The sequence below is a fragment of the Chiloscyllium plagiosum genome, unplaced genomic scaffold, assembly GCF_037043375.1.
Source record: "Chiloscyllium plagiosum isolate Xiang-an unplaced genomic scaffold, Cpla_swu_hap1 HiC_scaffold_40, whole genome shotgun sequence".
NCBI classification, from domain to species: domain Eukaryota; kingdom Metazoa; phylum Chordata; class Chondrichthyes; order Orectolobiformes; family Hemiscylliidae; genus Chiloscyllium; species Chiloscyllium plagiosum.
Window position 1 is genome coordinate 24,892,408 of NW_028270178.1, and position 72,089 is coordinate 24,964,496.

Genomic DNA, 72,089 nt, shown 5'->3' on the forward strand with positions numbered 1-72,089 from the left:
AGAGAGAGCGACAGTCAAAGTGCAGGAGATGGAGGGATATTTCGTTTACAGAAATGCAACTAAAATTACGTCAAGGTATTGCTGGTTGTGTTTGTGAATTTTGTATTTTGCAAGGACCACCTCGTCAGGTAAAATCAGTGAATGAAATGATATGGACGTGTTTTCAACCAATTCATGTGAGCAAACATTAAACTGAAGCAACATGTGTCTGATGTGGAGAAATTGAGGAGTGTAGACGCTGAAGATCAGAGTCGACAGTGTGGTGCTGGAAAAGCACAGCACGTCAGGCAGCATCTGAGGAGCAGGAGATTCGATGTTTTGTAAGCCCTTCGTCAGGAAAAAGGACTGATGTGGTCAGTTTGATAAAAGGACACAGGGTGAGGCGCAGAAAGAGAGAGATAGAGACAAAGACAATCAGAGAAACAGAGATAAAGGGAGATAAAGACAGAGAGAGAGAGACTGACAGCAAGAACCTTAGAGCTGGGGGCAGTGAGACGCAGATATTGTGAAATAAGGGGAGGGAGAGAGAGAAGAGAGGGACAGAGACTATGACATGGAGAAAGAGGCAGAGGAAAAGAAGGCAATGTCATTGTGATATAAGTATACAGGAGTTGGACTCAAAAAACACGGTCAAAGCTGAAAACAAAAACAAATACGCGTGAAATAATAAGCATACTAGACGAGAGGATCATCAGCAACCGGAGACTTTCTCTTGTTGTAATAAAATGTTTAATGAGAGTTGAAGAGACAGAATCTTACAATCATCGGATTGTTTCTGTTTCTGCCCATCCTCCTGCTCCCCTGCAGGGGAAATATGGGGACCCGTACTGCTGGTTTTTAACACTCACCATGGGGAAGTCAGTGAAGATCCAATGTTCCAGCTGAAACCATCACTTGCAGCCAGTCTGTGATTTCTAATCACTTCTGCAGCCTCATTCCATCCTACCCTGCCGCAGACAGTTAACTCTTCCCCCCATACCTGCTGTCCCTTTGTCATACCTGTCAATGTTTCTTCAGTTGAAGGTGGATAGATTAATGTTAAGCCTGAGCACTATCGGGGGAAGACAGAAATGTGGATTACACTTTAGAATTGCATGAACTGTGATCTTCTGAAATGGCGGGCCGACCAAACTAGAATGGCTGAATAGCCTCCTGCTGCTCATTGTCTGTGCGTCCCCGTGTGTGTCAATCCGTCAGTCAATCGGAGATAGAAGTGTGTTCCTGAGTGTGATGAAAGGTGACCCACACTGTTAATACACACCCTCCCCATTCACTGCTGTGAGTGAAACATAAATCCATGTGTTTGTGCTGCTGGAATCCTCGCCGTACATATGCAATTTCTGCACTGGGAAAACTGTGGCTGCCTCTTGAGCTCTTTCAGTTGGTTTGCTGAGTCATTAAGTTGATGAAGCTATCTTACCAATTGGTGCACTGCATTCCTAAACTTGGGCAGAGTCACTGCATAAAATAATGTGTTTGTGCTGCAGCTGACATCCTTCAGCATTTTTGCACCGAACACAAAATTCTTTCGAGAACGAATGTACTTGGCAGCAATTGTTCCATTCATGCTGCAATATAAGAAATGTGCACACTACACGACCAACAGAAGTATGAAGCTGATGGAAATAATGAACAGAAAATTACCGACTTCCACCGGCTCTCTACACCTGCATCTTTGTGACTTTCTCCCTTTCTCTGTCCCCTGAGGTTCTTATGGACTCGACTGGCCACTAAAATGCACTAGACGATCAGAGTGTACATCAACAGAATTAACTCGAATTGGATGAACGATGTTGAAATATTATGAGACTGGTTTCATTCCAGCTAACCGGGATCAGTAAAATAATTTGAATTAGTTCTATCGTACCACAGAATATTATCAATCATCATTCTAGGTTTAAAGCGAAAATACAATGGAATGTTTTTGTTTAACAGCGCATAATGCTTATTGCAGCCATAGCAACAGCCAAGGCTTTCTCTGTCCAATATTTTCTCTTCATTCTCAGGCAGCAAAGGCCACAAAAAGATCAAAGGAGGAAAGAACAGTGAACCAGATGGAACAGTATGCGCCTGCATGAGGCAGAGCATACAAAGCACTCCACACAGGGCTGAGGTCCAGCAAACCCTTGGAGAATTAAAAGTATTTGAGTTGTCACAGTATGATCTTCATGGCAATGAACAGTAGATCCGATGTTGCCATAGCCAAAAGGCAGTGCATTGTGCATTTGGCAGGTTCACATTTAACACGTGCAAGGACCAAAGTCAGCAAGAAATTCCCTGAAAGAGACAGGAGGTGAAATGCAAATCGGAAATTAATTATCAAACATTCTCCGCATCAGACCAGAGAGCAATGGAAGATCTTAACTAGGGCCATTTGAAGGGTTCAGTTGTCGAGTTTGAACATGTCAGCTCCAATGGGCTGACCCATTTCGAAGCTCCTCAATCCTGGCTTTGACTAAACGTGGGCAGGCAATCAAGAGATGACAGGAGGAAATCATTATTAGGATGAAAGGGAAAGGTTTTAGCCGGGATCCGAGCAAGAGGATTTCACCCAGAGAGTGGTGGGGCCTGGTAATTCAGTGCCTGGGAGAATGGTGGAAGCAGGAAACCTCATAAACGTTAAAAACTGCCTGGATGAAAACTTGAAGGAGCACAGTATTCAGGACTACGAGTAAAGTTCTTTAAGCTGGAATGAGTGTAGATTTTGTGTCGCTTTAACAACACAAACTGGATGGACGGAAGGGTCTCTTCTGTACTGTCTGATTCTCTCATTCTTAGAATTCCTCTGTGAGGCAGGTTTGGAAGTGAAGTATTTTAATGAAATAATGAAAGGGATCCAAATGCTAAACACATGAAACATTATCAGATGTAACTGGCAAAACCCAACAGGTACGTCAGCATCTGTGGGGAGAGAAACAGAACATTTTCATGTGAACATGAATCACTGAACTCAAAACACCATCTTAGGATCCCCACCGCACAAGACCCTATCATTGCAACCAATACACAAGGATTCATTTCTATCAGGGAACTGAGATTTAAAAAGTTGATACTCACATCTTGATGGAACATTTGTTCGACTGCTCTTCACACACCGGACATAGTTGGAGTAATAGAGATATACAGCATCGAAACAGACCCGCTAGCCTGAATCATCCGTATCGACCAGATATCCTAAATTAATCTGGTCCCATTGGCCCCCATTTCCCTCTCAACCCTTTCTATTCAATTAACAAATCAGCTATCGTCTAAATACTGTAAAGGCCCAGCATCCAACATTCCTTCTGGCAGTTCATTCCATACACAAGCCACACTCTGCATGAAATTTATAACCCTTACGTGCCTTATAAAAATTTCCCATCTCATCTTAAACCTATGCCCTCTTATTATGGACTCTCCCACCCTAGGGAAAATACCTTGTCTATTTACTCTCTCCATGCCCCTCCTGTTTTTATAAAACTCCATAAGATCACCCCTCATCATCCAACTGTCCAGGGAAAACAATCCCAGCCTGTTCATCCTGTCCATTTCGCCCCAACTCTCCAATCCTGTCAACAGCCTTTCTTTTCTGCAACCCTTCGAAGTTGCACAACATCCTCCTTCTAGGAGTGAGACTACAAATAGAGTCGTAGAGTCACAGAGATGTACAGTAGAGCAACAGACATTTCGGTTCAAACTCTTCCATGTTGACCCGATATTCCAACCCAATCTCGTCCCACCTGCCAGCACAGGGCACATATGCGTCCATACCCTTCCTGTTCTTATATCCATCCAGATGTCTTTTAAACATTGCAACCGTATTAACCTCCACCATTTCCACTGGCAGCTCATTCCATACACGTGCCACCCTCTGTGTTAAAACGCTGCCTCTTAGGTCTCTTTTTATATAATTCCCTCTCACCAAAACTATGCACTCCAGTTCTGTACTCCCCCACCCCAGGGAGGAGGTTTTGTTTCTTTATCCTTTCCACGACTTCACGATTTATAAACCTCTAATGCAAAAGACGCCTCACTAATGTCCTGCATAGTCACAACATGACCTCTCAATTCCTACGCACAATGCTCTGACCAATAAAGGGGAGCATACCAAACCTCTTCTTTGAGATGTGATTTTCAACTACTATTAACCTTCACTACAAGGTATCTTTGTTCAGCAAAACTTTCCACTTACCATTACGTGGACATGTCCTGCCCTGATTTGCCTTTACAAATTGCAGCACCTCAACTTACCTAAATAAAACTCCATCTACGACTCCTCGGCCATTGGCCCATCTGATCAAATTCCTTTGTACCCTGAGGTAATCTTCACTGTCCACTGGTTTCATTTGCAAACTGAATATACCTCCTATGTGCACATCCAAATTATTGACATAAATGATGAAAGATAGTTGTGGTTATGGGGGGTTCGTCACCTCAACTCCAGGAGATCTCTGCAGGAGTTTGTTAGGGTAGTGTCCGAGGCCCAACACACTTCAGTTGCTTCATTAATGATTTTCTTTCTGTCATTAGGTCAGAAGTGGAGATGTTTCCCGATGTTCTGCACAGTGTTCAGAACAATTCTGGACTCGTCAGATACTGATACAGTCCGTGCTCAATTGCAACATGTTCTGGACAATATTCAGATTTGGGCGAACAAGTGGCAAATAACATTCGGCCACACAAGGGCCAGACAATGACCGTCACCAGAAAGAGACACTCTAAACACTGCCCCTTGACATTCAACTGTATTACAATCACTGAGTCCCCCACTGTCAAGAATCGTTGGGTTACCATTGAACAGAAACTCGACTGGACCCACCACATAAACACAATAGCTGCAAGAGCAGGTCAGAGACTGGGGATACTGCTGTGAGTAACCCAACTCCTGACATCCCAATGTCTATCCACCATCTACAAAGTACAAGTTAAGAATGTGATGGAACATTCCCCATTTGCCTGTATGGGTGCAAGAAGCTTGACACTATCCAGGACAAATCAACATGCTTGATTGGAATCACATCTATAAACAGTCAATCCCCACCACTGGCGCTCAGTAGAAGCAGTGTGTACTCTCTACAAGATGCACTGCAGAAATTCGCCAAAGATTTTCAGATATCACCTTTCAAACCCGTGACCACTTCCATCGAGAAGGACAAGGGCATCAAGTACTTGGGAACGCCACTCCTGAAGGTTCTCCTCCACGCCACTCACCATTCGGATTTGTAAATATGCTGCTGTTCCTTCCCAGTCATTGGATCAAAATGAAGATCCACAACAGAGCAACAGCTTCAAAAACAATAATTACTGTTCTCATAATTCGAGGAAATCAGCTCTAACACCTAAGATAGCTCAGAAAAGACGCACCTGTTGCAGCCACATTGATTTTCCGTCCTCTTTCTAGGAGTACCGACTATCATCTGGTCACTATATTATAAAAACATGAGTTGTTACATTTGAGAGGATGTAATTGTTCGATGGAGAATTCTAACAGAGCTAAGAAAGGTTTGTTTCATCAATAAAATCACAAGCCACCATTTAAGCTCTCTTTGTGATGATAAACTGAGGAACTCTGAACTCAATGAGTCTCTCATAATTTTGGTTTGGAAAGCCAACAATTCCTTGTCATGTTTCGCACATGTTCTAATTTTACATGTACAGCAAAGAAACCAAAGAAACCGAAATGTAAAGAATACAATAAAAACATTATTGTTTTTATTGTATTCTTTACATTGTCTGAATCAAATTGTTTTGGAATGTCCGTGTTGGTATTTCATGAATAAACCACATAATTCAAAACAAAACAGTTCAATACTGCAATCATTGAACACGGCTGCTGCATTCCATGAACAACCCATTATGATATACTAAACATCGGGTTTCTCTGACTCTCTGTTGTGCTCTGGTCATGTCAGGCGCATCTAATACTTAAACTGATCATGTAAATACGTAGCAGGTCATAAACAATACAAGCCTTCACAACTCTTCTTTAAAGGAAAACACTTTATTTTACAATGAGAGTAACTGAACAAGTTAAGTAATATTAACCTATTAATCTACTTTACAAATTTTTACATTCTAATCTTCGTTTCAATTATTCCTCCTCATGCAACATTACTTTGTGCATTGCAGAAATGTTGACTCCACAAACATTTCTTCGGGAACACTAGAACGTAGTCACTGTCCTCTGGAATTCACTTTAACACTACACATTATTCCAATGATTCTTTAGAATTGATGGAAACGTGCAGCACAGAAACAGACCATTTAGATCACCAAGTGAATCCAATCTAATCACTTTAGTCTTTCTGAAAAAACGAAGGTGTTTATTAAAGACTGCATCAACTGAAGATACGAGCTTCTGTTCTTATCGCACTTTCCAGCAACTGTTCCACAAGTTTGAGAGTTACTTCATTTTAGTTGCAGATTACGGTTCCCTTTAAATGTGTTAAGCATTGCCAACTCACACGCCAACCAAAATGGGACGTGAATTCCAGACGTACCATGAATGAAAGGGTTAGCCCTCATGTCCCTGATAATCCTTCCATGTATTTTTTCTCGCTCTGCATCTCCTGGCAAATGTGTCCTGGATTCTGGATGAGGTCTTCATCCAAGACTCTGAATATTTTGGACACCTCAAAAACAATACCTCTCATTCTGCTCTTTCCTAGAGAAAATGATCCGATCCATCTTTTCGCAGTAATGAAGTAATTCCCAGACACTGCCAACATTCTTGTAAATCCCTTCTATTCTCTTCTCAGAGCAATTCTATCCCCACTATGGGGTGATGAACATTACTGTGCACAAAACCTGTGAGCCACTCAGTGTCTCATGTTGTTCCACTATTACAAGACTGGCAGGGGGCGAGGGAATTTGAGTTGCATTGGTTCTGGTGCAGAGTGGAAGAGCAGTAACGTTATGAAAAGTAATATGGAATTATGTCTCAGTGTGGATGTCTGATCAGGGTCTGAAGCATATATTGGATGCAGAGGGCTATAGTTGGGGAATCGCCTGAATGAAGAGTGGGGTTAGTTTATCAGTTCCTTACGTGTTATACTATTTGTTTCACAGCCTCACGTTTGTTCAGATACTAGGTGATTAATTCCAGAATAAGCCAATACCCAGAAGTAAATCTATCTTGCTGGATCATAAACAATATTCTTTTGATTTAACAAATTGATCTCTTGCTGAGCCGGAAAGAACAATGCCTCAAATATTCCTTACACTTCATTACAGAAGTTTATGAATAATGAAATGATGATAAAATTATTTAACTCAACTTGTGTACTTTTAACACAGATTCAAAGGCAATGAATACACAGTAAATGCATAATCTCATCAATGTCAAAACAACACATGAAGGAAATGAAAGAAAACGACTTGTACGTATTACACACTCCCAGTACCATTCCAAAGAAAACACTCCTGGAATAATATTCAAAAAATGTAACATTTGGATGAAGACTTGTGACTGCCACTTTTAATCTGTAACTGCAGTGAGCTTCTTCCAAGAGCTACCACACAGCTTCTTGTCAATGTACTCAGCTTTATCTATTACCTTTAGAGCGTTATATTTATCCAAACACTTTTGTCTGGCATCAAAGCAATTTTTACACCAAGTTAATATAATTGTCTAACAATCTCATTCCCTTCTCATCAGTACAGATCGATACAATCACTCAGTACCAGGTTTTACAAGGACGAATAAAACGACAAAAATGAAACGAGAAGTTTATCAGTTAAGGGATTTTCCCTCACCCTCAGTTTTCATAACTTTGAAACAAATCTTTAGACGCTCTGTTCATACCATGCTGGGTTGCAAACAATTACAAATGAACGAAAGTTCATTTTTGCACAAAACCATCCAGCCTATAGCCAGACTTAAACAGCAGTTTTAAAACAACTTGCTATACTTTCATAAATATCTACAAGTTACAATCAGCAGCATAGTGAAACTTGAAACTTATTCACTGAAAAACTCGCAACAAACTCGCCCAACATGAATTTGCACTTCCTGCATAAAAAACACCATAGTTTATATTTTACAAAAGTGACTACCATATATATTCGTGTATAGGTCTAAATTTTAAGACTATATTCTAATGATCAATTTAGCGAATGAAACAATGCACGGGCACAAGTTTTGAAGGGCTGAAATTCATGCCGCCATTACAAACACTGCATTTTTCGCAAAAGTCGATTTGGTCGCACAATTAGACCCGTGTAAAGAAAAAAAATGCAATGTGTTATGGTCAAGGTAATTACTGGATAAAAGCAAGAGACCAATATGAAAAACTAGCATGTCAAAGATTGGTTGAAATCCTGCAAAAAACACACTGTTCAACATCATCATTATCTGATATAATGGCACGGTTAAAATGAAACATTTATTAAATACTGAAGTGTCTTGAACTTTCCTGACAATTTCTCCTATTTTCCTCCCATTTACTATCATACGTTATGAACCTCAATAACATTAACCTATTTGTCAAAGCATTAAAGATATACCGGTGTTTGGATAATATATCTCACTTTTATTCAGATATAATGGAACAAATAAGATGATTATCATTTTAGTAGTATTAACTTTTGTATGCATAGTGAACAAAGTGCAATAAGGACTGATAGACGTAGTACGGTCTGAATGAACGAACTAAACTAATGCACTAAACCACGTGCAAAAAGGAGAGTTATGAATGAATGAATAGAGTTGAAATACAGTAAACAAAGAGTGATGATTCGAGTTATAGGTATGAATGAATGAATGCAATTTTGTTTAACTGCGTTAATGAGAATATTCAGTTTCCTTTGCGAGAGGTCTACAATGCAATATAGTAGTGCACGAGAAATATGGAAAATATAAAACTTCGGGGTTGACTTCCACATGAGTTTGATCGATTCATGGCATAAACACGAGTCTATTCATTAATTCCATCAAAACTTTCTGGAGTCTCCAATTGAAATGGAGATTCCTGAAAGGTTGCCAGAAGAGGTGAATAAATATGCAATCGAAAATTTAACTTCCCAGGCATTTCTTTTGGAATCTGCAATGATAGGTATTCCACAAGATCTCTGTAGTCTGAGACTAAATCACTAATCGGCTGCGTGACGGTGGCCTCAACCTGCCCAAGAATTATTGTCAATTTCAGAGGGAAACCATAGATAACCCTCAGGCAGATATACACAATTTCAAATCTTCAAGGCAGTCACCAGGAATTGTCACAAGAGTTGTGCGAAACATTTTCTCCATCTGATATAATAATGAATATACTTTCTGCATGAATCTCGACGTGCAGTCAATCTCTCCGCACGAAATGCCAATGTGATATCATCACAAAGTTTTCATTTATACCCGATTGGTATCACGTTGGGGACTGTTCCATTATAACATGGTTCAATTTATTCATTTAAAAATTGAACGAACAGGTGACAACGGTAAGTTAACTCCCACGTGACAAAGTACGTTCAGGACTGGGGATGATTGGATAATAAAAATAGGAAACATTAGAAAATGCATTTGAGTAAAATCATAAAATCCTTGCAGTGAAGAAAAAGCCCAATTGGTCCATCGAGTCCATTCCGACCCTGCAACGGGCATTCCACGCAAGCCTGTCCTTTGGCCCTATGAGTCAGCAGGTTTCTTGTATATTGGAGATTTTCCTACATATATCAACACTGTATTAGTTCATATTGAAGTTATGCCTGTCTCCAGAACATTAGCAAAGGTGTCTATGACCATGTGCAGCAGCTGCTGAGCTTCTCCAGTATTTTGTGATAGATGTGCAGTCTCAGCACTGGCCAGATGAGTGGCAGCACAGAGCAGCGAAAGTCACGCGTTAGCGGTTGTTGGGAATGATTTAGCCGAGATCCCCAGTCTCTGGTTATTGTGTGGCGGAACACACATTCTGGAAGAGTCAGATAGTAAATGTCGAGCACGAGGGGAAGAAAAATTATTAAATATAGACAGGGAGATGGTTAAAGTTTGCAATAGGGAGAGAATTCAATGGAGAATAATGGGCAGAGCATTAAATACACAAGTGGAGAGGGTTAAGTCGAGAGTAAGAGGGAGAGAGCTGAATACAGAGGAACATGAGATAATTTAAGACAGAAAAGGGAGGATTTAGTTGAAACTGATAGGGAGAAAATTGTATAGAGAATCAGAGAAAGATAGGTGATGGCAAGTGTATAGGGAGACAGTTAATACAGGGGAAGCTGCAAGTATTGTAATGAGGTCATCCAGATTAATCACATTTGATAAGAGTTCTCTGATTGAAGTTGGTAACCTGGTACAATCAAGGAGTCCCGGCTGAAAAATATAAACAAGAGTGTCAGGGGTTCTGCTCTCTCGAGGAATCAGCTTTGTGCTAGCTGGGTCAGTATCAAGTATTATGCAAGTGTAAATGCAGAGTGATTTGATGATGGATTGCCACCTTTGTGGAACTTGAGAGAATATAATAGAGCATTAGATAGTATGTTGAATAAACGGATGTATGGTTAACATTAAATTGAGGGAATAGAGAAGGTAATTAACACGGAGGAATAGAGAAATTCCTGAATAAAGAATAAGAACGACTCGGTTGAATACAGAACAGCTGGGAGACGTCAAATACAGTGCAAAGGATAGGGTTAAATACAACATGGAGTGGATGATTGGTGAGTAGTAGTGAAAGGACTTATTCAAAAACGATAAGGAGGAAGTTGAATACAGAGATAGTGTTAAAGATTACCATGTCTGCGGATTATATCAAGCAGGTTCATTGGAGAGTAATAGTGAGAGGATTAAATAAGGAGAACGACAGAGGTAATTCAATATCGGGGAATAGAGAGGAACAAATACAAATAAAGGTCAGGTTAAACAAACAACAATTCGGGACGACTAAATACAAATCAAAGGGAAAAGGATTAGATATAGGGCAGTGTATCGAGATGACAAAAGACAGATAACAGCTTAAATACAGAGTGGGGAGAGAGAGAGAGAGAGAGAGATAGTGTATGAACGATAAAGCAATCGTAAATGGTTCAAAGACTGCAAAAGATAATGAATTACATTCAGGGCAATGGAGATAATTAAATACTGAGGAACAGGGAACGGATTACGGTTACCAAGATGATTTCCAGCTTCAGTCTGTGTGGGCGGGTGGTGGGGGAGGGGGATAGAATTGGTATACCCTTTCGATGACCTGACAAATAATTGGCTCAGCCTTGCAACTTTCTATGTCTCAACGTTGAAACTTGGCATTCACTCGTTCCATTACAATAATTTGTTGCCTCCATGTTGCATTGCCTTGCAGGATCACCTCTCTCCACCTTACCGACTACTCCATCATTCCCAATCCACTTGTCATAGCATCTCATACTCCCCACTCGTCACATTTCCCTTTCCTTCCTCCCTTCGCTTTTTCATGTAGAGAAGGTTGGACAGACGAAATGCCCTTCCACCATTCTGGCACTCACATGAGAAGAGGCGAATGGCTTGCTGCTGCTCCACTTTTCCATGTCAAAGTAAGCTAAATTGACTCTTCACTTCCTCTGCGTCAGTCTAAAATAGAGACTTTGTTTAATTCATTCACGGGAAGAGGGAGTCACAAACGAGTACCAGGATTTATTGCCATTCCCTAACTGCCTCGAGGGCAAGTAAATGTCACCCACGTTGCTGTAAGTGTGAATTCACATGTAGTTCTGGCCAGGTAAGGGCAGCAGTAGTCCTCGCTAAATGACGCAAATCAATTGATTAAGTGATCATCGTTAAACACTTTATTTCCAGACTTCTATTGAATTCAAATTCCTCCAGTGACCTTTGAAACTAATATCCCAAAACATTACCTGGATGCCTTCATGAACAGTCCAGTGAAAATTCCATTATGCTATTGCCTCCACTTGGTGAATGGCCTCTCCCTGTGTAACAGTCCCGATATGAGACTGAATAAAAATGGAAAGAACAGTGTATGCTTTAAATCAGAAACAAAACCATAAATTACTGGGAAACCTCAGCAGTCTAGCAGCAGCTCTGGAGAGACATTTGAGCTAAATGGCTTTCTGTTCTTGTGGAAATGGCTGGAGAAGGGGTTGAGTGGCCTCGTTCTATTCCAGTGTTGCTGGGTATGTCTATGCCAACAGCACACTCAATGATTGAAAGCTTAGCAATGTTTTGTCCATTGAATTAAAAACCAAATCTAACGGTGAGACTTTCATATCTCTTGTTATTTGTTCTCCTGTTGAACTGTATTCTAAATAAGGTCTGCTTGCAGTTTTCCAAATTTTGCAGCTAGTCACTCTCGTGGGATTTTTTATGGGTGCATTTTACACGGTTAACCAGTGAAAGAGGCAGGCAAATATCAGACAATGTAGGAATTGAGAAAGCTTTCAATGGCTAATAAGGAGTGATAATATAAGTAGAGTGGCCCAATCCTGGAGTGAACATCAAGACACTTGAAGGTGTACTTTTAGTTTTGTAAAGTGACTGTGATGGTTGGACAGCCGTGCAAAAAAAGCCATACAAAGTCAAGATAGAATACTACAATAAGGGAAATGTTGCTAAACCTTTACGATTAAATGTTTTAGCCACACTTTGGGGAAAGACACTTGGATTTGAACTCTTCAAAGGCGAATGGCTTGTAATGGGTTAAGACTGCCCACTACCCACTTCTGAACACAGTACTTTAGGAAGGATGACAACACATTGGATAGGCTCTGAGAGGAGATCATTGGTCATAGTGACATAACAAAAGGACATTCTGCCCCCCGGCTGTCAATGGCTGATCTGTAAGTTAGCATCATGCTCCTGTGGTTGTGACTTATCCCTTAATATCGACGCTGAAGGAAAAGAAAAATCTATCTTAGATTTAAAATGAACAACTGATACAAAATCCATGTCATTTGTGTAAAGGAATAACAAGCCCCGACCAACGTTTCAGTTTAGGAGTGTTTCCGACCATCTCTCTTGAACACCCTGGCCCGAAGACTCAGACAACGCCCCTTTGTTCTGGAGTCCCCAAACAGTGGAAATAGTTTATCTTCATCTGATCTGTCTCCTAATTTCTACAAAAACAAGGTATGATTTAGTTCAGTTCTACCTCATAACGTAATTCTTACATTCGAGGCACTATTCTTGCAAATCTACGCTGTACTCCCTCCAAGGGCGATGTATTCTTCCTCAAGTGTGGTGCCTGGCTCTGCTCACAATACTGCAAGTGAGTTGATAAAAAGGTTTTCTACAACAGCAGCAAGACCCCTGTGGCCTTAAATGGGATGAGAGCTTCACTGTATTGAACAGCATTTAATGCCCATTGCAGAGGGTCTGGAGTCATATGTAGCTCATACCAGGTAAGGATGGCAGTTTCCTTCCCTAAAGGACTTGAGTGAAACTTTACTTGTTGATTTTTCCTTCTTGAAAATACTGAGGTAAAACGATTAATCATCATGTTGACCATTTCCCTGTCGATATTGACAATATCCCCTGTAAGCTTCGTTTCCATATGATCTGATCGATGTGCTTGCTGAGTTGGCCTCGATTTGACATTAATAGTGAGACGCAGATCATTATCTTTGAAATGCAAGATAGAAAAATATACAATTTCACAAAATCAGTCTTCCCTCTCATTTGCCAAGTAACCTTCCAGTTCTGAAATGCTTATGCCCACACACCTGTTTAAAATTCTCGGTTACAGCTCGTTGAACTGGATTTGGGGCTGTCCTTCCTACTCACAAGTTTCTAGCTTTGTTGTTGTGATATTCTCTGAAGTGTGTGTGGGATCGCTAGGACTTGAGTGGCTTCTTTATGCTCTGACGTGAAGGTTCTGGTTTGGGCTTGTGTGGACAAGGTTAGACGTCAAATGACATCAGCTTATCACCTAATTTGTTTGAAGTCACAACATTTTGTGTGATATGTGACCACTTTTGAGATAGTTATCCAGGTAATTTTCGATTGCAGGGGCTTAGAAATATTATAACGTAACAATGTAATTAGCATAACTTAAATTCAGTTTCTATCTCTGGCAAGTTGATACATAAGACAGTACTGTATATCGTAAGTTTCGGATTTTAATTGAACTGTGTCAAAAGCAGTTCTACTGAAATTCAGATCTTGCTCTACCCCAAACCTTGTGGCAATGTCTCATCAACAACCAATTAAATGGAAAATCAAGCTGAAGGCTTGAACAGTGGCATCTCAATTATCTGAACGTGATGGGTGGGCACTATTTCTTTCAGATAATCGATTATTCAATTAATCGACTAAATGTGTTTCCTCTGGGGCTCGGAGTTTTTCAAGTCTGATCTCTGTTCAGGCGACGAGCAGCAGCACACAGCGCACGAGGCGCCGCCCCCAACATCGCTCCCCGCCAACGACCCCGTGAAACACCGCCCCCGCCCCAATACTGTCCAACACTGACCCCTGCGCCCACCTCCGCCCCGACACCCGTGCAGCACCGCCCCCAACTCCGTGAGGCACAGCCCCCTGCATCCAACTCTGCCCCCCGGCCCCATCAACGCCCCCACTCCCAACAACCTGCCGCGCCAAACCCCGCCACTGGCCCATGCAACATCACTGCACTCCCCCACTCCCAACCCTGTCCAACACTGCCGCCTGCGCGCCTCAAACCACATGCACCCCTCCCCCTTTTCGGGCAGCTGGACTGTCCACCAACAACAAAACAGCTGCTGCTGCTGCTTTTGTGTATTAAGTCTCCAAATAGCGAGCGTACACGTGCACACACAAGCAGACACACACGCACACACCCACAACCACAGTCACACACAACTTCTCACTGTAATTTTTTGACAGGTTCTAACTTTGCCCTGTACAGGATAATGTTGGTCATATTTTCTGGGGAAGTGGGGGGAGGGAAGTGTTAAGGTACACCCCTGTGTAGAACTCAAGGGAAAGTGTGGGGCGAGAAAGTGTGGACAGTCAGTCATTTGGACACAGTGCCTGTTTAATCACTGTAACCAAAAGACACGATCACTGTTGGAAATACGTCTTTGATGTAATGTTTTCATGGAGACCTGAAGATCGCCTTCGGATAATCGGAATTTTGGATAATTGGTATTCGGATAATCAAGTTTCATCTGTATATCTGCCTGGCTTGATTCAATTTGACTGTGCATGCTGCAACCGTCCTGGTTTTATTTCTCAGTTCCACTGTCTCATTAACACTGTTTCAGTTGACTCAATCAAGATAATGGTGTTGCTAGGCCTACCACACCAGTGGCCCAATCTACACCAGTATTTCTGTTCCAGGTTCACAACACTGCTGCTGCAGACGCCACTTAGAGCATCTTCCTTTACCGTCACTGCCTCAAGGAACAGAAGATAAATGTGAAGACGTCAGAGAAACGAAGAAGGAATTTTGGATTGGTCTGGTGATCAGAAGCGAATGGCCTCAGGAGCTTCCACAATGTATAACCTGCCACCACTGTCATCTGAAATAAAATGCATTTCGATGATGGCAAGACAGATTGACAAAGACCCAAGTGTTTCAACTGTGAAGTGAGACGAGAAAGGCTAGATTTGGTTTTAGTCAATCCTCAAAAGTTAAGTCAGTCTTCTTCTCTGACTTGGAGATGCCGGTGTTGGACTGGGGTGTACAAAGTTAAAAATCGCACAATATCAGATTATAGTCCAACAGGTATAATTGGAAGCGCACTAGCTTTCGGAGCGACGCTCACCTGATGAAGGAGCGTCGCTCCTAAAGCTAGTGTGCTTGCAATTAAACCTGTTGGACTATAACCTGGAGTTGTGTGATTTTTCACTTTCTTCTCTGACAATTGCCTCCTACTGACTTGCAAGGGCACATGGAATTTGAACGTGAAACTACTCATCCAAGAAAACATCGAGGAGCTAAAAAGGTATTCCACAAGTTGGAGAAACATGAAACCCCCTTTGAGTGTCCGTCAGAGTGGAAGGACTCTTTCAAGGTGAACATCAAGAGGATCTTTATACTCAGAGATGTTCTAAAGGTGAAAAAGAGACTGCGAATACTCCAGAAATGCGTGCAGAACCAACTCTTGTTGCATACCGTTGGGTATAATGCCATATATTATCTCCAAGAGGTGAAGAGCCAGTAAATTTCACTCTTTACTTCGGAAGTCTCCAAGGTAATCTCACTGTCCAGGACTGCACTGTGGGGAAGGGCGAGATGTGCGAACGTTTTTTCTTCTAGGAGATACGCTGGGAGAGCAGTGTGCTCAACAGCCTGAAGAATGAAGATGGCTCAGTAACGTCATCATAGTCTGAGGTCCTGAGGATCAGCAAATCCGTTTATACCAGACTGCATGACATGAAGTCCACTGACAGTGAGTCCGCTCAGTCATTTCCGTCCTCTCTCATGGAGGTCATAGGGAACTGCACAGTGGAAGACGCTGGACCATCTACGATCTGTGAAAAATATGACCAAAGCCTTCTAGTCCTCAGACAAGAGTAAATTTCCCAGAAGGGATGGCTTACTGGCTGAGTTGGTTCACTCTGTGAGACTTGATTGGCCAGGACCTGCTGGTGATGCTTCTAACTATCTGCTTTTAACAGGTAGCCTATGTTATTCCATGAGGGAAGTTATTATCTCCCTCATCCACAATCAATCTGTCCAAATACTGTCTTATGGATCACCATTCCTGATGTAGAAACTCCGTTTAAGTTATGCTAATTACAGATTTACAAGGCGGCACAGTGCTCAGTGGTTAGCACTGCTGCCTCATAGAGCCACGGACCAGGGTTCAATTCACATCTCGGGAACTGTCTGTGTGGTGTTTCCACATTCTCCCCGTGTCTGCGTGTGTTTCCTCCCACAGTCCAAAGATGTGCAGGTTAGGTGAATTGGCCATGCTAAATTCCCCGTAGATTGAGGTGCATTAGTCAGGGGTAAATATAGGGGAATGTGTCTGGGTGAATTGCTCTTCAGGGGGTCGGTGCGGACTTATTGGGCTGAAGAAACTGTTTCCGCACTGTAAGGAATATAATCTAAAAACAATATACAGTTCTAGTCACCGCATTTTATGAATGATGTGGAATCTTTGGAAAGGGTGCAGAGGAGATTTACGAGGATGTTGCCTGTTATGGTAGGCATGTCCTACGAGGAATCGCTGAGGGCCATGAGGTTGTTCTCGTTAAGCGAAGAAGGTTGAGAGGTGGCTTACTAGAGACATACAAGATAATCAGAGGGTGAGATAGGGTGGACAGGAAGAGCCTTTTTCCAAGTATGGGGATGGCAAACACGACGGGACAGAGCTTTACAGTGTGGGGAGAAAGGTATAAGACAGATGTCAGAGGTAGTTTCTTTACTCAGAGAGTAGTCAGGGGATGGAATGCTTTGCCTGCAACGCTAGTAGATACGTCAAGTTTAAGTGCATTTAAGTCGTCATTGGACAGGCAAATGAACGTACATGGAATAGAGTAGGTGGGATGGGCTTCAGATTGGCATGACAGGGCGGCGCAACATCGAGGACTGAAGTACTGCGCTGTAATGTTATATGTTCTATGTCCTATATAATATAGCTCAGCCCCTGCAATCTAAACTAGCTCAAAGAAGCTTAGATAACACAAGAAGTAAAGGGGAGACGGATGACTAATGACGAATTTCAATTGGTGAGCATAGATTAAAAAATCCTGTCTGAGTTTATCGCCAACGGGATCGTGTCTGTTTGGAAATTCGTGATTTACCATGACAAAGTCTGATCTGTACCGTGCATGATGATCCTGAGAGCCTTACACTACTCAGGAAAACGGTCACGTATATGCAGGGCAGGCGAAATCGCATCGTGCTTCGCCAGTCTGGACCAGGAGGAGGCCTCTGACAGGATATCGCTTAACTACCTGTGGGATGTGCTCTCTGAAAGGGGCTTTCGAGGGGGAATACACTAATCAATCCGAATGTTCATCACCAGTGTCATTTGTACAGCCTCGATCAAGCGTTGCGAATCAGAAAGCTTTCTGATCAAATTCAAATTCAGGCCGGGATGCACACTGTCACCTTTCCTCTTTTATTGTTGACCTGGAGACTCCAGAATAATTATTGCAATGCTTTCAGGCGTTTCGTCGTCATTAACTATTGTCTACAGATTGATAATCGTTTTACAAAGGCTCTCAATCCATCCCTGCACAACTATACATCAATTCATTATTTAGATTCAGGACTGTAGTTTCCGACTGAATTTCTTAATTCTCCATCTTAATAAACAATTTGACCTAATTATGATCAATCTTCCCCAATACGAATATGGAGGTAAATCTTGCTATTGCGTTGTGTCTATTGTTTTTTTAGATAATGGAACGCCAAGCTTCGGGACCTTGTAATCTTGATGGATAATCCAGTATTTGGTTATTCGAATGCGGGGTAATCGAGGTTCCTCTGTACGTTGCTCAATGATGCTATTGCATTGTGTGTGTAGTTTTTTTTGGGGAAAGTGGATTAAATCGCTACATGCTGACACCTTGTGCTCTTTCAGCAACTCAATGCTGTGAGATATGATAAATTAATCATTTCAATGTGGTATTTCTATACAAACACCTCACATGTCATTGAAAATGATCTATAATAAAGGTGAGCTTTCGACAGTAACAGTGTCACTGAAAACATCCATTATTGAGGATCTCCTAAATATTAAAACGTAGATCTCCCGAAAAAACTTTGCCCCTGAATCTGTGGGGAACGTGAGGGAAGTGTTTGATTCTTAAGACGATGATTCTGAAGCACAAAATCTTGATGGAGGTAGCAATGGTTTTTGTTCCTTTTCTTTTTCATTCACAGATTTTCGACTTCCAGTGGCCAGTCATATTTTCGACCTAATTGGGTTTGACCCTCAACGGTTACATAATCTCCAATTAATACGGATCCGCCTAGCAAAACGACAGTGTCCTCGCGATATTTTAGACCTGACGCTGAGGCACGCAGGAGCTGTCCATCAGCAGACGTGGGTGAGTCATTCCCTGTTCCCTGCAGTGTCCTGCATATGTGCAGTGAAGAAACCTAACATAGCTGACATTTGCAGTGATGGAATAGATTGAAGGGGGATGTACAGGACAGACAGGGAGGGAATTGAACGCATAAAGATGGAAACATATCAACTTCATGAAATGTTTGAGCGGTAGGCATTATAGTCATTAAGGCCTGTAGTGATGGGGACATGTGTCTTCGTTTGAGGACTGGTATACTCGGGAAAACCGAAAGTGGGAACAACATTTCATTTTTTATGTTCTCTGGCTGATAGTTTTGGATCATTCCTTGAGACACAGTATTTATAATCTACAGCAATGACTGACATGATGAGATTGTGAGCTATGTCTGCGGATATCACAATGGTAGGTGAGCCCGTAAAGGACAGAAAGAGATGGGAACGCTGAAAAAAGGAAGGACAGGTTCAGTGTGAGTGAACAAGCCATAGCCTAGCAACATATGACATAGAAATTTGAGCCACTCTCCCTTCATTTCAGCCTTGAAAAAAGTTCAAAAAAATTTCTCGTTCCGTTTTTTGCCCGAAACAAAGAGGCAACAAGAAATCTTTCTGTCTATTCAATGACAGCGGTTCCCATTGTTCTCTGGAAAACTTTACTCCCCTCAGATCGTTCTGAATTCCAATATTACAACCCAGTGTTTGTGTCCTTTAAGGCCCTCATCATTGAACGCTGGCTCACCACCAATAATTCTGGTCAATCGATGCTGTTCTCAAATGGACATGATCTTCCCAGACACCACTCGTTTGTTGTCGCTTCCTATCTTTAAATTCAAGTGAATGTTGTTATAACATCAAGTGTCAGCAATGGACAAGCATAACATTGCTGACTGACTCTTTCAAAAGCATCAGTCTTGACATAACAGAGTCTAGGATGGGAAACAGCCTCAACATTGGCCAGGTTCAAGAACAACATCAGCGCATTTTCAGGGGAAGGGTAGACTGCGGGTGGGATGGAGTGGGAGCCTGAAAGTGTTAAAAGGGAACGGCCCGAGGTCCTGGTCCACATTGGCACAGCAAAGTCTGGTAGGCGAATTAACATTCAGAGTTTTGCATCTTGTCATTGAAAAAAACTTATTTACAAATCTATAGTCTTTGACAGCAGCCTCTCACTGAGTCAGGTATTCAGCTTCTCAATATCCCAGACATTCACACTTTAGAATCAGCCAGGTCTCCCTGGTTGGCACAGATTAATAGCCCCAATCAGGGATTTCATATCCAACAAGGTACATATGCCCTACCTTATGACAATCATCAACAGGAGAAAAAACAACGAGTTTCTGAAAGTAGAAAAGAGCAAATCGAGCAAGAAATTGAAAAGCTGATCCATGGCTGAATCCAATTGCTCATTAGGCTGAAGAACGTGTGGCTGTAATCGTTGGTTTCCGTAGAAGGGCTTTCAACATGTCAATTTCTGGAAATGATTTTCAGGCTAGGGCGACCTGAATACTTTGTGTTTGTTTTGTTTTATTTGGATGGAAATTGCTACCCAGCTGCGCAGACATGTTCCTGTGGTTGTGAATACTTAATCACATCTGTTAGACCTTTAGGAATCTGGGATAAAACTCAGTTTGGAGGGAAATGAAGTTGGCCCAAATAAGTAAATCTGTGTGCGAAAGTGGAAAGCAGCAGAATCACATTCTGGACCTGTAAAATTGCTGTGCTTCTGAAACTTAAACTTCAGGATCAAACACTTCCGTCCCGTGCCTCACAGATTTAGGGACAGGGTTCTTCCCAGTGCGTTACTAGTTGATTTTCGGGAGATCCTCAATAACATATGCGCGAGGTGATATAGTTACCGTCAAAAGTTTACTTTTAAAACATTTTGTCTTAATGATCATGTGGGAGTTATATGTTCAGTAACAGACTGAAAGAATACATCAATATTTTGAGCTGTTCACAACCGCCCAAGAACCTAAAGCCACAATGCACATTGGAAAACGTAATCGATTGCATCTCGCAGCGTTGGATTGACAGAAGAGCACAGATGTCAGCATGCAGCAATTTGTTACATTGAACACAATGTGAACACAATGTGACAGCTTTAACTCATGTCTCACAAACTTGATTGAGTTTTTTGAAGAAGTAACAAAGAAGATTGATGAGAGCGGAGCAATAGATGTGATCTGTATCGACTTCAGTAAGGCGTTTGAAAAGGTTCCCAATGGAAGAATGATGAGCAAGCTTAGATCTCATGGAATACAGGGAGAACGAGCCATTTGCATACAGAACTGGTTCAAAGGTAGAAGGTGGTGTTGGAGGTTTGTTTTCAGACTGGACGCCTGTGACCAGTGGAGTGCCACAAGGATCGGTGCTGGGCCCTCTACTTTTTGTCATTTACATAAATGATTTGGATGCGAGCATAAGAGGTAAAGTTAGTAAGTTTGCAGATGATACCAAAATTGGAGGTGTAGTGGACAGCGAAGAGGGTTACCTCAGATTACATCAGGATCTGAACCAGATTGTCCAATGGGATGAGAAGTGGCAGATGGAATTTAATTCAGATAAATGCGAGGTGCTGCATTTTAGGAAAGCAAATCTTAGCAGGACTTATACACCTAATAGTAAGGCCCTAGGGAGTGTTGCTGAACAAAGACACGTTGGAGTGCAGGTTCATAGCTCCTTGAAAGTGGAGACGCAGGTAGATAGGATAGTGAAGACGGCGTTTGGTAAACTTTCCTTTCTTGGTCAGACTATTGAGTACAGGAGTTGGGACGTTATATTGCGGATGTACAGGACAGTGGTTAGGCCACTGTTGGCATATTGCGTGCACTTCTGGTCTCCTTCCTATCGCAAAGAGATTGTGAAGCTTGAAAGGGTTCAGAAAAGATTTACAAGGATGCTGCCAGGGTTGGTGGATCTGAGCTACAGGGAGAGGCTGAACAGGCTGGGGCTCTTTTCCCTAGAGCGTTCCAGACTGAGGGGTGACCTTATAGAGGTTTACAAAATTATGAGGGGCATGGACAGGATAAATAGACAAAGTCTTTTGCCTGGGGTCAGTGAGTCCAAAACTAGAGGGCATAGGTTTAGGGTGAGAGGGGAAAGATAAAAAAGAGACCTAAGGGGCACCGTTTACACACAGAGGGTGGAATGAGCTGCCAGAAGATGTGATGGAGGCTCTTCCAATTGCAGCACTTAAGAGGCATTTGGATGGGTATATGAATAGGAATGGTTTGGAGTGATATGGGCCGGGTGCTGGCAGGTGGGACTAGATTAGGTTGGGATATCTTGTGGGCATAGGCAGGTTCAACCGAAGATTCTGTTTCCATGCTGTACATCTCTATGACTCTATGACTATATTTAACAATATCATTGTATTTGTGAAAAATGACTATAAAATGCTCAAATTGTTTCGTAAGATGGAGAAAGAAGAAATTGAATTTTAAACTCAGAGCCTTGAATCTAAATAAAGAGAACAAGCAATTGATGCAAAATTGGTCAGAAATGGATTGAGTTCTCAGTGGAGCGGCAATGGCAAATGAGTCAGAAACATCGCATTAAAATACTTCAATTATTTATTCACCTCGAGGACAAGAACCAAACAGGAAAGTTGATAATGGGCAGCGCTACCTGACTCCAGGACTGTTCGGGAAACGTTCTGATTCCTACTTATTTACTGAGACTGCTCTAACATTGTTGATGCCCATTAGGTCAATCCGATTGCAGCTTTCGTCGCTAAAGCCAAATTTGAAGAGTACGTCCCTTGTGATGGTGTGTGATTTCCTGTCAAAGGCCACCTGCTGGTCCAGGCTGATAAGGCAGGTTTCCAAACTCACGAAAATACAAGTAGACAATTATACCACTGAGGAGTGCAAGATTCTCCGAGATCATCCTGCCCAGAACAGCACAGATTTGTTCGGGGTGAATGACTGATCGCAAGCAGACTTGACCTCATTGGCGATGATCTCAGGCAGAATTTTGTAAACTGAATTTAGCAGTGAAACAGGTCGTTGGATCTCCCTATCCCCTTCTAATTGGAAATGAGAGGGATGATAGCTTTCTTGCTAGTTTCACGCAATCTACTTTTTCGAAGCATACTGTTATACACTTCCAGCATGTCCAGGCCAATCAAGTGCCACAGAGGTGAAAATAAGCGATCACTGATAGAACTTGTACTCTTTTCTAAGAGCTTGAAGGCCTTTTGCAGCTCCTCCAGAGGTAATTGTTGGTGCAGACTCTCCCGTCTGCTGTTGCCCAAGACCTCCGTGTAACAGAACAGGAACAACCGGGAGGCCAAGCTGTCTATGCACTTCCTGTCATAGAGATTTGCATAAAATGATTTGCTGATCGTCAGGACTTTCTACTAGGTGGTCGTGCTCTCAGTAGAAACCCTTTTAATTCTGACTCACCCGACAATTAGCCCCACGGCCTGGCTTCACAAAGAATCATAAATTGCTTGGTCTGTTCATTTTACCACAAGCTGTCTCAAAGCCCACAAGTTATTCTCAGCAAACAGCTCCCACTTCACAGCTCGAAACACATTAAAAGACGACAAAGAACAAAAAGTCAATGAAGGTTCTATCACCTCTGGTCCCCATCATTTTTGGTGTCTTGTTCACCTTCTCCTTTGTAAACACTGTTGGCTTTTTGAATAGGAGGTGTTCAGAGGGATATGGGCCAAATGGGACAAATTAGGATATCTTATCGGCATGGATGTATTTCATTTAATTCGCTTTGATAGATTTTTTGTCACATGTGTGGAAATGCAGTGAAAAGTTTTGCATATGAGCATTAGATTTTGACAGAGGCAGACAGGTTACATTTTACAGAAAGTACAAGACACATCAGCGTTAGAAAGATCAGCATTACGTGGTTGAAGAGAGTCCATTCAATGATCTAAAAACGGCTGGGCAGAAGTTGTTGCTGAACCTGCTGGTGTGTGTTCAGGTTTTTGTTTCTTCTACCTGACGGAAAAAGTTATAGCGGATCATTACCAGGGTGGGACGACTCTAATGGAGTCCATAGATGGAAGGTTGACTCACGTAATGGACTTCATTGTCAGGATTTCAGACTGCGATGATGCAGTATATTGATGCAGATAATGAATTGATTGAATGAACAGCAATTTCGGTTCTTGTTTCTGATTTAGAGTGCCCGCAGTTCTTTTGGTTATATTCAGCCTCTTCCACAGCCTATTACGCTGGAGGAGGTCAATCAGCAGGTGGAGGGGATGGCCTAGTGGAATTATCACTTGACTGTCAATCCAGAGACCAAGGTTATATTCTGGGGACCCGGACACAACAAATGGGTGTATTTGAATTCAATCAAAGTCTGGAATTAAATAGGCTAATGACGACCGGTTGGCGGTTCATTCATATCCTTCAGAGAGGGAAACTGCTGTCCTTCCCTGGTCAGTACTACGTGTGACTCTAGACCTAGAATAATGTGAGTGACCCTTAATCTGCCCTCGAGGGAGATGGGATGGGAGATAAATGCTTATCCTAGCCAGCGACGCCCTCATTCACTGAAGGAATAAAAACAAAGCCTATTCTTGAAACTGTACTGGAGGAATTATAGGAGACAACTTAACTCATTTTGAGATGGCAAAGGGAAACAGCAGTAGTCCATTGATCCTCTCATTTGAGGACAAGGACAGCAGATGGATATTACGACATTCCACACTGTTGTACTTGAAAACGACAAAGCACACTGGAAAGGAAAGATGTGAGGAATGGGAATTTGTGTGAAGTTCAATGACAATTGGATTAGGAAGGAAGAATAGTCGATGAGGTGTAGAGAAGTGATCCCAGGAGGTAATGCAACAGGCAGGGAACTAATTGTGGCGGTGGACAGAGTGAGGACAAGGCTCAAGGTTGAATGTTTTAAATTTGAAGGGTGAGACCTTCTGTTGGTGGATCATCAGAAGGCAATGCTCTTCCTCCTCACACTGACTAGATCTAATATGGAAATCGTCTGTATTAGAGTCATAGAATCAGAAAGTTGTACAGCATGGAAACAGACCCTTTGGTCCAACTCGTCCTTATCGACGAGATATCCCAACGAAATCTAGTCCACCCGCCATCACCTGGCCCAAATATCTCCAAACCCTTCCTGTTCCTACACGAATCCAGATGCCATTTAAGTGATGCAATTGTACAAGCCTCCAACACTTCCTCTGGTAGCTCATTCCAGGGCGGTATAAAAGCTGCCCATTAGGATTCTTTTATACCTTGATCCTGTCACCCTCAAGCTATGCTCTCTAGTTTTGGGCACCCTCATCCCAGGGAAGAGACATTGCCTATTTATCCTATCCACGCCCCTTATGAGTATATAAAACTCTATGAGGTCACTCCTCAGCCTCAGACCCAGCCTATTCAGTTTCTCCCTACAGCTTAAATCCTTCAGCTCTGGCAACATCCATGAAAGTCATTTCTGAACCCTTTCACGTTTCACAACATCCTTTCAATAGGGAGGAGACCAGAATTGCACACAATATTCCAACAGTGGTCAAATCAATTAACTGGACAGCCACAACATGACCTCCCAAACCTTGTACTCAATACTCTGACCAAAAAAGAGAAGCACACCAAACGCCTTCTTCACTCTCCTATCCACCTGTGACTCCATTTTCAACGAGCTATGAACCTGCACTCCAAGGTCTCTTTGTTCAGCAACACTCCCTAGGACCTTATCATTAAGTGCATAAGTCCTACTATGATTTGCCTTACCAAAATGCAGCCCACCTTGGATTTATCTGAATTGAACAGCATCTGCCACTTTTCAGCCCGTTGGCCCATCTGGTCAAGATCCCGTTTTAATCTGAGGTAACCTTCTTCATTGTCCACTACACCTTCAATTTTGGTGTCATCTGCAAATGTACTAACGATACTTCTTTTGCTCACATCCAAATCATGTATAAAATGACAAAAGGTAGAGGAATCAGCACCGATCCTTGCAGGACTCCTCTGGTCACAGGCCTCCAGTCAGATAAACAACCCTCCACAAACACCCTGTGTGTTCGACCTTTGATTCCGTTCTGCACCCAAATGCTAGTTCTCCCGGTATTCCATGAGATCTAGCTTTGTTAAGCAGTCCGCCATGAGGAACCTTGTCGTACACCATACTGAAGTCCAAATGGATCATGTCCACCGCTCTGCCTTCATCAATCCTCTTTGTTACTTCTTCAAAAAATCTTAAACAAGTTTGTGAGACATGATGTTCCACGCACAAAGCCATATTGACTATCCCCAATCAGTCCTTGCTTTTCCAAATATATGTACATCCTGTCCCTCAGGATTTTCTCCAACAACTTGCCCACCACTGACGTCAGACTCATGGTCTAGTTCCCTGCTTTATTCTTAACGCCTTTATTAAACAGTGGCATTATGTTAGCCAACCTCCAGTCTACCGGCATCTCACCTGTGACTATCGTTGATACAGATACCTCAGCAAGGGGCGAGGAATCACTTCCCTAGCTTCCAGAGGCGTTCTAGTGTTCACCTGATCCGGTCCTGGGGTTTTGTCCACTTTTATGCCTTTCAAGACATCCAATACTTCGTCCTCTGTGATATGGACATTTTTCAAGATTTCACCATCCACTTTCCAACATCATATATCTTCCGTGTCCTTTTCCATAGTAAAAATAATGCAAAATACGCGTTTATTATCTCACACATCTCCTGCAGCTCCACACAAAGGCCACCTTGCTGATCTTTGAGTGGGCCCTATTCTCTCCCTAGTTACTCTTTTCTCCATTACGTACTTGAAAAACCCCTTTGGATTCGGCTTAACTCTACTTTCCAAAGTTATGTCATGTCCCCTTTTGCCCTCCTGATTTCTCTCTTATGTATACTTCTTGTCTTTATATTCTTCTGAGCATTAATTCGATCTACCTTGTCTATACCGGACTTATGTTTCCTTCTTTTTCTGGCTCAACTCCTCAATTTCTTTAATCATTCAGCATTCCCTACACCTACCAGCCTTTCTTTTCACCCTAACTGGAAAATACTGTCTCTGGGCTTTTGCTATCTCATTTCTGAAGATATCCCATTTTTCACCATTCCATTATCTAGGAACATCTGCCCCCAATCAGCTTTCGAATGTTGTTGCCTAATACCGTCAAAATTAGCTTTCCTCCAATGTACAACTTCAGCTTTTAAATCTGGTCTATCCTTTTCCATCACTATTTTAAAAGTAATTGCATTATGGTCGGTGGCCCTGAAGTGCTGCTCCAATGAAACCTCAGTCACCGGCCCTGCCTTATTTTCCAAGAGTAAGTCCAGCTTTACACCTTCTCGCATACACATACTGAATCAGAAAAGTTTCTTGTGCACACTTAACAAATTCCTATCCATCGAAACAATATTACTTTCTATTACTCTGCACTTCATTTCTTTTTTCTCCATTGTTTAATTATCTTTATTACCTTGGATGTCATTCATTCCCTTCTCCAGTGTTTATTTCTCTCCCGAGTACGTTGTCTTTCATTTTTTTCTCTCTCACTCTGTATTTAAGCCTTTACCTGTATCCCATCCTCTCTATTCACTACCTTTTATTTATACGGCTCCCTATTAGTCTGTATTTAGCCTCCACTACTATTCTTTACTCAACCCGATCGCTATCTATATGTGATCTTCTCTATTTCCTCGTAGTTAACCATCTCTCTTCCTTTGTATTCAACCCTCACCTTTTTACTCTCTTTGCAAACCTTTTACTCATACTTTCTATTTAATCTTCTCACAATTACTCTCCTTTGGACCCGCTCGACTTCTACCACGCACTTGACAATCATCAAGCTTCAATCTGTATTCAACTTTCTCCCTATTACTCTCTAATTAGCCCTCTCTCTAGTTTATTTTTTCTAATCCTCCCCACTCTGGACATAACCCTCTCCTGTCCCCTGCATGTAATCCAGTCCCTGCTGCGCTATACTCAACGCTCTCCTCATTACTGGTACTTAGTTCTTTTTCTGTTATTCTGTGTTGACTCCCCTTCCTTTTCCCCTTAACTGAACACTCATGTTACTCCCCTGTGTTCAACATTCTCCCTACAACTCTGTAATATATATCCTCCTAAGTTCCGCAAAGGTGATAACCCATCATCAATCCTTTCTGCATTTAGACTTGCATATTACATGACACTGACCCAGCCAGCACAAAATTGTTTCCTAGAATGAGCAGAACCCCTGACACCCCTGTTTATGTCTGTACCCATGACACCCTGATTGCACCAAGTTAACAACCCCATTCAGGGAACTCATATTCAATGAGTCCAGATTAGAGTGGTGCTGGAAAAGCACAGCAGATGAGGCAGCATCTGAAGAGTAGGAAAGTCGACGTTTCGGGAAAAATCCCTTCATCAGGACTAGAGGCAGAGTGCCTCCATCGAATAATTACATCTTCTCAAGTGCAACAACTCGCCGTTTTGTAATATAGCGCCCAGAACAACCCCAGGTATGCTAAAAACAGTCCAACAAATGCCCCACAGTTGATGAATGTTAACACTTTGAAACTCAATTCCCTTTTTCGAAACGAACACCTTTCCTTTGTTTGCAATGATATGGTCTTGTGCGGGAAGAAAGCTGTGTTGATGTTGTGAGTCCAGTGACCCATGTTCATATGAAGATATTCTGATTAAAATTGATTCCAGTAACACTGTGTCTCTTTCCACAGATGCTGCCATACCTGCTGAGTTTCGCCAGTTACGTTTGTTTCTGTTTTATGTTTCAAGCATATATGGCTCTTTTATTAATCTGATTACAATATTTCAGTTCCCAACCAGCCTCCCAGCAGCAATTCTTTGAATTACAGAACCCAACCAAGAGGTCCTTCTGTCCATCAAGTTGGTGTTTTCAAAGGTGCAAAAAATCAACTCTTGCCCCAGATTTCAGCACTATACTATGCAGGTAACGTCCGAAGCACTGAATTATAAGATCCACCTCACTCTCTGGTTGAAAGGCTTTTCCCCCAATTTCGTCTAAACCGCTTACTTTTTACCTTGAAAATTATGACCCCTTCTCGTCCATCAACTGCATCCGCCAATTAGTTAAATATAGCACTAAGCAGCTTTGAAATGAGTCAGACCTGGAGCTGTCATTTTTAAACGTGACATCTAAAGTCTCCCAACTTACCCGGTAGGTGCTAAGATCTTCCATTGTTCTCTGGACAGATGGGGAGATGGTTTAATTAGTAATTTCCAATTTCCCTTTTATCTTCAGTCTTTTTCAGTAAATTTACTGATGATTTTGGTCCTTTCACGGGAAAAGTACGGCCTCCCTAACTGAACAACACGCTGCCCGTTCAACTATTCATTCTCACGAACATCAAACTCAAACTCAAACACATTTACTACCCAAGGGTGCTTCCTTGACCTCACCCCTGTGTGCAGTGCTATCTTTGTCTTGGTTAGTGCAGCCACAGACTGTTCCGTCTGGTTCACTGTTCTTTTCTCCTTTGATCGTTTTATGGCCATTTGCCGCCTGTCAACGAGGAGAAAATATAAGACAAAGAACGCCTTGGCTGTGGATCTAGCTGCCATTGGCATTCTGCTCTCTTAAAACACCATTCCCTTCTACTTTAGGTATCTACCTGGAAGGATAATTTGCAATGTTCAATGGTAGGGTTGACGTAAGCCAAATTGTTTTACTGATCCCAGGTAGCTGGGGATTTAGTGACTTGATAAAATTTTAACCCCTTTCCTCCAATTCGTGTTAATTCTGTCGATGAACACTCTGACGGTCAGACACATTTCAGTGGACAGTAGAGTCAGCAAGAGCCTGAGGGGCCAGAGAAAGTGAGATAATCACACAGACACAGAGATGGTGAGCCGGAGGAAGTCTGTGATTTCCCTCTTCACCACATCCATCAGCTTTGTACTTCTATGTGTCGTGTACGGTGCAAATTTCTTATAATACATCATGAATGGAACAACTGTAAATAAGTACAGAGGTTCTCAGAAGAGTTTTCTGTTCGTCGGAGAAATGCTGTTGGATTTCAGCTGCAGCACGAACACATTATTTTATGCAGCGACTCTGCCCATGTTCAGAGCAAAGTTCAGGAATGCTGTGCAACAACTAGTCACGCAAATTCTTCATTTCATGACTCAGCGAAACAACTGAGAGAGTTCCAGAGGCAGCTGCAGTAGTCCCAGTGCAGGAATTGCATATGTCCGACCAGGATTACATCAGCACAATCACTTGATCTTAGTATAACACCCATCTGTGGATGGGGAAGTGTGTGTGTGTGTGTGTGTGGGGGGGGGGGGGGGGGGGAGTTGTTAACAGGATGAGTCACCATTCATCATTCTCAGGATCAAGCTGCTCTCCCTGATTGACACACACGGGGACGCAAAGACAGGGAGCAACAGGAAACCCTTCAGCCCTTCGAGACGGTCCTTCTTCCAGCCCAGATGATCTCAGTTCATCCTATTTCAACAGCCATCCCTAATAGCTGTGTGCATCTGAGGACCATCCACGTCCGCCCCGCACAGCGACCACCAAAAAATCTGAAAATTAATTTATCCACTTCTGCCTTCAACAATATTGAAGGATGTGGCAAAAGTACAGCAGGCCAGCGAGCAAAAGATAACTGTCAGGGGCAGGATTGGATGGAAAGAGGCTGCAAGAGTGATTTGAAATGAAGGACTGGCTGTGAGGGATGGGTTAAACTGGAACATTGGGTCTTCATGGACAGCCCTGTGATTGAGTGTTAAAGACCGGCATGAGGGTCTCTGCATTTCCCCTGCAGGGGAGGAGGGGCGAGCCAGAAACAGTCTCTCCTGCATCATGATGATTTTCAGACCATGTGTGTACAGCTCACGATAAACACTTTATTGCAACTGGGGTGCTCTGGGCGCTGCTAATCCTCTCACCTGAGTGGGTTATTATTCCATTCATTTTTCTTTATTTTTGAGAGTTCCTTGAGGTTAGCTCCTGCCTCCTCTCAACACAAGGATATTGTCGTATCTCTATTTCTCTGCCTCTTTGTGTGTGTCTTTGTCTCTGTCCCTCTCTTCCTCTCTTTCTCTGTCTCTGTATCTCTCTCCTTATCCCTGAATTTCTTGCTGTCAGTCTCTCTCTCTCTTGCTGTGTCTCACTCTGTCTCTCTCTTTCTGTCTCGTTCTATTTCACTCAGTCTGCCTGTCTCCCTCTCTCCTCTATATGTCTCTCTCTCTCTCTCTCTCTCTCTCTCTCTCTCTCTCTCTCTCTCTCTCTCTCTCTCTCTCTCTCTCTGCCCATCTCATTCTCTTTCTCCCTCTCTGTCTCTTTTTCTCTCATGGACTGTGTCAGACACTTGTTATCTCAGTGCAACATATGTTCACGTGCATTGGCTCAAATCCATTCCTGATCCCTTCATTCACTCATTTTTCCCCAGGATGTAATGTTGCAAAACATAAAATGCATGGACCCGGCCAGCAGTACTTTCACACAATACTCATTATAGTCCTGTAAATTCACTGTCCCTTCATCTCCTGCTCTTTGAATGCTTCCGTGTGTCTGTGTGTTTTATTGTCTTTGTGGGAATGTCACTCTGCATGTTCCTCAGTTTTAGTCTTTGGATATTCTGGGCAATAATGCACCTGCACTCAAAGACAGACAAACAGAGAGTCACAGAACCACTATGACACACTGATACACACAAGCAAAAACAGCATATACAAAGATAGAAACCCAAAAAACTCCATATTTCCATCCACACCATGCACACATTATGAGTGTATTTCTGCATCTATGTGTGCGTTTCACTGTGTATGTGTGTTTGGAAGTATTTCAGTGACTTTTTATTGCTGTGCTTTTATGTTTGGGTATGTTATTCAGTCTGTATGAAAGTGTTCCTATGATGCTGAATGTTTTTGTGTGGGTGTATGTTACTGTGCCTGTGTATCTCTGTCTGATTTACATATAGTGTCTGTTGCACTTCTCCGTGTGTGTGTCAGAGTGTCACACTGATTCTGTGACTCTCTGTGTGTCTGTGTTTGAGTGCAGGTGTATTATTGCATGAATGCAGGGTGTGTTTCTGACCGGCTGTGCTCCTGTTTATGTTGCTGTGTGTTGTTCAGACTGTGCTCGGCTGTTGGTTTGTGTGATAAGATCCTTCTGTGTCTCCAGCAGGATTTCTCTGTGTCTATCTGTGGGTATGTCTCTGTGTGTGTTTAAGCGTGTTGTTCTCTGTATGTATCTAACTGTGTGTGTAGTTCTGGAACTGTGATTGTGTGTGCTCATGTGTATGTACAGGTATGTTTCGGAAGGTTCTTGCTGGTTCTTGTGTAATATCTGTCAGTATAGCTGTTTTATATGTGAGTGAAGATCTGGGTGTGATTCAGTGACTGTGTGAAAATGTGTTCTTATATTGTCAGATGACTTTTGTATGTATGTTTGTTCCGGTATGGATGTCTGTCTTTTCCTATAGCTCAGTATAACTGTATTTCTCTGTGCCTGCGTGAGTTTAAAGGTGTGGATGTATTAATGTGGGTGTATGCAGTTGTTTTCACAATCTGCAGTATGATTGTTTTCTGCCGTGTGTCTGTGGGAGTGTGGGTCTGTTTCCGTGTTGGTATGTTCCCGTGTGTGTGTGTGTGTGTGTGTGTGTTTATGGATTTGAAATGCATTCTTTTTTCGCAGTATATTTCTATGTCTCAGCCTGTTTTCATTTTTGCGTGTGGGTATGTTTCTGTGTCTCTATTTTCCCTTATCTCCCTTTGTCTGTGTGTGCGTGTGTCTTGCACGCAAGTGTGCGGTGGGGAAGAGTTTCAGAATCTGTGTGTGGCTGTGCGTGTATATGTGGGTGGGTGTGCATTTGCGTGGGGAGAGTATTGGTGTGTTTGGGGGAGTGTGTTTGTGCACATGCGTTTGAGGGTATACCTTTTGACAGTATGGCACTACATCTCATTCAGACTGCATTTCTGTGTGTGGGTGCGTTCCTGTGTCCTTCAGGGTGGAGCTATGTCTCTGTCTCATAATGACACTTGCTCTGCTGAAAATGGCTGAGTGAACCCTACAGCAAGTTCCAGTGCACAGATTGCTTTCATTGAAGTATTTCTGGGAACATGGAAAAGATCTAAATATCATTACATCTACCTTAAAATCTCTGAACATTGAACTGTTACTTCAGTTCAAAGACGAATGTCAAAGTAACTGAACACGATAAGGGAATATTGAATGAAAAGCAGGGCACAAGCAAGATCAGAGTAACAGTGGGATCTTGGAATGCATGTCCACAGATCCCTGAAGGAGGCATGACAGGTAAGTAGAGTAATTAAGTATGTACACGGGCTATATCAGTATAGGAGGTCATGTTGAAGCTTTCCAGACTTTGGTGAGAATACAGCTGGGATACTGTGTGCAACTCTGGTCAATACATAATGGGAATATATACATCATGTATATACCAAACCGCAAAATGCTGCTGAGCGGTGGGAACAGTAGCAGAGTTTAATATGGGGAGTGAAGCATATGGTAATCTTATAAACTTCTGCTGGAACACCTATAACACCAGCACATACTTCCTTCGATACATGGTACAAAACTGCTCACAACATTCCAAAAACGATCTGACCAGAGCCTTATCCAGCCTCAGCAGGGTGCCTCTGCTCTTGTGTTCTAGCTATCTTTAAATGAATGTTGACATTGCGTTTGCTGCCTATTATGAAGTTGTGTAGAGTACTCGTGAAGTGGAAGGCAGGAAGCTCGAATTTGTTTGTAAAACTGAGAGAAGGAAAGAGTGCGTGGTCCCTTTAAGAGGTAAAGTGTTTTCCTAAATTCAGAGAATTATGCAGAAAAATGTATCTGTGAGCAGCTGCAGATTGCAGACAGTTCTGACATTGAAACATATTTCAAATGGTTGTGTGATTGGAAACCTTTGGTTTGTCTTGATGTTACGGCAACCAGCTTGAATATTCGCAATTAATTTAAACCAGGCCCTCGACACCAAAACCCAATTCAATTTTACTCTGATGGTTTTGAATATTTCGAACCAATCCAATTGTAAAGAAATTAATAGACGATCAAGAGTATAAAAGACGAGGGCATTTGGAAATTTGGAGACAGCCAACTGCCATCTCAGGAAGTAATAACGTTCAGCTCTCAGAGAAAGCACCATCTATTCATAAAAGTTACCTTGGCAAGTTTCTCTAATAGGAGCCCTTCCTGAAGAAGGGCTTATGCCCGAAACGTCGATTCTCCTGTTCCCTGGATGCTGCCTGACCTGCTGCGCTTTTCCAGCAACACATTTCCAGCTCAAGTTTCTCTAATATTCCAGACAAATAAATTACAGACAAAACACCCCTGACAGCAGGATCAGCAGAAGAAAGGCTTTTGTGACTTGAGATCAGAGATGAGACTGAGAGTCAGCAGAGAAAGCAGAGCATCCCTAAAGGCCCATTCTGTGTGAACTTTGAGAGGCTAAGTTTTAATTTGTTGTTTTCTTATTACCTAGATTTATATCATTTGGAAATATGTTTATTGGAACAGCATACTAGTGGAATTTCGCTCAGTTAGGGAATAGTTATTAGTTCGGGGCAATTGTCCGGTTTGTTTGTAATTCTGTTAGTTTATTCTCTGTTAGGCTTAAATAAACAAACTGTTACTTGTCACTTTAAAACCAGTTATCAGAAAGTCCTTTCATTTAATCACATTTCTAACTGATTATGAGAAACAAAGTGAGCTACTCTGGGTTTTTCAGGTTTGATTATTAAAAGGAAACATCTACTCCTTCCAAAACAAATTGGGATTTGCTGTTAGGTTTAATTCTCAGAGGGGTTCGATCTGTTCCCCTTTGTAACACTTTCTAACTGATAACTGAAATTTCACATTCACTTGAAGATAATCCTGTACAAGGACTCCTGAGTCGCTTGTATGCTTCAGGTTTCCAAAGATTTTCCGTCATTATAAAATAGTATGCACCTCTATCCTTCTGACCCCAGTTCATAAACTCTCACTTGCAACGTTGTATTCCATTTGTCACTTGTTTACCCACTCTCCTAGTCTGCCTGATTTCTTTTTCAGTTACTGTATCCCTCAACATTACCTGTTGCGCCACCAATCTTTACATCATGTGCAAACTTTGCGTAAATGACCTCCATCATCCAGATCATTAATGTATAACCTGAACACTTGTGATCACAAATTAACCTCTGCAGAACTTCACGAGCAGCCAGTTGCCAACGTGAAAAAAACCTCATTTAGTGCTACTGTCTGCCTTCTGCCAGTCAGATAATCCTCTATCCATGATAGTACTTTGCCACGAAAACAATGGGTTTTTATCTTTTTTAGGGCCTTCTTCATGACCTGCTGCACCTGTGTCTTGCATTTTCTGTATTTTGTGCAGGATTACGACAAGTCCCTTTACGTTGCAGCTTTCTTCAGCTTTTCGTTTTTTAAAATAATACTCTGCTCTTTTATCTTACCTTGCAAAACAAGTCACTTCATATTTTCCCAAGTTAAATTGACAACGTTTTGCTCACTTACTTAATCTATCAAAATCTCTCTGTAAACTGTCTGTATCCTTCTCCCAACTTTCCTTGTCACCTATTTTTGTCCCATCTGCAAATCCTTACTCAGTCATTCACGTGCACAGTATTGCAGGTTTTATGCAGAAGAAATAATATATAATATGCATTGTTGTGCAGAACTGTTTGTCTATGATTAACGATTGTTTTGCTTTGGAGCTGATCATTTTTACATGTAAATATTATTTTGCATTGGAACCATCTGTGTTTTTAAGTAAATATTGTATTTTTAAAAATAAACATGAATATTGTTGTGCATGGGAACTACTCTTGTAACTGTACATGTTAATATATGTATTATTGTTTTTTGGAAGTGTTTATGTGTACATAAATACTGTTAAATATTGTTTATGTGTATTGTTCTGGAATGGAACTGTTTATGTTTGGAAATAAATATAGCTGTGTATTGGAGGTGTTCTTGTTTATGTATACACATTAGTGTATGTTGAACTTGTGCCTGTCTCCTACTTATCATCAATACCGACCAGGTGGTGTGAATGCTGAGCTCCCTCTGTGCTTTGGCATGGGTCTGCAGTCCCAAAACTTGCTGGAGGAGCAGCTGCACAGAATAGTTTCGGTTACGTGTTAGCAATTATGGGGCGGACTGAGACATAGGCAAGTAAATAGGCTGGGACACCTGATCTCTCAATATATATTCAGGGAATGATAATTGAAGAGAGCTAGGAGAATATTAAGTACTGGTAGGGAGCGAGTTAGATAATGTAATAGACTGAGAATTCAGCAGAGAATAACGGGGATAGGATGAACTTGACAATAATAAGGAGAGGGTCACGTAGAAATTAATAGGGAGAGGATTAAATAAAAGTGAACAAGGAGAGTGTTAAACACAGGAGAAGATGATGGGATTTAATACAAAGTGACAGAGACAGGTGTAAATGGTGAGTTGCAGAAAGAAGAATGAATACAGTGGAGCAGGGAAAGGGTTAAATAGAGTCATTATGAAAGCACTACTTCGAGAGCAATCGGGAGACAGTCAGTAGGTGAAGAGTTAAAGTTTGTCATGGATGCAGCTTAAAGAATGTCAATGGCTTGAAAAAGCTCTGGAAGGAGATGAACAGTTAGAGGGACATAGGAACAGGCCTTTCAGACCCTCAAGCCTTTTCTCCCATTCAATTGCTGATCTGTAGCCGAGCTCCACATGTCTTTGAGACTTATCCCTGAACATCTTTGCTTAATAAAAGAAGATCTATCTCACATTTAAAGTTAACAACTGGCCCAGCATCCACTGCTGTTTGTGGAAGAGGCTTCCAAACGTTCACCACCCTTCCTGTGCGGACATGCTTCCTAACATCTCCAGGGAATACTCTGGTTCTAATTCTCAAGCTATGTCGTTTTGTTATAGAATCACCAACCAGTGAAAATAGCTTATCTTTATCCTGTAACTTCTGTAGAAACCAGGCCTAATCTGTGTAACCTCTCCTCATATCCTAATCCCTGAAGTCCAGGTATCATTCTTGCAAATCTACATTGTACTTCCGACAAAGCCAATACATCCCACCTTAGGAGTGATGCTCACAGTACTCCAAGTGTGAGCTAACCAAAATTTTGTACAGCTGTAGCATGACTTTTGTGGCCTTACATGCGATGAGAGAGTCACTGGCCAGGCCAGCATTTATTGCTCATCCCAGATGGCAGTTAACAGTCAACTACCTTGCTGTGAGTCTGGAGTCACACATCAGTTCGACCACGTGAGATTGGCACTTTCCTTCCCAAAGGGCATTAGTGAAAATGTTCTTGTTTGTTTTCATGTAAATGCCGAGATAAAAATAATGAATCAACATGTTGGCCATTTCACCATAGCTATTGACAATATCCTCTGTAATTTTGGTAAGACCTGATCTACTTCTTTACTTAGTGGGCCTTGTTTTACACAAATGAGACACGGTTGACGACAAGACGTGGCTTATTATATTTGAAACATAAGGTAGATAAAAGTACACCTTTCCAAAACTGGCGTTTCCCTTTAACATCCCGAGTAATCTTGCAGTTCTGAAATGTCTGTGCTAGTTTAAAATCTGCTTTGGAGAAGATGCTGTTAAAAAGTGCATACTACCCTGATTACAGTTCATTGAACTGGAGTTGGAGCAGTTCTGCGTTCTTCAATGGTTCCTGCTTCTTGGACCTCATGTTTTCTGGAATGTCTGTGGGATCACTTTTATTTGGATGGCTTGTGTGTTAGCTCGCTATTGGGGAAATATCTGAGCAAACTGGCTTAGCAGTAGTTTGACGAAACAATGTAATTAGCATATTTTAAATGGAGTTTCTATTGCGGGAAGGATGGTTCCTAAGACAGTACTGGGTATTTTAATATATTTTTTTTAATTGAGCCAACCCTTATAGCCTAGCTGACTCAAGAACAATTTTACTGAAACTCAGATCTATTGTTCCAACCGAAACCTCGTGGCAGTGTCTCACCAACAACCCATTCAATATTCAATCAAGGTGAATGGCTTGCATGTCGATCTGGCTTCATTCAATTAATCAGTGAATGCTGCAAGCTTCCTGGCATAATATCATTAACACCAACTCAATGTATTCAATCAAAGAAATCATTTTGCGTACTTGAGTCTGCTCTCTGCTGTTGCCAGGATTCCAATACCGGACCCACAATGCTGCCACCGCAAATGCCACTGATGCCATCTTCCTCCAGTGTCACCAGCAAAAGGAAGAAAAGACAGGTGTATCAGAGAACTCAGTGGGAATCCAGAGAAGTGATTGCAGGGCCTCTTGCTGAGATATTTGTATCGTCGATAGTCATAGGTGAGGTGCTGGAAGACTGGAGGTTGACAAACATGGTGCCACTCTTTAAGAAGGACGGTAAAGACAAGCCAAGGGACTATAGAACGTGAGCCTGACCTCGGTGGTGGGCAGGTTGTTGGAGAGAATCCTGAGGGACAGGATGTACATGTATTTGGAAAGGCAAGGACAGATTAGGGATAGTCAACATGGCTTTGTGCGTGGGAAATCATGTCTCACAAACTTGATTGAGTTTTTTGAAGAAGTAACAAAGAGGATTGATGAGGCCAGAGCAATCGATGTAGTCTCAATTGACTTCAGTAAGGCGTTCGACAAGGTTCCCCATGGGAGACTGATTTGCAAGTTTAGATCGCATGGAATACAGGGAGAACTAGCCATTTTAATACAGAACTGGCTCAAAGGTAGAAGACAGAGGCTGGTTGGTTTTCAGACTGGTGTCCTGCGACTAGTGGAGTGCCACAAGGATCGGTGCTGGGTCCTCTACTTTTTGTCATTTACATAAATGATTTTGATGCGGGCATAAGAGGTACAGTTCGTAAGTTTGCAGATGAGAAAAAATTTGGAGGTGCAGTGGACAGCGAAAAGCGTTACCTCAGATTACGACATGATCTGGACCAGATGGGCCAATGGGATGAGAAGTGGCAGATGGAGTTTAATTCAGAGGTGCTGCATTTTGGGAAAGCAATTCTTAGCAGGACTTATTCAGTTAATGGTAAGGCCCCGGGGGAGTGTTGCTGAACAACAAAACCTTGGAGTGCAAATTCATAGCTCCTTGAAAGTGGAGACGCAGTTAGATAGGATAGCGAAGACGGCGTTTGGTAAGCTTTACTTTATTGGTCAGAGCATTGAGTACAGGAGTTGGGTGGTCATGTTGCGGCTGGACAGGACATTGGTTAGGCCATTGGTGGAATATTGCGTGCAATTGCGGTCTCCTTCCTATCGAAAAAATGTTGTGAAACTTGAAAGGGTTCAGAAATGATTTACAATGATGTTACCAAGGTTGGAGGATTTGGGCGAAAGAGAGATGCTGAACAGTCTGGGTCTGTTTTCCCTGGAGCGTCGGAGGATGAGGGGTTATCTTATAGATGTTTACAAAATTATGAGGGGCATGGATAGGAAAGGCAAAGTCTTTTCCCTGGGGTCGGGAAATCCAGAACTAGAGGGCATAGGTTTAGGGTGAGAGTGGAAAGATATAAAAGAGACCGAAATGACAACTTTTTCACCCAGAGGGTGATACGTGTATGGAATGAGCTGCCAAAGGAAGTGGTGGAGGCTGGTACAATTGCAACATTTAAGAGGCATCTGGATGGGTAAATGAATATGAAGGGTTTGATGGGAAATGGGATGGGTGCTGGCAGTTGGGACTAGATTGGGTGGGATATCTGGTCGGCATGAACAGGTTGGACCGAAGGGTCTGTTTCCATGCTGTACATCTCTATGACTATGACAAGAGAGAAAATGAAATGGTGCAATTGGCCCAGACAATGGAAGTAAACGGGTTCAGCTACCGCTGCCGAACCTGCCACTGCCGCCATCATTAACGAATATTGACAACGGAGATTGACCAGGGCTCGGGTGTTTCACCTCTGAAGTGAGACTAGAGAAGCTGGGATTGTTTTCGTTTGATCAGAGAAGCTCAGGGGGACCTGAATGAGGTGTACAAAATTATGAAGGGTACAGATAGGATCGGTATAAATAAACCTTTTCCCCATAGAATTGAATGAATAACCAAGAGGCATCAATTGAAGGTGAGGGTCAGAATGTTTAGAGATGTGAGAAAGGTATTTTTCACACAAAGAGTGGTGGGAATCTGAAACTGATTGCCTGTAATGGTGGTAGAGGCATAAATATTGAAAACAATAATTAATTATTGAAATATGCACTTGTGATGCCCAGGGACACTAAGCCATAGGCTAAGAGCTGGAAAATGCCATGGAAATAGGCAAGTGGTTGTTTTTGACACAATGGGCTGAAGGGACTTTTTGTGTGCTGTATATTTCTATGACTCCAATTTAGAACTTCAAACTGAATTAGCGTTTTTGTACTCTGGACTCTCCCCGTCCTCTCCACTGTTCTCTCCAACACCACCCCAACATTGGTTGCAATCCAAGTTTAAACCTAAACCCCGCCCTGAATTCTTCCAGGAAGGACTGGCCACTCAGTGTAGGAATGACAACATGCCCAGGTCTAACTCCCCAGATACACGTGAGACTGTAAGCGTTCCAGCTGTCTATTGGCTGAAGTCGTCAAATTGGCATTTGGCATTACAATTTGGAACAGGCCACACAACGAAACCCCGCCCTAAGCATCGCGCGGGGTCGCCGTTCAACTGACACCGCGGGAGCCGTGCCGCCCCCGGGAAAACGACAGCGTACTGTGAAGATTAGGGGTCCTGGCGTTGAGCAGTGATCGACAATGTTAAATACCTATAAAATGCGCATGTCCGCAAACTCCCCCTTGGGGGCATGTTCAGAACAATGCGCGGGCCCGGAGTGAGTGTGCGTGTGTGTAACCCACTACTGAGCATGCGTGGTGACGATCGAAGGAACATTTCCGTGTTTTGTTTATTGACGGTGAGAAATTTATGTAAACTTCACAGTTAGAGCGTCAGTGTGCATGGTTTATTGGATTAACACTGTGGTGATTTATTGTATAAATGTACTATACTTAACGCACGCACTGCTAAAGGAGGTACGAGTGCAGCTTTGGAGTCAAATTATAAACATCAGACAGTTTATAACCACCCCACACAACGTGAGATCAGACAGTGTGTGACCCGCCAGTGAGATCAGACATTGTGTGACCTCCCCCAGTGAGATCAGACAGTATGTGACTCCCTAGTGAGATCATGCAGTGTACAACACGCCACCAGTGAGATAAGACCGTGGGTGACCCGCAAATGTGGTCAGGCAGTGTGTGACCCCCCCCCCCCCCACATTGAGATCAGACAGTGGGTGAGCCGCTCCCACCGTGAGATCAGACAGTTTGTGGCACCCACCCACGGTGAGATCGGACAGTATGTGACCCCCCCCCCAGTGAGACTGGACGGTGTGTGAACCCCCAGTATGTTCAGACAGTGCGTGACCCCTCCGTAGTGTGATCAGACAGTGTGTGACCCACTCCTCCAGAAAGACCAAACCGTGTGTCAGACAGTGTGTGATCCTCCACTCAGTGTGATCAGACAGTGTGTGCTACCACTCGAGTGAGTTCAGAAAGTGTGTGACCCACTCCCCCAGTAATATCAGACAGTGTGTGACCCCCCCAGTGAGATCAGACAGTGTGTAACCCCCCAGTGAGATCAGACAGTGTGTGACCCCTCCACTGTGGTCAGACAGTGTGTGACCCCTCCTTAGTGTAGTCAGACAGTATATGACCCCTCCCTGGTGTGCTCAGGCAGTGTGTGAACCCCCCCCCCCCAGGGAGATCAGATAGAGTTTGACCCCCCGTGTGATCAGACAGTGTGTGACCTCCCTCAATGTGATCAGACAATCTGTGGCCTCCCCAGTGTGATCAGACCGTATTTGACCCCCGTTCCCCAATGAGATCAGTCAGTGTGTGATCATCCCAGTGGGATAAGTCTGTGCCTCCCCCTCATTAAGATCGCACAATTGTGTGACCACCGTCCCGAGTGAGATCAGACAGTGTATGAATCCCGAAAGTGAGATCGGACAGTGCGTAACATCCCCCCACCCCTGCAGTGAGACCAGACAGGACGTGACTCTCCGCTTTACATTCCCATAGTGAGATCAAACAGTGAGTGACTTGTGGGTGGATGAAGCCCCATCCCTGATCCATGAGTTCACACAGTATGTGACATCAGGAAAGATAGGTAGAGAGTACCATGTCATAATAGAATGATCGCACTACAGAACGAGTCCATTCACTGCATTGCATCTGCTCTGGCATATGACAATCACAGTCATTTCAAATCCTAATACAGCACTGGTATGTCCCAATCATTGTTACGCTCATTGCACCTTCAGTGCTGATCCAAGACCCTTTTTAATATGTTGAGGTTCTTCCCCAAACTGAACAGTGATATGCAGAACACGATCACCCACTGGGTGAAAATGATTTTACTGCATGCCACCTTCGGATGTCATTTCGTTTCTGCCAAATCTCTGGCAATTTACTGGAAGACGGGCTTTTGAGTCGGGGATCCGAAGAGAATGAAATTCTACTCCACACCGTCAATTATTGTCACATTTCTTGACCTGTCATAACTTGATCTCCCAGTGAATTATAATCTGAAGGATCCATATCTAGTAATTAACTGGGGACTGTCTGGAGCTGAACCATCATAGGATTGGGAGAGCAGGAAACCGAGAGAGCTCAAAAAGCAACCGTGGATCGACTTGGGCAAAAGTATGCCGAAGTTCCACTTTATAGACAATGGTCAATAGACAATAGGTGCAGGAGTAGGCCATTCTGCCCTTCGAGCCTGCACCACCATTCAATATGATCATGGCTGATAATCCTTAATCAGTATCCTGTTCCTGCCTTATTTCCATAACCCTTGATTCCACTATCCTTGCGAGCTCTATCCAACTCTTTCTGAGATGAATCCAGAGACTGGACCTCCACTGCCCTCTGGGGCAGAGCATTCCACACAGCCACCACTCTCTGGATAAAGAAGTTCCTCCTCATCTCTATCCTAAATGGTCTATCCCGTATTTTTAGGCTGTGTCCACTCGTTCGGCACTCACCCATCAGCGGAAACATGTTTTCTGCCTCCAGAGTGTCCAATCCTTTAATAATCTTATATGTCTCAATCAGATCCCCACTCAGTCTTCTAAACTCAAGGTTATACAAGCCCAGACACTCCAGTCTTTCAGTGTAAGGTAGTCCCGCCATTCCAAGAATTGACCTCGTGAACCTACGCTGCACTCCCTCAATAGCCAGAATGTCTTTTCTCAAAATTGGAGACCAGAACTGCACACAGTAGTCCAGGTGTAGTCTCACCAGGGCTCTGCACAACTGCAGAAGCACCTCTTTGCTTCTATACTCAGTCCCTCTTATTATGAAGGCCAGCATGTTATTAGCTTTCTTCACTACCTGCTATACCTACATGCTTACCTTCATTGACTGGTGTACAAGAACACCCAGAGATCTCTGTAAAGCCCCTTTACCTAAATTGATTCCATTTAGGTAGTAATCTGCCTTCCTCTTCCTGCCACCAATTTGGATAACCATACATTTATCCACATTAAACTGCATCTGCCATGCATCTGACCACTCACCTAACCTGTCCAGGTCACCCTGTAATCTCCTAACATCCTCCTCACGTTTCACCCTGCCACCCAACTTAGTATCATCGGCAAATTTGTAAATGTTATTGCTAATACCATCTTCTATATCATTAACATATATTGTAAAAAGCTGAGGTCACAGCACGTATCGCTACAGTACCCCACAGGTCACTGCCTGCCATTCCGAAATGGAATTGGTTAAAGCTACTCTTTGTTTCCTATCAACCAACCAACTTTCAATCCAAGTTAGTACATTGCCCCCAATACCATGCGCCCTAATTTTGCTGACTAACCTCCTATGTGGGACTTTATCAAAAGCCTTCTGAAAGTCCAGGTACACTACATCTACTGGATCTCTCTCATCCATCTTCAAAGTCACATCCTCAAAAAATTCCAGAAGGTTAGTCAAGCATGATTTCCCCTTCACAAATCCATGCTGACTCTGACCTATATGTCGCAATTTCATCCTTTATAATAGACTCCAGCACCTTTCCCACCACTGAGGTCAGACTAACTAATCTATAATTTCCTGTTTTCTCTCTCCCACCTTTCTTAAAAAGTGGTACAACATTAGCCACCCTCCAATCCGCAGGAACTGATCCCGAATTTATCAAACGCTGGAAAATAATCAACAACTCATCCACGATTTATTGAGCCACCTCCTTCGGTACCCTGGGATGTAGACCATCAGGCCCAGGGGACTTATCAAAATTCAGACCTAACAGTCTCTCCAACACCAATTCCTGGCAAATATAAATTCCCTTAAGTTCAGGTCCTTCAGCCACTGTTACCTCAGGGAGATTGCTTGTGTCTTTGGCAGTGAACACAGATCTGAAGTACCAATTCAATTCTTCTGCCATGTCTTTGTTCCCCGTAATATATTCCCCTGTTTCTGTCTTCAAGTGTCCAATTTTAGTCTAAACCATTTTTTCTGGCCTTTCACACACCTAAAAAAGCTTTTGCTATCCTCCTTTGTATTTTTGGTCAGTTTACCTTCGTACCTCATTTTTTTTCTCTGCGTATTTCCTTCTTAGTAATCCACTGTTGTTCTTTAAAAGCTTCCCTGTCCTCCGTTTTCCCACTTATTTTTGCTATGTTATACTTTACTCTTTTAACTTTATATGTTTCTTAACTTCCCTCGTCAGTCACGGCCACCCATGCCCCCTCCTAGGATCTTTCTTCCTTTTTGGAATGAACTGATCCTACAACTTCTGCATTATACACATAAATATCCGCCTTTGTTCCTCCACTGTCATCCCTACTAAGGTATTGCACCATTGAACTTTGGCCAGCTCCTCCCTCATAGCTCCATAGTTTCCTTTATTCAACAGAAATATTGTCACTTCCGGTTGTACCCACTCCCTCTCAAATTGCAGATTGAAGCTTATTGTATTATAGTTACTACTTCCCAATGGCTCCTTCACTTCGAGGTCCATGATCAATTCTGGTTTGCTGCACAATACCAGATCAAGAATTGCCTTCTCCTTGGTCGGCTCCAGCACCAGCTGTTCTAAGAATCCATCTCGGAGGAACTCCATAAAGTCTCTTTCTTGAGGTCCAATACCATCCTGATTCTCCCCATCGACCTGCACATTGAAATCCCCCATAACAAGTGTAGTAACATCTTTGAAGGCTTTGAACACAAAAGTGTCAAGGGAAGGCAAGAAATTGTGAATTTCAGGGAATTGGTCCTTGGGAGAGTGACAACTAAACCCAGTTACCCAGTCTGAGACTGCAGAATGGAATATGAATTCAGAGCAGTTTTCGTCACAAGACACAAAATCACAATGGAATCTGGTGTGTTTTTTAGTGCAATATGATTTGAACTGAGAGTCTAATCCAGTCTGAGGCAAAGTATAACCAATGCACCTATGTGGCCATCTTGTTTTCTCTCATGTTTGACAAAACACCAGATTTGCATCACATTTCTAACGATACCTTCGTCTCTCCTGGCATGCTATCATAGACACTTTATTGTATGAGTGTTGGTTACACAGCTAAGTGGTAAGAGATTATAGTTGAGTGCAATTCATTCAACAGTGGCCCACAAGTCATCTTGATTGTCCAGATTTGAATTGCTGGATCTGTTCTGAGTGCAAACTACTTTGCACGGTGGTAGTGCACATAGCACGATGAAGCGTGTCTCCAAAGTGAAGACAAGACTTTATCTCCACATGTGAGAGTCACTTCTGTCTATACTGTCAAGGGCAGAGACATCTACGACAGATGAGGATAATGTCAATAGGTTTACTTGGTTCCCTCATCACCTATTTCTGCACAGTCAGGCACACATATCCTCCTGGATTTGGCTAGCTTAGTAAGCAGTGCTGCTACCAAAACACGTTTTGGTTGGACATCTTGAAGTTGTCAATTCTGAGCACCTTTGTGCTCAAGCCACCCTTAGTGCTTCTTCCAAGTGGTGTCCATGTTGAAGTACTCATCAACTGAGAGAGAGCACTGAGATGGTGCTGATGTCATGGGTCTTGGTGCATTCCCAGCTGTTTGCTGACACCTTCAATGGTAGACAGGGCCGAAGCAAGGATGGTGATGGTTATATCTGTGACATTTGCTGTAATGTATGATTCACAGTGAGTATGGTCTGTCCGGCTGTTACTTAAATTGTTTGTGGCACAGTTTCCTGACGATGCCAGTTGACAGATTTCAGTAAAGTGGACTTTGCAGAATTGACTGGGCAGATTATATCATTGTCACTTCCAGGGTCCATGTCGATGCCTGGTGTTCCATCCAATTTTTATTTTTAGTTCCTCTATCATCGTTAGCTGACACGGCTGAGTGGTGTTCTCAGCCGCGTCAGAGCCAGTTAACAATCCCTTATATTGGCTGGAATTCCGTGCAAAACGTTTTCATCAGGAATGTGTCAATGAATACTCCCAGAGTTGAGTTTGCGCTGATGTGAGTCCATTTGGGTTGTGGAAATCTGTGGGACTGACAGGATTTCATGAGGTAGCTGTCTGTGTCACAATTGATTGTTACAGTTCAACATATTCTTACAACGATTACCGATAGGGGAAAGGAGGGAATGCTATTATTTGTAACAAATCAAAGTTTTCACTGCAGTATTTCTGTCTACACATTCTATTGATATTATATCTGATACAAAGCATACGAATCTGGTAATACTGGTCGTCAGCATTGCTGAATGATTAAACAGGGAAGAAGATCCAATACCTCGCAAAGTGTTAGCATGGACACAGGTTAGTTGAGAAGTTCATTAAAATATAATTTGAAAAGGTCCGCTGAATGCACACAGACAGAGCTCAGGCAGAGCTGCAGTCACACACAGTCAGTGGTCCTTCCCACTTCTCTTCCTTTTCCTCTCTCTCTCAAACTCTCTCTTTTCCACACTCTCTCGCCCTCTGTCTCTTTCACCTCCTCACTATCTGTCAGTCATGCTCCCTCTCTCACTCACCATCTCTGTTTTCTAACTCGCCCTCTCTCTTGCGCGCAGTCTAACTCAATAGCACCTCACCCTCTCGGTTGACCCTCCCTCTCTGTTGACTCGCTGTGTCTCTGTCATCCCTCCCTCTTCCACTCCCTCCCCCCACCCTGTTGCTCCTTCCCTCTTTCACCACTCTGCAAATGTACCATTACCGTTTTGTACAATTTTAAGAGTTTGAGTCAGAAGATGCTGGCCGTCAAAGGATAATGATGGGGCTGGAGCTCATTCTTAAGCTACTTTTCTTCACGAGAAAGTTTCCGCTGCCTGCTCAAATCCATTGCCCTCACCGTCAGAAATGGAGAGTTGCTTTCAGCACCTCTGCAGACATGATGCATTTCAAAGCGTCTGATCTGTTCGTGAGCGAGGCTCCAAGATTAGGAATCAGCACTTTCTTTGTTCCAAATTTTTCACTGTCTCTGATGAGTTTTGAAACCTCTTCATGAATTATAAGTTAGATAAAGAGAATTATTTGTAAGGAACCTCTGGATTTCGTATTTCAGTATCAAAGTAATCAACAGAAAGCGGTGGAGGGGGTGCTCAAGGGACAGCAGCACAGTTACGTCACGTTTGACAAATATTACCAATTTTGAATAGTATGAACAGGTAGATTGGACAGATTTGAAGACTGTGCTGACAATGTGGTTCACACATATATTCAGTTACTCAATATAAAAGGAATGATAACTGACTGGGTATAAAGTTTGATTTATGTTTGTGCTCACAGGTCCACACTCCACAATCACTCAGTTCTTGAAAGAGTGTACGAGCTACCAACTATTCTGGATGGTGAAATTCTACTGAAACAGACTTGAAGAAGCGATTGAAGAAGGAGTGGGTAGACTCGGCTCATTATAAACATTTGAGAGGCTTTTCAGTGGAAAACAACATGCAGAAAGTGGAAGGGACACAGAATGGTTCCAATTATATAACTATCATAAAGCTGGGAGAATAACAACAAAGAAATGCTGGATGAAGAAGACGATCAAAGTTTTCAAACATCCTGATAGTCTCATGCTGTAATAATGTTGGCGTTACTAATCAATCACAGTCATCAGTTCTTTCTGAACAAATCCAGACCTGAAGTGAGAAAAACCAGTGGTTGTGAACCAAATATTCAGTAATGGGTGGTAACATATTGGCATGGATAGAAGCTTAGCTCGTCAAATGAATCAGTGCTTGGGTCTTTTACTGTTTGTGACATGTATACATGATGTAGATGCGAATGTTGGGGAATGATAAGCAAATATGCAGATGATAAAACGAATGGCCAGTTAGTTGGAACAATGAAGAGGAAAGTGTTAGGTAACATGATGATATAAACAGCTTGATCAAATGCGCAGATCAGTGGCAGATTGGAATGTAATCTGATAAATGTGATGCACTTTAGAATTAAGAAGACAAGGGAGTACTCTATGAATGAAGGACACTTGGAATTTCAGAGGGACCTTCAGATAGTTTGTACACAGAAGAAGGGAGAGCAGGTTGATCGGGTCATTAAGAAGACACATGAGACAGTTGTAATTATTAGTCAAGGAATAAATTCTCGGTGCAAGGGAAAGATGCACAGGTCTTTGGTTGGGCCATCGCTGGAGTACAGTCTGCCATTCTGGTCACCACACTGTAGGAAGGATGTGGTCACACTGGATGCGGACTCCGCAAGAATGTTTCTGTGTGGAGGGCATTTTAGCGATGAAGAGAAACTGGAGAAACACAGTCTTGTTGTCCTATTACAGAAGAGGGGAACCTGGTTGAGATACTGTAGATTATGAGATTATTATTGTAGAATCCCTAGAGCGTGGAAAAAGGCCCTTTGGCCCAAAAATCCCACAGCGACCTTCCGAAACGTGTCCCACCCAGACCCATTTGCCATTACACTACATTTATCCACTGAATAAAGCAACCAACCTACACATTCCAAAACATTTCTGTGAACTAACGATGGGCAATTCACCTAAACTGCACATCTTTGGAGTGTGGAAGGAAACCGAAGCAGCCGAAGGAAACCCACGCAGTCACGGGGAGAACTTGTAATCTCACACAGACAGTTGCTCGAGGGCGGAATTGAACGCGGTTCCCTCGCGCTATGAGGTAGCACTGCTAACCACTGAGCCACAATGCCGCCCCCATTATGAGGGGAGTTGAGGAAAAATTCCCTTAGAAGATGGTGGGGCCTGCAACACATTGCTTGGGAGGGTGGTTGATGTGGGTAACCTTTACAAAGTACTTTAGTGAACAAGTGAAATGTCGTAACTTTCCAGGCTATGGTCCTAACGTGGTAAAGTAGGTTTCGGGTAGGTGGTGGTGTGTGTTCTGGTGGTACAGACTCTTTGGGCTGAAAGACCTCTGCTGTAGTTTATGATTCTTTGAACGAGAAGGAGAGCGTTGGAAGTATCAGAGGAACATTAGCTAAGTATGCTAATGAAATAAAGGTGGGGAGGAAACTGAATTACAAGAGAGGACATAAGGAGCCTACAAAGAGGTATAAGTAGGCTAAGAAAGTCGGTGAAGATCTGGTAAATGTATGATGTGGGAAAGCGGACAATTGTCTGTTTTGGCAGGACGAATAAAGAAGAAGTACACATTCTAAATGGTGAGAGATTGACATTTTAACATGTTGGAAGCATTTCAGAAAAGGTTTACTACAAGATGTTCAGCATGGACTGGTTGACACCCAGAGGGTGTGTTTACTCTATGAGAATCAGAGAGCTGTACAACATGGAAACAGACCATTTAGTCCAACTCATCAATGCCGAACAGGTATCATCACAACAAAAGGGACCCGCTTTCAAATTTACCTCGGGCATCTGCCTGTGTGGAGATTGTGCATTCTCCCTGTGAGTTTTCTCCAGGTGCTCCAGTTTTTAGATATGCAGGATAGGTGGATTCGCCATGCTAAATTTTCCAGGGAGGTGCAGGATAGGTGCCATAGCCATGGAAATTGCAGGGTTATTGGATAGAGTGAGGGGGTGGATCTGGGTTGAATGTTCTTCAGAGGTTTGGTGTGGATTCGATGGTCTGAACGGCATACTTTCACACCAGACATTCTATACATCTGTGACTTATTAAGTATTGGTGTACCTAATGTCATCAGCTTAGAAGAAATTTTATCCTCATCCCCAACTACAGTCTCACGCTGTATCTAACTTTACTGTCTCTGTCTTCTTTGTGCTTGGACTGAGCATTTAATTCTTTCTCCAATACATCAGAAATATTGTTTGATTCTCCCTCCATAACATTATTCCAGTGTCTCCTCTCTCAGTCTGTGAGCTGCTGAAACACCCATTCATGCTTTGGACACACTAAGCACTAATTACTTCTTTTACTCATTCACGGGGTGCGGGCATGGCTGACCAAGCCAGCATTTACTGACCAGAAGGCAGTTCAGGATCAACCACATTGCTGTGGATCTGGAGTCACGTTTTGGCCAGACCAGGTAAGGACAGCAGTTTGCTTCACTAAAGGACATTAGTGACTCAGATGTTTTTTCCAACATTCAAAAATAGATTTAAGATCATCATTAGACTTTTAATTCCAGATTTTACTGAGTGGAATTGTACCATCTGCCATGGCGTGATTCGAACCCGGATCCCCCAAGCATTACGCAGGGAACTGTATAAACAGCTTAATACCACTAGGACTTTGACTTTAAGATAACGTAAGTGCTACCGTGACAGGCTTTGCTTTGAGATCGTTAAACTTCAGTTGTCCAAAGCTCTTTTACATCTATCCTATCCCACCTGACTGCCACTCAGTTTAACTTCAGTGCTCCTGGTGCTCAAATAACTATCATTCAAATATCCTGCCTCCAGTTTAAGTCGGTTCATGGCCTCAATCCAGACTATTTATGTAAACCTTCAGGATCATAGAATCATAGAGGTGTGCAGCAAGAAAATAGACCATTCTATCCAACTTGTCCATGCCGACCAGATATCGCAACCCAATCTAGTTCCACCTGCCAGCACCTGGACCATATTCCTCCAAACCCTTCCTATTGATATACCCATCCAGACGCTTTTAAATGTAGCCATTGTACCAGCCTCCACCACTTCCTTTGGCAGCTCACTCCAAGCACGTATTACCCTCTGTGTGAAAAAGTTGCCCCTTAGGTTTCTTTTATAACTTTCCCCTCTCACCTGAACCTATGCCCTATAGTTCTGGATTCCCTTACCCCAGGGAACATATTTTGTCTGTTTATCCTATCCATGCCCCTCATGATTTTATTAACCTCTATAAGGTCACCCCTCAGCCTCCAATGCTCCAGGGAAAACAGCCTTAGCTTATTCAAACTTTCCCTATAGCTCAGATCCTTCAACCTAGGTAACATCCTTGTAAATCTTTTCTGAACCCTTTCAAGTTTCACAATATCCTTCCGTTAGGAAGGAGACCAGAATTGCACGCAATATTCCAACAGTGGCCGAATCAATGTCCGGTACAGCTGCAAAATGGCGTCCCAAATACTGAACTTTATACTCTGACCAATAAAGGTACGCATGTCTAACGCCTTCCTCACGATCCTATCTACCTGCGACTCCACTTTCAAGGAGCTATGAACCTGAACTCCAAGTTCTCTTTGTTCAGCAGCACTCATGAGGACCTTACCATTAAGTGTATAGGTTTTGCTAAGAATTGCTTTCCCAAAATGCAGCACCTCACATTTATCTGAATTGCACTCCATCTGCCACGTCTCAGCCCATTGGCTCATCGGATCAATATCCCATTGTAATCTGAGGTAACTTTCTTCGCTGTCCGCTATACCTCGAATTTTGGTGTCATCAGCAAATTACTAACTATATCTCGTATGCTCACATCCAAATCAATTGTTTAAATGATGAAAAGTAGAGGACCCAGTACCGATCCTTGTGGCACTCCACTGGTTACAGGCCTCCAGTCTGAAAAACACAACCACCACCCTCTGTCTTCTACCTTTGAGCCAATTCTGTATCCAACTTGCGAGTCCTCCCTGTATTCCGTGAGATCTAACCTTTCTCACCAGTTTCCCATGGGGAACCTTGTCAAACGCCTTACTGAAGTTCATATATCTCACATCTACTGCTCTGCCCTCATCAATCCTCTTTCGACTTATCTTCTTCTGTCCTGTGACCGTTCCCAAGCAGGTTTCTTGAAATCTGTGTTCCTCTGTTTATGTGTTCTTCCTCACATCTCCATATCTTTACATGATCAGCAGTAACTGAGTTTGAATCAAGTTCAGTGTGATAGTGAGACAGGGATGGTCATTCCATTGAATGGGAAAGAATGGCAGCAAATCGGGCTCTTATTGCAGAAACTGATCAGTTGACAATTCTGTGCCATGAACCTTACTTCTCACTTGTCAAACCAATCCAGGTTGTCATCCAGGGCTGGCATCCAGGGCTTCTCACATGGTTGAACACAGTTGATCCCAGAACACAGTGCTGCGAGACTGTTACAGTCATTAACTGAAGCTGAAATAATTGTTCTCCTAAACAATGACCATGTGCTTTTGCGCAAGGTATGAGTGGAGTGTTTTTGTGAAAAAAAGGTCATTCACTTGAACCTAATTTTGAGTGATGAATAGATTAGGTTGGAGGGGCTGAACGGGCCACATCTGCTCTTCACTGTTTTTCCCTTAATCAGACTTGTCAGTAAGTTGTCCAGTAACTATCCTTAAAGAAACTCTGAGATACAGTTAATGGAAAGGCCATGGTCGAGGGCAAAATGGAGTATTTAGGATCCCAACTTTCCAGAAGAGGTTTACAGTATACTCACCCATATTCACCAAGGGTCAGGATATGGTGCAGTGACAGCTTTCCAGGGTCAACGTTATGGTGGAATCCCATTGCTGAGGAGATCCCTTCCTTCTCATTCACAATATTTATCTTTAACTCAACTACTCAATCTATTAATGATTATTCTTTCCAGGAAATCACTGGCTTCGTGGAGAAGGGAAACCGGGCGAACAGTTCCAAACTGCTGCTAAATCTGGTGATGGAGAAAGGCTTTCAGGCCCAAAGAATGATGTGGGTATTCTTTGTGAAAATGCGTCACAGGATACCAAAGTTGGATAAAATACTGAAAGAAATAGAGGAACATGGTACAGCAGTCTCACACTATTTTATTTCGGTTTGGAACACGTCGTATTTTGCAACAGTGTTACACAGTTCCGAAGTAATGAAATCTAAATAATCTCAACAGGTCCTCATCTGTTTCATTTTATGGATATGGTCCGAAATATCTCCGGAATACCCAATCACCTGAAAGGCAATTGGCAATATGGAAATCTTAAATCATTTTATTTCATTTCTGTGCATCAGTATGTTTGAATTTAGCCATTTATTTAATGATTCATAATTTGAGAATTAATATTCACAGCTGGGAAACAAAATTCCAGTTGGTTTGAAAGTTCAACTATTTTGCATAAATTCAATTTACAATTCACACCGTTTCTCCTGTATGCAGAAAATGTGTGGACGTTGTATTAGTTCATCAATTGAATCTGCTGATCACTGTTAGGTGGCAGTTTTACAAGGCGGATCCTGATACACTATGACACCCTGTACACACCTGGCTGTATCCTGATGCACTTATAAGTGTATTTGAATCCTCCTGAAATATGATTGTAACTGCACTTTGAGTCTGACAATTTGGTTGTTGCCTGCTGATTGAATGCAGAGATTAAAAACAAAGTGATTTGTAACTCCTTGAGTCTATACCATGGACGCAGGTCATTCTGCTTAAATGTTCTGAATCCAACCTCTCTTCCCTGAATTTCCATAACACTTCTGTTTGTTTATTCAGCTTTCGTCCATATTTTCATCTGAACCATTCCTTTGTTTGTGAACCCAATGTACTTATCCAAATCAAAACATCTCTGGAGTAAAGAAGTTTCACCTGAAATACTTGGTGACGATTTAAATTTCCATATGGATGCTTCCACTGTCCATATACTGTTCCAACCATCAATCATATTCATTAAATGAAATACTTTTATGATGCGAACCTCGCCCTCATCTCTTTTGCAATGGGATGAGTCCAGGCCTATCCAGTCTCCCTTGCTCACCACAATCTGCAACCTGCAGGTATTTTAGAATGTGGTGAATTTTATTTGTATCTTTCTCATACATATGATATGGAAATGAGAACATTAATGTACGGTACTGCATTGCTTTTGAATTTAAAACCCTGAGTGTGGATATCACTGTCTCGACCAGCATTTTTTGCCAATCCATGGTTACCTTTTTGAACTGCTGCAAAGATTTGTGACATAGACCGGGAATACCAAGATTTTGGCGGAGCAACTGTGAATTAATTTTCTGGTAGTGTCTGACTTGGAAGGAAAATCTCATGTTGTGCTGGTCCCATTCATCTGATGTCCTTGAACTTCCAAATTACAGGTTATGAATGTGCGGTCTATGGGATCAAGTGAATTGTGGCAGTGCTGCCATTTTGTGCTCATGATTGATGGAGTGAATATTGAAGGTCATGTAAGTGGTCCCAATCCAGCAGGATACTTTGTCCTGAATGGTGGCTGAGGATGAAGTTCTGGTCTCCTTGTTATTGAAAGGATGTTAATATAATGGAGAGGATTCAGGAGAGTTTTAGCAGTATGTTGCCGGGTATGGAAGGATTAATTTATAACGAAAGGCTATATAGTCTATGACTTTTTTTTCTCCAGGACTGTAGGAGGTTAAGAGACGAACTGATAGAAGTTAATAAAATAATGAGGGGTGTAAATAGGGTTAATAGCCGTTGCCTTTTCCCTACGATAGGGATTTCAAGATGACGGGACATATTTTTAAGATGAGAGGAAAGAGATTTAAAAAGGAAACAAGGAACAATTTTGTTTGCAGAGGTTGTGTCACGTCGAGAAAGAACATCCTGAGCAAGTGATGGATGTGGCTAAGATTACAATATTTAAAAGACATTTCGATAAGTAAACAAATAGGAAGGGTTTGGAGGAAATGGACAAGGCGAGCAGGCAGCAATAATTTAGTTGGGATTATGTTTGGCATGGACTGCTTGGACTGCAGTGCTTGTTTACGTAATGTCTGACACTTTAACTCTATAACTCCAGTAATCCAAGCAAATGAGAACATTCCATTCACACAGCTGAACTGATTTGTAGGTGGTTGGAGATAGGAGGTGAGTTACTTGCGAGAATCTGTAAGATAATGTCTGTTATAAGCTTCTGTATAAATCTTGCCGAGAATACATCAGCTTTGTAGAAGTCTCCATGACCAAAACCAGAAGAATTTGAAATCTTTCAAAACTATCCTTCTTTTACATGCGATGTTTTCATGGATGGCAGTTTAACTTCTACACAAATCTGTGTTCAATCTGTGCACATAATGCTGCATTTTGCTTTCAGATTTGCATCACTCAAGTAAGCAAGTAATGCATTTTGACGTTTTATTTTTCGTCAATGTTTAACTAACTTGGTGAACTGCTTTCTGTTCTAATTGACGATGTTCAACAGAATCACAAGGAGACATTGCGGGTCCAAACTGAAAATCTGAGAGTTGACACTGCAGTAATAAAAGAGGTGAAGATTTTCCCACTGGTTGATCGATACACTGAGCTAACGATTATTTCTACTGTTCGAGGTCGGACACTTGTAGAAGATGAATCGTTAGCAAGAGGCCGAGACCATGAAGAGTAGAGCGAGAAACTTCTCCAAACAGAACTGGAAAAAATCCGAGTTGATCAGTTGTTCCATTGCAAAATTTCCAGGGCAATGTCCAAACCAGGGATTTGAGCAGTCATAAATGGAGTGCCCGGGATTGAAAAATCAACAATGATACAAAGGATGCTTTATGACTGGGCCACTGGGAAAATATACCCACGCTTTCAATTTGGATTCATTTTTAATTCCGGTATTTGAATGCTCTTAATTGTTAGATAAACCTGAGAAATCTGATATTGATTCATTACCGTTACTTAGGGAATGTTGTGGGAGAGTTCTGTAAGAACCCAGGGAGATTGCTGTTTATATTTGGATGGTTTGCATGAATTCAAGGGCAGTATTCATTTTTTTTTGACAGTCAGGGAAATACAGAACCTCAGTCTATCACTGGATCCATTCTTCACACAAAGGGGCAGGAAACATCAGCAGGTTCTCAAGACCATCACCCAACTGTATTTCTACTGTATTTATAACATTCTGAAAAACTACGGCCGTCAGATTGCAAACCCTGGTGAGGTGTTTCTGAAACTTGGTGAGATGGCCTTCACTGGTGTCTCTGAGAAAAATATTGTGTTTAGAAATGGAGATTTGATTCAGTACAATCTGGAACTTTTCCAGTTCCTGTCTGGATTCCTAACTGAGAGAGATTATTCTGAACGGATTGTTAGTTGCACATTCCCACACATCACCATCCAGGAATTTGTAGCGACCGTTGGTCGATTCCTGACTCCTGATCCCAGGGACATTCAGAAATTGCTCATTGAGGCCCATGGTAAGGAAGATGAACAATTTGCAATATTCATCCAGTTTGTTGTTGGTCTCTCCTCCCCACAAGCAGCTCGTCCTCTGGAAGGGTTTTAATGTCAATTTCTTTATCAGACAATCTGTCAGGTTATTGATTGGTTGAAGGACATTGTTAACAGACAGATTGGAAACACTGAGACTATAATTGGTAAAAAGAAACCTCCTGAATACATTGCACTACCTGTTTGAGTCTCAGAATAAATCACTTACACAGAACTCAGTGAAAGATGTGGAAACATTTTCAGTTAGTGACTTTTGACTCACCCCAATAGACTGTGCAGTCCTCTGTTTTGTCATTGAATTCTGTGAGTCACTAAAAGAACTTGATCTTTTGAAGATCAGATAGTGTCAGCAGCTGTTTTCAATCATGTAGAGGAGAACGACAACTGCTGCATTCAGTACTAAGGATTGCAGCGATTGGGACCCATACTTCACAAATGCCGAGAGCTGAAGTAACTATCTGTCTCTAATTTTGTCAAATTGTTGAGCAGTCATGGATTATGCCATTTTCTCCATAATGAAGGGAGACTAATAGTTCAGTTGGAACAGAGAGAATCATTTTCAGCATAAAATTTGCTGATAATAAAAATTGTTGACAAATTTCACGAGGACTGAGGAATCTTAAATGGATTCTTGTCAATAGGATGGGATTTTACTGTCTTTTCCTGATGAACTAATACAAGTCATTGAATTTTGGTCAATAAGTCATCAAATTCGTAACCAACCTGTTAGACTTGACCGAAAAATCTTTGATCCACACACAAGCATATTCAAACACAGTTGCTGAACCACAAACCCAATTGGATACAGACTGAAAGGGACACCCAAAGAGAAACAGAGACACATCCACAAAGAGACACCGAGAGACCCTACTGGAGGCACAGGAAGATCTTGACACATGCGCCAAACACAGTCTGAACAACATACTAACCTGCATAAACAAGAGCACAAGGCAGATACACACCCCAGAGTCTGACGATAATACGCTCACACTCAGAGACACATTCACACAGATGGAGTCACAGAACCATGATGATATGCTGACAGCAACCACACAAACAGCATAAACGCAGATAGAACATAACAGATGCACATTTGCAAAGCACAAACTGATGCACAATCACATAGGTACAGTAACATACACCCACATAAACACATTCAACTTCACGGAAACACTCTCATACAGACCGTATAACATTCCCAAATGCATAAATACATGAATATGCAATCACCAAAATACTTGGCAATACACATAAAGGGAAACCTACACGCCGATGCATAAATACCGTCATAATGTGACCCATTGAGGGAAATATCCAACGACTAAACCGAAAGACACACACACAGTGGTATTGCCACAAAAGCAATGAAGCCCCCCACGCACACAGACACACATACACCCTCACATAACGAAAGGGAAACTCATGAACACACCTCCTGCACAGCCACAGGGAAAGGAAAGGAAGATGATCAAGTTTCGGGAGTCGCACTTGTAGTAACATGTCAAGGTCTTGCTGGCTTTGTCTGTGCAGTTGGTATTTTGCAAAATCACTGCCTGGGGAAAGATCACTGAATAACGGGTTTAGGAAGGAATTTGATTCAAGTGGTAGTACAACTGACCATGTTCTAAACAGAGACAACATGTTCCTGTCATGGTAAATGTGAGAAAAAGATGCAGTGAGTGTGAGGGAGAGACAGAATGAGCTACACAGAGAAACAAAGAAGGATAGACACAGGGGGAGACTTAGAGACAGGTAGAGATAGAGAATGACAGGCAGGGAGAGACACAGAGTGTGACAGTCAGAGAGAGAGAGAGAGACTGAGCAAGTAGCTTCGAGATGAGGGAGAGGGCGAGAGGATGAGCAGAACAGAGACAAAGACAGACTGAAAGAAGCTGAGAGAGAGAGTGCATTCGCCTTGTGATGTGAGAAGACAGGAGGTATACTCAATAAACTCTTTCAAAAACAAATGTGCATTTAACAATAACCAATTCAGATCAGGGAATTATCAGCACCAAGGGCATTTCTCTTGTTGTAAGAAAGTGTTTATTGTGAGATGAACAGAGAGGGTCTGAGAATTATCATGGTGCAGGAGGAACAGTTTATGCTCTTCCCCTCCTCTGCTGAAGGGGAAATGCATAGACCCTCCTGCCGGTCTTTAACACTCACCCACAGAGCAGTCCGTGAAAACCCAATGTTCCAGCTGAACCCATTTCTCACATCCGGTTTGCTATTTCGAATCACTAGTCCAGCCATTTTCCAACCTACCAAGCCCCTGACAGTTACCTCTTGCCTCTTTGCCTGCTCTCCCGTTTTCAAGTCCATCAATATGGTTGAAGGTGAAGATGAATAGCATCCTGTTAAAATTTGAAAAGTCGTGGGTATGGCAATCAGGTGTACAAGGGACTATTACAATTGGATGAGCTGTGATTTTATGGGCTGGCAGGAGGACCAGACTTGAAGGGCTGACTGGCCTACTGCTGTTCACTGTCAGACACGGGGACACACAGACAATCAGGGATATCAGCGTGTTCCTGAGCTTCGTGAACGGTGACCCATTCTGTTACACCCCTCCCCATCCATCATTGGGTGTTATGCTCAAATCCATGTGATTGTGCTGATGGAATCCGGCCGAACATGTGGAAATTCTGCACTGGGAACTCGACGACTGCCTCTGGAGCTCTCTCAGTTGTTTTTCTGAGCCACTAAGTGGAACATTTACATCACCAGTTCCTGCACTGCATTCCTGAACTTCGCTCTGAACTTGGGCAGAGATGCTGCCCAGAATAATGTGTAGGTGCTGCACCTGAAATTCTTCAGCATTACACTGAAGTACGGAAAATGAAAGAATTGTTCTTCCAAAGATGTGTTCTTTTGATGCTATAGTATAAGGTGTTCGTACCTTGCACTAAACACCGATATATGAAACTAATGGATATGGTGAAGAGGGAAATCACTGACTTCCTCCGGCTTTCCATCTCTGAATCTTTATGAATCTCTCCATCCTTCTGACGTCTTATGCTCTTGTGGACTTGACTGGCCACTAAAATACACGTGGAGAAAGTGAGGTCTGCAGATGCTGGAGATCAGAGATGGAAATGTGTTGCTGGAAAAGCGCAGCAGGTCAGGCAGCATCGAGGGAGCAGGAGAATCGACGTTTCGGGCATTAGCCCTTCTTCAGGAAGAAGGGCTAATGCCCGAAACGTCGGTTCTCCTGTTCCCTAAATGCTGCCTGACCTGCTGCGCTTTTCCAGCAACACATTTCCATCACTAAAATATACGTGACCGTCAGAGTGTTCATCAACAGAATGAACACGATTGGAATGAAAGGGGTTAAAATGATATCAAGCAACTTAACCTCCAGCCACCTGGGATCAGTAAAATAACTTGACTTTGTTTGACGGTGCCATTTAACATTCCCAATTACCCTCCCAAAAATAGAATGGAATGCTTTTTGAACAGAGCAGATTGCCAGTTGCGGCCAGCGCCATACCCAAGGATTTGTCTGTCCATTTTTTTTATTATTTTCAGGCAGCAAATATCCACAAAACGATCAAAGGATAAAAGGGCAGTGAACCTGACGGAACAGTCTTTAGCTGCACGAGCCAGGACAAAGACAGCACTGTACACACTGGTGAGATCCAGTAAACACCAAGGGCAGTAAACGTATATGAGTTGCCACAGTATGATTTTCGTCAGAATGAACAGGTGATGCGACGTTGCCATAGACAACAGGCAGCGTGTTGTGCGTTTAAAGAGTCCACACATTCCATGTGTGAGAACAAAAATGACTAGGAAATTAACTGGAGGAGACAAGAGGTAAAATGCAAATTAGAATCAATAATCAAATGTACTCCACGTCTGCCCCGACAGCAGTGGAAAATCTTAGCGCCGAACTGGGTTAGCTGGGAGGGTTCAGATATCGGGTTTGAGCAAGACAGCGCTAATGGTCAGATCCATTTCGAGGGTGCTCGATCCTGGCTGTGACTAAGTGTGGGCAGGCAATCAACAGATGGCGGGGGGCATAATTTGTAAGGTGAAAGGGAAGAGGTGTAGAGGGGATCTGAGGAAGTGATTTAGAGGGGATCTGACGAAGAGGTTTTCACCCAGAGAGTGGTGGGGTTCTGGTAATTCAGTGCCTGGGTGCGTAATGGAAGCAGGAAATATTACAAACTTTAAAAAAAATAACTACTTGAATGAACACTTGAAGCATCCTGGCATTTACGACTATGAGTATAGTGCTCGAAGCTGGGACGAGTTGTAGATTTCGTGTGGCTTTGACAACACAAACTGGATGGAACTAAGGACCTCTTCTCTATCGTCGGATTCTATGATTCTAAGAATTACTTTTTGAAGGCAGGTTGGTAAGCGAAGCATTTTAATGAAATAAATCGAAAGGTTTTGAATGCTGAAACATGACACAGAATCATTAATAGCTGGCAAAACCCAACAGGTATGGCAGCATCTGTGAAGAGAGAAACAGAGTTGATGGAATCGCTTTTCATCAGTGCAACTTCATCTGAACATGGATCAATAAACTCAAAACATCATCTTAGGTTTCTCCTCGCACAAGATCCTATCATTGCAAGCAAAAGACAGTCATTCATTTCTAATAGGGAATTGAGATTTACAGTAATGATATTCATCTACCATGAAACATTTGTTAGCCTGCTCTTCGCATACTGGGCATTGTTAGAGTCATATAGATATATAGCATGGAAACAGTCCCTTTAGATCAAATTGTCCAGACGGACCATATATCCTCAATTAATCTCAGCTCATATGCCCCCATTTCCCTCTCAACCCTTTTCATTCAGTTAGCCATTCAGCTAAATTTTAAATATTGTAATTGCACCAGCCTCCATCACTCCCTCTGACAGTTCATTCCATATACACACCACACTCTGCATGAAATACTTTACCCTTACGTCCCTTTTAAAATTTTCCCTCTCATCCTAAATCTATCCCCTCTCATCATGGACAATCTCACCCCAGGGAAAAGACCTTGTTTATTTACACTGTGCATGCCTCTCATGATTTTATAAACCTCCATAACGTCACCCATCGGCCTCTGACGCTTCAGGGAAAACTGCCCCAGCCTATTCAGCCTGACCTTACAGCCCCAACCCTCCATTTCTGGGACCATTCTTGTAATTGTTGAACCCTTTCAAGTTTCACAACATCTTCTCTTTTCGAGGGTGAACAGAAACACACATTATTCCAAAACGGGCCGACCTAATGTCCTGTACAGCCACATAACCTCCCAATTCCGACATGCAATGCTCTGACCAATAAAGGAGAGCACACCAAACGTCATCTTTACTATCTTATCTACCTGAAGCACTATTTTCAAGGAACTATGAACTTAACTCCAAGGTCTGTGTGTTCAGCAACACTCCCCAGGACCTTACCATTAAGTGTATGCTTTCAGCCCTTTCAAAATTATACTCGATCTGCCACTCTTCGGCCCATTGGCCCACCTGCAGATCCCACTGCATTCTGAGGTAACGCTCTTCACTGTCCACTGCAATGCCAATTTTGGTGTCATCTGCAAACTGACTATACCTCCTATATTCACATTCAAGCAATTTACATAAATGATGAAAGATGTTTGTGGTTGTGCAGGGTAAGTCATCTCAGCTCTGGAAGATCTCTGCAGGAGCTCTCATGGTACTGTCCTCGGCCCAACAATCTTCAGTTCCTTCGTCAATGAATCTCCCTCTGTCATAAGGTCAGAAGTGGGGATGTTCACAGATTATTGCTCAGTCCTCAGCGCTATTCGCAATTCCTGAGATAGTGAAGCATTCCGTGCTCAAATGCAACAAGCTCTGGGCAATATCCATACTTTGGCACACAGATGGCAAGTAATACTTGTGCCACACAAAGACCGGACAATGCCCATCACCAATAAGAAACACTAACCATCGACCATTTATATTCAATGTTATTACCGTCAGTAAGTCCCCTAATGTCAATATCATTGGAGTGACAATTACAGGAAACTCACCAAAGATCCTTATACAGCACCTTTCAAACCCGTGACCACTGTCATCTGGAAGGAGGAGGGCAGTAGGTACTGGGGAACACCATCACCTGCAAGTTTCCCTCTAAGCCACTCACCACCTTGAATTGGAATTATACTGTTGTTTCTTCACAGTAATTGGGTCAAATTCCTGGAATTCGTTCTCTGCCAGCATTGTCGGTCAACCCACAGCAAGTGGATTGCAGCGATTCAAGAAGGCTGCTTACCGCCACATTCTCAAGGGCAAATAGTGCTGACCAGCTAGCGATGCCCAAGTCCCGCAAATGAGAAAATAAACAAGGAAAGCAGTAGACCTAGCACGGATCCATGTGGCACACCACTGGTTACAGGCCTCCAGGCTGAAAAGCAATCCTTCACCACCAAACACTCTCTTCTACCTTTGAGCTACTTTTGCATCCAAATGGCTAGTTCTCCCTGTACTCAATGTGATCTAACCTTGCAAACCAGTCTACCATGAATAATCTTGTCAAACAGCTTACTGTCGTCCATATAGATGGCGGCCACTATTCCGCCCTCATCAATACTCTTTGTTAATTCTTCAAGTAAAATAATCAAGTTGGTGAGACATGCTATCCCACACACAAAGCCATGTTGACTATCCTGAATCAGTCCCTGCCTTTCCAAATACATCATGTAAAGGCTATCCCTCAGGAAACAACTTGCCCACTACTGATGTCATGCTCACCTGACCATAGTTCTCTAACCTTTTCTTACCCTCTTTCTTAAGCAGTGGCATTACATTAGCCAACCTTAAGTCTTTCGGCACCTCACCTGTGTCTATTTATGATATAGGTATCTCAGCAAGGAGCCCAGCAGTTACTTCCCTAGCTTACCACAGAGTTCGAGTGTACACTTGACCAGGTCCGGGAGACTTATCCACGTTTATGTACGTTAAGATATCCAGCATCTCCTCTTCTTTAATATGGACATTTGATCAAGATGCCACCATGTATTTCCCCACGCTCTTTATCTTTTATGAAGTTAAAAATCACACAACACCAGGTTATAGTCCAACAGGTTTAATTGGAAGCACACTAGCTTTCGAAGCGACGCTCCTTCATCAGGTGATTGTAGAGGGCTCGATCGTAACACAGAATTTATAGAAAAAATTTGCAGTTTGATGTAACTGAAATTATACATTGAAGAATTGATTGTCTGTTAAGCCTTTCATCTGTTAGAATGCAGTGATAGTTTCACTTCTTTCATGTGTAAATCACAAAACCCTTTTTTTATAAGTTGCATTCTCGGGTTAGCTGTTAACAATGGTGATAGCTAGACAATGTGTTGAAGATGTTAGCCCCCTGTGTTCTCTGTCTATGACCTGATGTTTAGATTGATTCCAATCTAAAAAGTGAAATAACGGAGTTTTACATAAATTCATGCAGTTTTTGAGCTCAGAGTTCGACATGAATCTATGTGGTTTTTGAGCAAAGTGCAATGTAACCTTGCACCAAAAAAATTCATCACACACAATATATGTGTGTGCACGTGGGTCTTTTTCTGTCTGTGTGTGTGTCTGTCTGGGGTGAGGGTTGTGAGTGTGAGAAAGTGTGTGTGTGTGTGTGTGTGTGTGTGTGTGTGTGTGTGTGTGTGTGTGTGTGTGTGTGTGTGTGTGTGTGTGTGTGTGTGTAGTGAGTGCAGAGTGTCTTAAGTCTGTGAGGGGCTGTATGTGTGGGAGTCTGTGTGTCGAAAAGGGTGTGTGTGGGTGTCTGTGTGCGCGTCTGTGTGTATCTGCGTCCGTGTGCATGTGAGAGTGTGTGAGTGTGTGTAGGAATATCTGTTTGTGTGTGTGTAGTGCAATGGTGATCACCTGTAATGTGACATGAACCCAAGGTCCCGGTTGAGGCCCTCCCTATGGGTACCGAACTTAGCTATCAGCCTCTGCTCAGCCACTTTCCTCTGCTGCCTGTCCCGAAGTCCACCTTGGAGGATGGTCACCCGAAGGTCCGAGGCTGAATGTCCTGGACCACTGAAGTGTTCCCCAACTGGGAGGGAACCCTCCTGTCTGTTGATTGTTGTGCAGTGCCCATTCATCCGTTGTCGTAGCCTTTGCTCAGTTTCCCCAATATACCAAGCCTATGGGCATCCCTGCCTGCAACGTATAAGATAGACAATGTTGGCTGAGTCACATGAGTACCTGCCATGTACACGGTGGGAGGTGTTCCCATGCGTAATAGTGGTATCTATGTCCACAATCTGACACGTTTTGCAGCGTCCACCGTGACAGGGTTGTATGGAGTTGTCCTGAGAGCCGGGCAGTTTGCTACGAACAATGATCTGTTTGAGGTTGGCGGTTGTTTAAAGGCAAGTAGTGGAGGTGTGGGGAAGGTCTTGGTGAGGTGCTCATCTCCATTGATAATGTGTTGCAGGTCACGAAGAACATGGCGTAATATTTACATATGAAAGAAGTGAAACTATCACTGTATTCTAACAGATGAAACCCTTCACTGAACAACGAAGGGTACCCTGTCAATTGCAGCCCGTGTCTGTCTCCTGAGGAGGTCATTACCGTTCCTTGCTGTGGCACGTCTCCATTGCACTACACACACACACACAGATATTCCTACACACACACACACACACTGAAATGCACACGGACGCAGATACACACAGACGTGCACACAGACACCCACACACACCCTTATAGACAGACAGACTCCCATACATACAGCCCCTCACAGACCTAAGGCAGTCTGCACTCACTACACACACACACACACACACACACAAACACACACACACACTTTCCCACACTCACAACCCCCACCCCAGACAGACACACACACAGACAGACAAAGACCCACATGCACACATATATGCTGTGTGCGGTGAATTTTTTTGGTACAAAGTTACATTGCACTTTGCTCAAAAACCACATAGATTCATGTCGAACTCTGAGCTCAAAAACTGCATGAATTTATGTAAAACTCTATTATTTCACTTTTTAGTTTGGAATCAATCTAAACATTAGGTCATAGACAGAGGACACAGGGGGCTAACATCTTCAACACATTGTCTAGCTATCACCATTGTTAACAGCTAACCCGAGAATGCAACTTATAAAAAAAAGGGTTTTGTGATTTACATATGAAAGAAGTGAAACTATCACTGTATTCTAACAGATGAAAGGCTTAACAGACAATCAATTCTTCAATGTATAATTTCAGTTACATCACACTGCAAATTTCTTCTATAAATTCTGTGTTACGATCGAGCCCTCCACAATCACCTGATGAAGGAGCGTCGCTCCGAAAGCTAGTGTGCTTCCAATTAAACCTGTTGGACTATAACCTGGTGTTGTGTGATTTTTAACTTTGTACACCCCAGTCCAACACCGGATCTCCTTTATCTTTTATGTCATTCTTCACGTAAACAATGATGCACAATGCTCATTTAGTACCCTTGTAGCTCAGTTGCAATCCATCCATCTCGTACAGGTCACTTCCACCCCAGAAGAGATTCAAACGATCCAAAAATGTGAACTGCTCTATCCTGTACCAGCTCCCCAGCTATGCATACATCTGCAATATCCTCCAATTCCTCCACTCACTAGCTCGGAGCACCTGGAATAATCCAAATACTGTATTACTACACTTGATGACCTCCTTTTAAATTCTGCAATAACCTTCGGTGTTCTCCGCTCAGAATCTGATCCTTTTCACTTCCAAAGTCATTATTTCCAACCAAAAGAGAAATACTGCAACATCTAATCAGGTCTGGCCGCCAGACCTGCTGAGATTTTCCAGCATTTTCTCTTTTGGTTACACATTTCAGCATCCGCAGTAATTTGCTTTTATTTTAGTCATTATTTCCAATGCGTACAATGACCTTCTGCTGGCCACACTCTCCATTGAGAATACTCTACACTCTGTCTGAGATATCCTTGATGCTGACACCAGCGAGAGACTACTCTGTTCTGGTTTCTCGCTGTTCGCTGCAGAAACGTCTGGCTGGGACTCTGGCTATAGACAGTCCCGGACCACAACTGATCGTTTGGATGCTGACTTACCCTTCGTTACTTTAGAGCCAGTCTTGGTACCAGAAGTTTGGATGTTCGTGCTCCATTCCCCTGAGATGCTATCAACCTTTACATTTTCCAAGCATCATACTTGTTTGAGGTGGGGATAGCCACAGGAGCCTACTACACTATCTGCTTTCCTCCCCCAATTTTTCCTGGAGGAAACCTAACTGTATCTGTGATTTTTCTTTCTTCCCATAGCTGCCATCCGTCACACCATTGAGATCCTATAAATTCCTCGTTGCCTCTAACTGCTGCTCCAATCGATCCTTGCAATCTGATAGGATTAGCAGCAAAACACACTTTCTGTAGACGTAATCATCAGTAATCTAGACGCTCTCCCTAATCCCCCACATCCGGAGGGACGTGTACATCATTCTACTAAGGCTCAACTTTGCACTTCAATAATCTCTAGACCCAGAAAATAACAGAGTATTACAGCTCTTAAAAAAAAAGACTGCCAGGCTAACGTCGTGCCTTTTTAAAAATATTTTAATCAAAAGACATATCTCAATAAACATACAACCAACGATAGCCTACTGTAGATTTACAAACAAGAAGTCAGTAAGATTAGACTTTAAAAACATGCTCTTATCTGCTCCCCTGCTGTGAGCTCTCCCACACAGCGTCCTCCAAGGTCAGCTGTGATTTTCCCTGTTTGTTATTTTTTGACAGGTGCACTTTGTTGCCCAGAAATACATGAATTCAAACAGCAAATGCTGTAGCTGTGCAAGTTCACTGCTGTGTCAGACATCAGCTTATGTTTCTTTCTCTCCTTGTCTCTGACTATGTGCTCTCTACTTTTGAGTCTTTTACTCCCTTTTAAAGAGTTGTTGTTCTGATGTTCCCCCGCCCCCCAAGGAAAGATCCACAACCTTGTAAAACTATAATTCCTGATACGAAATGCTGCATGGTCTTGGAACTTTAGAGAGAATCAAAAGGTCAAACGAACCAAATTTTAAAATGTAGAGGAACAGTGAATTGCAGCACATGTGCAGGAAAGAGAGAGTAAGAAACTCACAGTGCTAACTGACTCAGGAGTGAACCTGCGCAGTTAATGCTTTTGCTGTTGAATTCATGAATCGCTGGTCATCGGAGTGCATCTGGGAAAATGAACAAACAAAGAAATTCACAACTGATCATGGGGGAACCAGTTTGGAAGAGATCACAACACTGAAACAGGTAAGTGAATAGTTTTAAACGTAACATTGCTGTAAGTCTGCAGTAGTGAGTAGTGTGGGTGCTTTCGTAATTATGTGATTTGTTGAGATATGTCTCTTGATTAAACTTAAACATAATTATTAAGTTAGCCTGGAGCAGTGTTTCGTAGAGGAAGAAGACGGTGCTTTTTTTTGTGTCTGCAGATTGGAAGAAGCAAAAATGGCCCTCAGGAGAGTGATATTCTTTTCTTGTCAGATGTGGGAGTTTAGGGAGAGTTTACGTGTTCCTGAGAATTATATCTGCAAGAAATACCACTGGTTAAAAATCCTATAACATCGAATGGATTGGTTGAAGACAAGATTAGAGGCAATGAGTAATTTACGAGAGGAAGGGGGTGTGATGGAAGTCAGATATAGGAAGTGGAAAAAGGTCGCAGATCCAGTCACATAGATTGGTTACCTCCAGGAAAGATAAGGGAGGTAGGTAGGTACTGCAGGAGTCTTCTGTGGCTATCCCAATTTGGATCAAGTATCCAGTGTTGAAAATGTTGGGGTTACTGAATTATCAGGGGAATATAGCACGAACAGTCAAGTTTCTGGTATTGAGACTGGCTCGAATGTAATGAGAGGTGCATTGGGTTCCAAGAGATCGATTATGTTTGATGGTTCTCTAGTCCGAGGCAGAAACGGACGTTTTTGTGGCCAACGAAAAATCAGAATGGTGCTTTGCTTCATTGGTGCCCATATCAAGGATGTCTCAGAAGGGTGCACAATGTTCTCAAAGGGGAGAGGGATCAGCAGGAGGTCATTGTACACACTGCAACCAACAAAGTAGGAAGGAAAATGGATGAGATTCTGAGGAGAGAACAGGCAGAGTTAGGCCGGAATTTTTAAAGGACGTTCTTGACAATAGTAATACCTGAATTACTCTCCGTGCTCCGAGCTATTGACCGTAAGAATAAGACGATAGAGTAGATGAATGTTTGGCTGAAGAGCTGGTGCACGGGAAAATAAATCACATTTTTGGATCATTGGAAAAACGTCTGGGATAGAAGTGTACTGGACAAGAAGGGCGGATTGCACCTGAATTGGAGGGGGACAAATATACTGGCAGGGAGATTTGCTAGAGCTGCTCGGGAAGATTTAAACGAATAACGAGGCGGATGGGACACCAAGGAACATGGAGAACATCTGACACTGGGACAGTTGAGAAAATAAGCGAGTCAAATAGTCAGGGCAGGCATGGACAAAACAGAGAACAATGTAGGACTGATAACTTAAACTGCATTTACTTCAATGCAAAATGACTAACAGTGAAGACAGATGAACTCAGGGCATAGTTAGGAACATGAGACTGGGATATCATAGCAATTACAGAAACATGGCTCGGGAATGGTCTGGACTGGCAGCTTAATGTTCCAGGATATAAATGTGACAGGGAGGACTGACAGGGGGGCAAGAGAGGAGGGTGAGTGTCGTTTTGGTAAAGGATAGCATTGTGGGAGGATATTCCAGGAAATACATTCAGGGAAGTTATTTGGATAGAAGTGAGAAATAAGGAAGGGATGATCACCTTATTGGGAATGTATTATAGACCCACTAATAATCAATGTAAAATTGAGAAACACGTTTGTAAGGAGACGTCAGAATCTTTAAAAATAATCGAGTGCCTCTAGTAGGGATTTTAGCATTCCAGACATTGACTGGGACTGACATACTGTTAAGGGTATGGATGGAGGGGAACTTGATAAGCATGTGCAAGAAAAGTTTCTGGCCCGTCTGTGGATGTACCTCCCAGAGAAGATGCAAAACTTGACCTACGTTTGGGAGATAATGCAGGGCAGGTGACTGAGTTGACAGCGGGGGAGCACTTTGGGGCCAGCGACATTAATTATTTCAATTTTAAAATAGTGATGGAAAACGATAGGCCAGATCTAAAAGCTGAAGTTAGAAATTGTAGGAAGTCTAATTTTGATGGTATTAGGCAAGAACTTTCAAAAGCAGATTGGGGGTGCAAGCTCAGAATTAACGTGACGGCTGGAAAATGGGAAGCCTTCAGAAATGAGATAACAAGAATCGAGATACAGTATATTACTATTTGGGTGAAAGTAAAGGTTGTTAGGCATCGGGAAATCTGGATGACTAAGGAAGTGGAGGGTTTAGTTAAGAAAAAGAAGGAAGCATATGTCAGGTATGTACAGGATAGATCGAGTGAATCCTTAAAAGAGTATAACGGTAGTTGGAGAATACTTAAGAGGGAAAACAGGAGGGTAAAGAGGGGACATGAGATAGTTTTGGAAACTAGAGTTAAGGAGAATCCAAAGGGTTTTTAAAATACATTAAAGACAAAAAGGTAACTAGGAGAAAATAGGGCTCCTGAAACGTAAGCACAGCAGCCTTTGTGTGGAGCAGCAGGAGATTGGAGGTATAATAACCGAATATTTTGCATCAGTGTTTTCTGTGCAGAAAGGTATAGGTGACATCTTGAATATGCCTATATCACAGAGGAGGATGTGCTGGATGTCTTGAATTGCATAAAAGTGAATAAATCACCAGGGCCTGATCAAGTGTAAACTGGAACTCACTGGGAAGCGAGGGAAGTGATTGCTGGGCCTCTTACTGAGTTATTTGAATCATCAATAGTCACAGGTGAGTTGCCAGAAGACTGGGGGTTGGCTATCGTGGTGCCACTCTTTAAGGAAAGTGGTAAGGAGAAGTCATAGAACTATAGACCAGTGAGCCTGACGTTGGTTGTGGGCAAGTTGTTTGAGGGAATCCTGAGGGACAGAATGCACATATATTTGGAAAGGCAAGGACTCATTAGGGATAGTGAACATGGCATTATGCATGGAAAATCATGTTTCACCAACTTGATTGAGTTATTTTGAAGAAGTGACAAAGAGGATTGATGAGAGCAGAGCAGAAGTTGTGATCTATGTGACCTACAGTGAGACATTCGACAAGGTTTCCCATTGGAGACTGTTTAGCAAGGTTAGATCTCATAGAATACTGCAAGAACTAATAATTCCAATATAAACCTCGCGCAAAGGTAGAAGACAGAGTGAGATTAGATTACTTGCAATGTGAAAAAAGGCCCTTCGGCCCAACAAGTCCACACCGACCCTCTGACGAGCAACACACGAGCCCCATTCCCCTACACCTAACACTGCGAGCATTTTAGCATGACCAATTCATCGAACCTGCATATTTTTGGACTGTGGGAGGAAACTGGAGCACCGAGAGGAAACCCACGCAGACCCACGAGAATGTGCAAACTCCAAGCAGGCAGTCGCCTGAGGCGGGAACTGAACCCAGGTCCTTGGTGCTCTGAGGCAGCAGTGTTAGCCACCGTGCCGGCGTGCCGTGAGGTGGTGGGAGAGTTGTTTTCAGACTGGAGATCTGTGACCAGTGGAATACCACAAAGATCGATGCTGGGTCCAGTACTTTTCGTAATTTATATAAATGATTTGGATGTGAGCATAAGAGGTATAGTTAGTAAGTTTGAAGATGACACCAAAATTGGATGTGTGGTGGACAGCGAAGAAGGTTATCTCGGTTTACAACAGAATCTTGATCAGATGGGCCAATAGGCTGATGAGTGGCAAATGGAGATTACTTCAGATAAATGTGAGGTGCTAGTTTTGAGAAGCAAGACTTATAAGTTAATGGTAAGATCTTAGGAGGTGTTGCTGAACAAAGAGACCTTGGAATGCAGGTTCATAGCTCCTTGAAAGTACAGTCGCAGCTAGATGGGATAGCGAAGAAGGCGTTTGGTATTCTCTCCTTTATTGGTACAGGAGTTGGGAGGCAATGTTGCGGCTGTACAGGACATTGGTTAGGCCACTTTTGGAACATTGCGTGAAATTCTGCTCTGCTTCCTATTGGAAAACTGTTGCGAAACTTGAAAGGGTTCAGAAAAGATTTACAAGGATGTTGCCAGGGCTGGAGGATTTGAGCTATGGGGAGAAGTTGAACAGGCTGGAGCTGTTGTACCTGAAGCTTCAGAGGCTCAGGCGTGACTTTTTATGGTTTATAAAATAATGAGGACCTGGTTAGGATAAATGGACAAAGACTCTACCCTAGTGCAGAACTAGAGTATATATGTTTAGGGTGAGACGAGAAAGATATAAAAGAGACCCAAGGGGACCTTGTTCACGCAGATAGTTGTACGTGTATGGAATGAGCTGCCAGAGAAAGTGGTGGATTCTAATTCAGTTGCAACATTTAAAAGTCATCCGGATGGGTATGTGAATAGGAAGGGTTTGGAGGGATAGAGACCAGGTGCTGGCAGGAGATATTAGCTTGTGTTGGGATATCTGGTCGGCATAGACGAGTTGGCCTGAAGGGTGTGTTTCCATGCTTCACATCTCTTTGACTCTTTGACTCCAAGTGACCTGTATGAGAAGGACGGATTGAATTGAAAAGGAACTAATTTACTGGCAGGAAGATTTACAAGAGCTGTTCAGGAATATTTGAACCAGTAATGTCGAAGTCAGCGGTGTGGGCTTTTGGTGTGTGGGGGGAGGGCGTGGTTGGGGGACCCAGGCAGATAGTGAGG

General features: G+C 42.7%; 1 pseudogene; it reads left to right on the forward strand.

The window, feature by feature from the left end:
• Nucleotides 1-13,117: 13,117 nt before the first annotated feature.
• LOC148138412 (NACHT, LRR and PYD domains-containing protein 12-like) lies at nucleotides 13,118-59,974 on the forward strand (annotated as a pseudogene).
• Nucleotides 59,975-72,089: the final 12,115 nt, after the last annotated feature.